The 72,089-nt window shown below is 39.8% G+C and overlaps 1 protein-coding gene across 1 annotated transcript; it reads left to right on the top strand.

The window, feature by feature from the left end:
* Positions 1 to 13,653: 13,653 nt before the first annotated feature.
* CPT1A (carnitine palmitoyltransferase 1A) lies at positions 13,654 to 52,443 on the top strand. The gene is made up of 20 exons (XM_059849202.1): positions 13,654 to 13,775; positions 26,767 to 26,846; positions 26,992 to 27,146; positions 28,131 to 28,270; positions 28,666 to 28,837; positions 31,927 to 32,028; positions 32,727 to 32,864; positions 33,727 to 33,804; positions 34,470 to 34,577; positions 35,409 to 35,496; positions 37,822 to 38,017; positions 38,567 to 38,755; positions 39,763 to 39,868; positions 41,478 to 41,594; positions 42,465 to 42,629; positions 43,360 to 43,494; positions 44,565 to 44,717; positions 45,788 to 45,892; positions 47,810 to 47,902; positions 49,353 to 52,443. The coding sequence occupies exons 3-20, from the start codon at positions 27,006 to 27,008 to the stop codon at positions 49,437 to 49,439; spliced, it is 2,313 nt and encodes a 770-aa protein (XP_059705185.1). The 5' UTR covers positions 13,654 to 13,775; positions 26,767 to 26,846; positions 26,992 to 27,005; the 3' UTR covers positions 49,440 to 52,443.
* Positions 52,444 to 72,089: the final 19,646 nt, after the last annotated feature.

The following is a 72,089-nucleotide window of genomic DNA, read 5'->3' as shown; positions in this document are numbered from 1 at the left end:
TGTGGGATTTTTCTGTGTTATAGTTGACTTTGTTCAGTTAAAGTGAAATAAATGTTCCAGGCAACACTTAAGTACTTCCAGGAAGTAGATAACTGCAGTTCCTGTAGTTCATAAACACACCTTAGTTTAATAAGTCATCAGTTACAGGGAATTCTTGCACAATTCTTTGCCTTTGGAGCTGAGTGTGCATGTCTCACAGCAACTTTTTCTGTACTTCACACTCTTTTGCTTCTTATCCCTGTACATTAATGAAAATTACTTCTGAAAATTAACTGGTGGTGTCACCTAGCAGAGAGCAAGGTATTTCAAATGCCAGACATGCACCAAAAATACACATTCTTTGAATTCTGTCTTATTTGTCACTCCTGTTAGTGACCAGTTAGGGTGGTCCTGGTAGGGACCGGTGGTCTTGTAAGTTGAAGGGCAGGTTCCACTCTCTAATGTTGCAGAGCCCAAAGGGAGGCTTCAGTATAAAAATCACTGCTGACAGTAGTTGTTTGAGCATGGATGTCACTCAGATGGAAGGCCTGAAAATCCTAAAAGTGAGAAGTTCAAATAACATGTTTTGGTTTAGTGTTGCTCTCATTACACATCACCCAGCACGTAAAGGACTTGTTCTCCTCTGCAGCAGCCATCAAAATGCAGGTTCCTCTCCAAGCACAGGAACACTGGCACAAAATGCAAAGGTAAATTATTTGAATGCTTTGCTGGATTGGAGCCAGGGACTCAACACCTCACAGTATGGACTTCTCTTGGGAAGATGGAAGATCTGTAACCGATTTTGGTTCTGTCCTTGATAAGATCCCATCACCTCGAGTGGAAAGGGCCTGCCCCAAGAGTCAGACAGGACAATGGACAGGACTATTATCATGTAAATGTCACCAGGATGCAGGTGCAGTAAGCACAATTAACAATTTGATGAAGTGCTGTGATTCTTTAGGCTGTGTGTGCACTATGACCTGCAGCCCAGAGGAGCATGAATGTGCTTGAATGTGCTGCTTGGCATTGTCAACACAATCAGCTGTCAGAGATGGGATCTTGGCAGGCTAAATTAACAATCTTGCAGTGTGGGTGTAAATCTTTCTACAGTAGAGTTTCTTCACCCAGCAAGTTAGTGTCTTTCATGGAGTGTCATGCAGGAAGTTCACCCTAGCCTCCCAAGCATTCCCACACTGTGTCTCTAGCTAAGAGAATTAAGTATTCAAAGGAGACTCCCTCAAATTGCAGGTATTTCTTGGGATGCCCTGTCATTTAAATGAAGATAAAATGCAACTTTGCAATGAAGCAATTTTCTTGCTTCATTATGGTAAAATTATTTGCTATAAAGCTGATGTTATGAATCACTTCCTTTTCTAATTAAATGCTTCATTATTTCAGTTGCTATATAGACACAATATCAGAAGGCACAAAAGACACCTGGTCAGAAGACCAAATCTGTAGCTCTAACCCCCACAGCAAAACACTTCTTTCACATTGGAAGAAATGGAGTTAAAAAGCTGTCATCAGTGAGAGCAGGCAGGCAGGCAGTATCTGGCCATAAATAAATATTACTGGACAAACTTATTTGAGGAGGAATCCATCTCACTTCATTTTAGATGTCTAAGAATTAATTTTTAAGTGCAAGATAAGTGTTGTGGGCTCCTCTCAGAGCCCCAGAGAGTCATTGCAATGCCTGTGGGGCATGTTCCAGCTGCCTGGAAAAGGATGGGTTGCCACTGCTCACAGAAGGACCTGGGATCAGATTTAGTGGATTAAGTATCAGAAAGCCACCATGAGGTATGAAAATCTCTGTCATTATGAGTCTGGCACAAGTGCCTGGATATTGGCAAATTTTCACTCAACTCAGTTCCTCAGCCTCAAAAACAACACCTTGGCTTTATGTACCCTCTCTTTCTAGAGTGGGAGATTTCCCCCTTTAGCCTCCTGAATAAACTGTGCTTCCTCCTTCTGAGGCATAAATCATAAACTCCCCATGTACATGAAAACAGGATCTGGGGCCATGAGGAAAACCTTGGGCTGCCCCTGAGAGCTGTGGCACCAGCAGTGATGCTTTCTCTAGTGATTTCCCCAGCCAAGCATGGAGCTTCATTGTCTTCTTTTAATTTGTTGAACAGCTTGATTGTTGTTAAGCCACTTCCACCATGACTGATTGGTATTTGGTGAGATTTTGCTGAACAAGATGTGATTGAGCCACACTTGTCCACCTTTTCTGTCAGCAGGCTGAAATGTAAACACCAGCATAGGTGATAGTGTCCTAGCACCAGTATTTACAGAGAGAGAAATAAATAAGTTGCTAAACCTCAAAGCATGTATCTTGTCCAGTTCAAGAGTCCATTTTGGGCAAGGGTGCCAAGTGTTTTCGTGCCTGTGGCCTTCTTTTGAAATGACAAGCTGTTTGAGAAAGACTCCCTCTATTTGTCCTCACCACTTGTTTTTAAGGGATGATTCAAAGGTCTGTACTGTCTCTTGACAGCTGCAAGAATCTGTGTGAGGGAGGGGCAGGAATGGAGAACCTGTCTAAATTTTCCCAGTAAAGTCAGGTCTTACATCTGATATTCACCCTACAGGCACAGTGACATATGCATAGCCCATGTGCAGCTGCACATGCAGTAATATCCATTACTTAACATGCCTGCTAAGGAGTAAGGCCAATGACAGCATCCTACACGTGAGACTCCAGGCAAGGGCATCTTTGGTGGGTAGTTGCCCTTCATGCCATGCTGGAATCCTATGACACTGATGGGTGACATGTTCACTGGAGGACTGCAGGTGCAATGTGAAAGGTCAGGGCTCACAGGGCTAACACTGTTATCAGTGTCATCACCAGCTATCAGAGGAAGATTATGAAGGTGTGCACCCTGTGGAAAAAAAATTGAGATTTTGCAACCTCATCTCTGTTGCAGCATTGTTATTGTCATTGTAATTGTTATTATTAATATTGCTTCTGAAAAGTAGTGATGCATATAGCCAGAATCCCCTCCACAGAAGCCTAGTGATGAAAGGGGGTGAGGGAAGTTAGCTGATATCTCCAAAAGCCCAATCATATTTGCATCAACATTCATGCTGTTGGTACACTATCACAAGATGTCCAGCAAAACTGCACAGCTCTATCTCTGGAAATCATATCCAACTCAAATCCCAGGAGAGGGCTGAGAGTTGCAGATATCTGTGAGAAGCCAGCATTGTGCAGGGCTTTTTACCAAGATTAAAATGAACAAACAAGCAAACACCTTTCGCTTTCAAGGGGCTTTGTAGAAGTACACTCTGAAAAAGTATGAAAGCAGAATAACTCTAAGTTTGGCCAATTTCTTAAGTGCAGTGATCCAAAACTATTTAAACACATCTCATGCTGGGATTTAAGAAGAATATTGACCTCGATGCAGGTAGTCCTATGCTACTGAGAAAATGATGAAACAGCAAAAGATCAGTCACAAAAATGATAGGATAAAAAAATGAATCCATCATTTCCTTCTTCTCTCCCAACAGATGAGCTGAAATACCTCCTCAAATATAGAAGAGTCCAGGAAAAGGTAAAGGTCAGACAATGTAAGGTCAATGGTCATCTTGTCAAGTCCTGCTTGAAAGCAGCTGCTGGAAAGGCAAGAAGAAAAGTTTCACAATGAGAGAAATACGCAGTCCATGTTTGTGAGTGCCTCTTCTTGGTAGTTTTGTTGCATTAAACCCTAAAGCATACATTTTCCAAGGCCTTTGTTTATCATTTCTTTTAGCAGCAGCCACATGAAGGCACTATGACCTATTTTCTACTTACCATGTTGCACAAAGTGCTTGTTCAATAACATATGCATTGATACCTGCACTCTAAAGCCTTCATGTGACACAGTGCAGTACCTCACCAAGTTTTCAAAGTGAGGATCATTTTGAAATCTTGAATTAAATTCAGGATTCATGAAGATAAGTACATTTAGGGACGTGGTATTATGGCCTTTTTAAAATACCTTTCTTTTAGAGCACGTATCTTTCCCCATGCATCATTTCCGAAGTAATTTTCATGCAATTATTTCTAAAAGAAAAATCTGCCTGTGTGAAATTCATTATTCAAATCATATTTTCTTCCTAGAAGCCACATAAAATCAGTCACTGGCAGAGTCATTCTCCCTTTTTTACAAATACTAGGCCTGCATAAGATATCCTGAGGAATAGCACTCCACTATTTTCATGAGCTTTGGTAGAACGCACTCTTTCCTTGCATCCAGTGACATTTCACAATATTGATTTTCTCCACTATTCTTCATTTTAAATAATTTAAAAAGTATAGTCTTTGAAAGAGAGATGCAACTGCTGTCCCTCCTCTGACCAGCTGAGTTTCTTTTATATTGTCTTCTATACAGAAGACAACAAACTTCTCAGCCTTTGCTGTTAATAATTCCACACACTTTTTTTATCTTAGCCATTCTCCCCTTGACCCTAAACTGCAGGTGCTATTCTAGTCATCCAGCAATTCATCTGTGTGATTGCTAAATTCATTAGCTTTCCAGACACAAATGCCAACTAGGCTTGTTCTCACACACACACAGAGTGTGATGCTCCAGCAGGGAGAACAGGGCACTTGCAATTGTCACTCCCTGGCTGACAGTATTTTGACCAGTAGCCTGGCAGACATGGATTACCTGGGAAGCTGATCTGCCCCCAGATTCCTAAATAGCCCACAGAGTCGGGCATATTGTAACTGTTTAGGTCCTGAAAATCTTGTTTGTGAAACATGTTAAAGGTCTGTGCCTCCAGTCACTTTTACTTATCTGTTCTCAGCTCTTTATGTGGTTACACTACGTGTTTTAGATGCATGTAGGAAGAATTTGTGCATTGTGTATGACCACGAGACTGAGCAGAACTACACGGACTAGAACTGTTCAGTCACAAACATGAACAAAGTCCACTGGATGCTTCAGGTCACTCCACAGAGCACCCAAACAGCAGGAAAGGACTTGTGCCCTTCGTTTACTTTCTGCTGCCCAGCTTGCTACGACCTGAACTTAATTTTGGTAAATATGTTAGTCAAACATTTTGCTTTCTGTAATAATTTTTATTACTCCTTGGGCTGGTTTCATAAACACGGGGTCATTAAATGTGACTAAATAATTCAATTTCTCTAGAAACTGAAAAATATTATGGTGCACTTCTTAGCTGTTTACTCACAGTGCCAATCTTTCACCTGCACCTGTTCAGGTGAAGTGTACCACAAAATTCACTACTTCTGCACCCAGTACAAAACTCCTTTTCCAGACTTGATTTACTTTTCATATATGTAGATACATCAATGTTCTCCAGACATTTTAAATTACAAAAATATAAAGGCAATACATTTTGCCTATCAAGTGAGGCAGGAAGACCAATATGACAAATTGTTTGCTCTGGGAATTGCTCAAGCAGGGCTAATAAATAAAAACAGCAGAACAGACAACTGTAGAGCAAAAAAACCCAACACCCAAAGTAACTCTTGAACCAATTCTTCACCTTTAAACAATTTTGCTCTCTAATGAGGCCTTGGTGGTAAAACTAGCCATTGATGTTGCTGGTGTTAGTGTCAGTTTCTGATGAGGGGAAAAAAAGGAAAAAAAAAACATCTTGCTTGATGTCAAATATTTCATGGCAGATATAAGGAAGATTTGGGCTTTTAAGTTAAACATTCACAAGCAGCAACCAAGATCCTGGTTTGGAAACCACACGGTTCTTCCTGGTAAGGATGTAAGAGGTTTCAACATGTCATCAGGGACATCAAAGGCAACAGAACACAATAAAAGGGGAGAAATGCTTTCTAATGTCCTGCCCCAATATCTGAAGGATTTTTCCCTCTTCTTACCCATTTAGTACTCTGCTTTGCTTGAGTTGAAAGTACTATAGAAGCTAAAGGAAACACATCACAAATAAATTATGCTTTATTATGGCTGCAAATATAAAAAGATAAGGAAATTCAACAGAAAAGGTACAAAGGTGGATTTTAATCATATGTGTACACTCAGCTTTGACTGAAGATGAGACTTGCATACACTGCAAATCTACAGGGCCTTAAGAGCTGTTGGTTATGCAGTATACACCTGAAACAAAGTCTAAGGAATTGAGTTCATATTGCAGCTTATTTATAGAAATTAATGGTGTGATCTGAGAGAAACCACAGCACTGAGAGTTTTTACTTTAGGATGAGCATTATAATGAAAATGAGCCCTCTTTCAGGACTAAAGTTAGAATACCTTTCCTGAAAGAGTGGTTGAGGAACAGTCTTCATAAACAGTAGCACTGTGGATCTTAGTTTGATTGCTGTGACCATGGTGTTCCATACCAGATATTTTATCTGACTTGGTCTGGAAATAGCTCTGGCACAGAGGGTAGATGCCAAGAGAAGCTGGATGGGGACAGAGTTGGTGTGATTCAAATTTCCTGTATTTTCTGGGAAGTATTCTGAAATGTAGAGCAAAAAAACCAGAAAGCTCTAGACAGGATGGAAGAGTATGTCCTCACACTGCTGTACTCCACACTAAAGAAGGCATATCTGAGTGAGGACGAAATTTAGTAAGGAAGATGAGTGGATGTGCTTCAGTCAGGCAGGCAGAGACGAATGCTGAGGTTTGAAGGGAAACACTGGGCTACAGTGACACTGCAACACTATGTAACCAACAGCAGTCCTAGGGCTGCAAGGCTTGGAGGCTTCATTTCATTAAAAACTATGAGGAAAGGGGAATAATCTTTTAGTCCATTTCAAATCTTTTAATCTACTCAGCATGTAGTATTACCCTGTGTATTTCTCATTGTCTGAGAGACAATGGCAAAACCAGGTGAAACAAAAGGAGTTTTCTCCTCCTTACTCCCCACCTGCACAGATGAGGTTTTGTGCAACCTTCCCATGTCCTCTGCTTAACTTGAACTACAGGAGGGAGTCAGCTGATACTCTTTGACTGTAAATTACAGTAGCAAGGAATTGAACTCCCTTCATTTAAAGTTTTGTCTCTAAACAGCAGTTCAATCTATTTCTGAAACCAGTCTGAGAACTACTGTTAGGCACGTAATTGGTATACTAGAAATCAAGCAAATAGTCAGAAATAATTAATATTATTGTGTTTCAAGACCTAGGTGGGTTAACAAACAGTTCTGCTTCCATCCAGGAATCTGTAGTAGAAAATAGTACATACAGTATCTGTGGCCCAACAAGCAAAAAAAAATCTGCAATGCAAACCCCTTCAGTTTTGGCTGGCATTTGAAACTGTTAAGGAAAACTGTGCTATCAGTTTTAGAGTGACTGTTAGTCTGCATTACAGATTTTCTACTGACAGTAGATTATTTTAAATATTTTAGGAGTGGACATAACAGTATCTTTCCAAAAGTATCTGCCAGATCCACCAATCTGAAAACCAAACCTCTAAATAACTTTTAAAATCATCTCTAAATATGCCTCTAGTCTTTGCTAGAAATGATGATGTGTATTTTCAGGCCACAGAGTTTTCTTTCTCAAAGTTTTGCAGCGTTCAGGGAGTGTCACAAACACAACCACCATTAGGTTGCATCATTCACTGTGGCTTTTTCTAATAGAGTAACCTTTAATACAGTAACCTTTCTAATAGAGTAACCTTTAGTACTGGATTTTTGACTTGTTCCCTTACCTTAGAAAACTTCCAACTACATAATTTCTTTTCAAAGCTTGGCCAGGCTCCATTTTGCTACTGTTAACATAACCTTAGGCACATGCTGTGAGGCTTGTATGTAATACCCTTTGGACCTGGGATGCCATCCATCTTCTCACATCCAGGATGCTGCTAGAAGATCTGGATTCTTCCCCTAATGTGACTGTGAAGGACAAAGTCAGGAGCCATAAATACGCAAAGCAACAGATAAGAAGTGAAACATCAGAAGGAGAGAAATGAAAACCATGAGATATAAAAGTCTGCACGTGATGCAGTTCTATCACTTGCTGCAGGTGTTCCCACCAAATGGCCTCTTGGCCCGTTTTTCTGAGTGGAGGATCCCCTATTAACTTGCCCAGCAAGGCTCTCTCTTCTGTGTGCACAGGAGTGCTTTCGTTCTGGTCTTACTGGTCAATATGTATTAAAAATAATGTGGAGAGACAGTGAATTGCTTGGAACACTGAGTATGCAGATTCACTTAATTTCTTTTGCACTCTTCTGCCAAAGATGCTCAGGCACTTTTAGGAAATCCCAATGGGGTCTACTCATGGTTAGTTAATTAAAACTTTCCTTAAAAAACATAGGTACCTGCTCAGTTTATGAACATTTTGGTCAATAGTGTATTAGACCTATACTTACCCACTTCCCAGTGAATATTGATTAGTGCTTGTGCTCACTTGGTTCCCTGGTCATCTCTTTGGAGGTATTGTTACACATCTCAGCTGTTCCACACAGGAATACCAGAGACTGGGGACATAACCGTGGCCATGGACAGTTACTAGAGAGGATTGAATTTCTAAAGCAATAATGTGTTGCTTAGTGGATAAATGGCACCTGCATTTTGCAGACAAACTGTAAAGCCTGTTTAGTTTGACAGAGCACTGTACACTTGTTTTATTTGCATTTAAACTCCCATCAAAAGTTGTGACACGTTTTGAATGATCATTTTGCCATTCCTTAAAATCAAAATGCCTATCTCTCTGAAGAAAATGAATAAACTAAAACTGTTCTAAAAAGGATCCAGGTCAGAAGAGGGGCATTTTTATTTCCCAAAACATCTTTCTGTTCTTGCAATCACAGATGCATGCCACATGTTCTGTGCCAGATCAGGGTAGTCTGATAATCCTGTTGACAATTCAGTCAAGTGAGGTTAGTTCTGGTTAAAAAAAGCAGCGCAAGACATGGCAAGACACTCTGATCTGCTTAAACATCTCTTGAATTGTTACTGCATCTTCATGAGAAAGTATTTTAGAATGGAAAAAGACTAAGCCAGCTCAAAGACTGAGACATTAGTGTTCTGGCAGAGCTTGGTGTTACTCAGTATAACAACAGTGGATGAGATGGCTGATTCATACCAATGAGGGCTTGGGAGACATGATTGGTCTGGAACATGTTAAGAGAAGGAGGATGTGGCAAGGCATGGGCAGTATTTGTGGTATATGAAATCACTAAATGATTTTTGCTGGCCAGTAATGTGCACTACACAGTTTTGCAATATTTTGATCCTGACAAAACACCTTACCCCTTCTGAATACTGGATTTTGTAAAGACTTTCATAGAAGCCTCTTTCATAGAAGCACAGAGTTGAAAGAGACCTATCAGGATCATCGAGTCCAACTCCTGGCCCTGTGCAGGACACCCCAAGAATCCCACCTGGTACCTGAAAGCATTGTCCAAACACATCTCGAATTCTGTCAGGTTTGGTGCTGTGAGCCTGTTCCAGTGCCCAGCCACTCTCTGGATGAAAAACCTTTTCCAAAAATCTAACCTAAACTTGCCCCAATTCAGCTTCATGCTGTTTTCTCAAGTCCTGTCACTGGTCATGAGAGTGAAGAGATCAGTGTCTGCCCCTCCTCTTCCCTTCAGGAAGAAGTTGTAACTGCAATGAGGTCCTCCCTCAGTCTACTCCAGGCTGAACAGACCAAGTGACCTCAGCTGCTCCCCATACAGCTTCCCCTCAAGTTCTTCACCATCCTCATGGCCCTCCTTTGGACACTCTCTAAGAGCTTTATGTCATTTTTATATTGTGGCACCCAAAACTGCCCCCAGCACTCGAGGTGAGGTGGCCCCAGTGCAGAGTAGAGGGGACAAACCCCTCCCTTGCCTGGCTGGTGATGCTGTGCCTGATGCCCCCAGGACAGAGTTGGCTCTCCTGGGGGGGCCAGGGCCCTGCTGGCTCAGATCCAGCTTCCCATAAACAGGACCCCCAGGGCCCTTTCCTGTGGCACTGCTCCACAGCCTCTCAGTTCCTGATCTATACACACAACCAGGGTTGTTGCCCTGTCCCAGGTGCAGAATCCAGCACTTGTCCTTGTTAGACTTCATACAGTTGGAGAGTGATTGACCTCTAATTTGTCAAGGTCTCAGCAGGGCCTCTCTGCCCTCCAGGAAGTTGACAGTTCTTCCAATATGCACAATTATTTGGAGTACAAATAAATTAATACTTTTCCTGCATCATCTCATGCAAGGTAAATGTGGCCCTTTAGTGAGACCCCACTCATGCATATGTGTGCATTGTCAGGGCCCTGAGGATATTCTCCCTTCCCCTCTCCCAGGCTTTTGGCTGCCAGACCTCTGGGGCTCCTTAGAAAAGGATGCAGGTGTCTGGTTTTTAAAGGAGCTGTTGGGAGTGTCTGCTCTGCAGGGTCCCAGTGGGGCTCCCTGCTTAGCTTAGGAGTGGCTTTTAAGCACCCAGTCTCATTCTCAGAGCCTTCCTGCAGCTGACTCTCACCTGGCTGTTTTCCACCTTGACAGCCTCGGGCTTGCCCCATTGCTGAAGACTCATCTAATGATCCAGCCAGCCCAGTTTGCTGTCAGAGGACCTGTCCTGCTCATCTTCCTCAGATGCCATGAGAAGATGCCCTTGTCAGAGAGGCCAGGCTCAGATGCCGTGTCCTGTCTGGCCTGCTTTGCCCTCACCCTTGGCTCCTGGCATACAAACATGCATACACTTATCTTTTAATGCAAAGTTACAAAGTTACATTTTTGAGCTGTTCTTCATTTCATTTTCTACCACCTTGTGTTGCCACTCAGGATATCAGTTACTGTGGAAAATTGACTTACTGTGCTTACACTCTAACTATGGACACCTTCATCTTTAGATGCCATGGGAGATAACATGAAAGGAAAAAAAACCCCAAAAAAACCCAAGTAGTCTTGGCCCTGTTTAAAATGAAACTACAGTGGTGTTTTCACTAGCAAGCAGACTGGAAAAACACCTGCTCAAGAGACTGCATCCAGTAAATTTGTGCTCTGAACAATTCAGTTTCAATGAGCAAACTAATTCTGTTATTGATATTAAACTGCTTGACATAAGCAACTTGAGAAACTGAAGTATTTGTTTTTTAAAAATGCACCAAAACAGAGAAACACAAAATTGCACTGGAGACCACGCTTCCAGACCAGATCCAGGTTTAGTGTATAATACTCTGCCACATCTTAAAAATAGACAAAGGTAAAAATAATGAAAGGTAGTAAGTAAGAGTAAGAAAAGCTGCTACAAAGAAGTCATGCTGCATGTACAGAAACCAGAAAGTCTTGAAGGCCTGGGGTAAGATAACCAAATATATTTAGGTCAAAAACTACATAACCTTCATTGTTCATAACTGATATTATTTCAGTCTGACAAAACACAGATTATTATGACCTGTCATTGATTACCTGATTTCTTTGGATTACAAGGATCACAGGTAATTACAATAAGTCTTACAGCACCAAGCACATGTGCTCTGTGCTGAGGATATTCATCACTTTTTAGACATTAAAAATAGGCCGATTAAAGGGAAAAAATTGAGTTAACTTTGCTGAGCAGTGCAAGGTTGCTACAGAAACATGGGCCATGCTGCAGGCATGCAGAAAATTGCAGTTGCAGCCGTGGACATCAGAATCACCTTGTTTCTTATCACCTTCCTAGCCAAAGAAACACAGTTAGCAGAGGAGATAGAGCATTCAGCAGTGCCTACTGCCACAATAAAAGGCACAAAATGTTCTGGTTAGGTTCTTATAGAACTACCAACCTGGCTTCTGTGGGTTAATGGGTGAATACAGCCTGACCTAGATGCCAGTGTCAGGACCAGTGGGAATTACTGGCAGGATTATCTGTGATGTTTACACTTGCCAGCTAAACAGAGCCAAGTTTAGCTAAGGTTTAGCTAAGTTGCAGTCATCACAGCTTTACGTAAGGCAATAGTTTTCATGTTTTTACTAAGGTTATCTGCAGGGGGCTTAATCATGTTAAAGTAAGCACTCTGTCTTGATGCTTCCTAATTCATGACAGTAACTATTTGGAGAACAACATAATTAACATCAACATATGTTCTCAGCTGACTGATACTCTCCTGATTTCATGTGTAGATGAAAACAAGGACTGGAGACTAAGATATGTATACAGGTGCTGGTAAATGAAAAAGGCAGATTTGTTATTTTTTGTTCTTTTCTTTTTATACCAATATCTTGATAGTAAAAGGCCCCTGCAAGATACAATATATAAATAAATAAATGCCTGACAAGGCATTTTTGGTTGCCTTTGTGCCTAATGAAAAACACACATGATTTTTACCACCCAATTACCTTATTGTGACTGTCCACCTCACACTCCTATCCATTATTCCTATAGTATATATGTAGATATGAGTGCTGTTGATGGGTGTAGCTGATGATTTATTCTTTTATTTTCTTTCTCCCTTTGCTGATATTAATAGATCTAAATGCCTCTACTTTTTCATCTCCTCGCCTTGCTTTTTTCTAGGCTTTATGTCTCCTTCTGAAAGAATTACACCTTAAAATTGCATCATTAGGCATACAACACTAGAAGGGAAAATTCTGACCAGAAGTGGGGATTTCTTTTCGTTGACATTGCATGATCTTTACAGTAAGAGAAAAATTTAGTCTGTAGTGTCCATGCCTCTGGATTTGGCCCCATTTGTGTAAGCTTTGAGCCACACATCCTGGAAATTGCAGCAGGAAGGATTTCATGTCTGGCAGGATGTGCCCACATGGGACAAATGTAGGAATCCCAGCTCTTAGCAGTTCGAAGGAGAGACTCTATGCTGACACCACTGTAGTCAAACAGGCCATGACCTCCTTTTTTGGGACAGAGCAGTCTTCCAGCTGTTATCATGCTAAAATCAAACAAAACATCTGATATCCAAGCTCTTGAAAGTGGCAAGTTCATTATAAATTCAAAAACTAGTCACTTTCAAACTGACTGCCATTCTGCCCTGAGACTGGTACTTGGCATTTTAATTACTTTCATGAATTTGCATTTTTAAAAGAAGGCAGTCACTTTTACTGAGATGTATTGAGTGTACTTATTTCGCTCCAATCCCTGGAGGGATTTGCTGGAGCACAGTGGCTGGTCCTTCCCGTGGGGGGCTATCTTGGCTCTGTGCTGGGGCTCCCACACAGAAGGGGCCAGGACTGGAAGCTCTTGCTGACGCTCACCGGGGCTCTGCCCTTGCGCTGCCTTGTAAGGATATCGCTCACCTAATGCCTTGTGCCAGTCAGCACCCAGGCTCCAAAGAGAAAACTCAAATGAAAGACCCTCCAGCCAGGGCTCCCGAGCAAAAGGAACCAGGAGGGACAGCTGTTGCTGTCCTGCGCCTTCCCTTGGAAGCTCCTTCACACCCCCATCGGCACTGGCTCTAAGATCTGACCCCATTCTTGCCAGAGCCCAGGAAAGCAGTTGCCTTGGGCTCACAGAAGGGCCGGGGGGATCGAAATCTCTACTTTCCTTGGCAGTCCCTTCACCACCAAACAGGTGCCCCACGCGCAATCCTCCTCCAAGGAGCACGTTTCTCCCCGCCTCGTTTACGGCCCCGGATCCTCTCCTCGCAGTCCCCGAAGCTTCTTTCCCGCGGACAGTGGCGAGACCACAAGGACCGTGTTTCCCGGCTCCTGTCGCAACCCCAGGACCGCCACCCCCACCACTTCCCCGCGGATCTTCCTTCCTGAGTCCCGGCTCCCCGCCGACCGCCCAGGCCAGCCCAGGCCAGGCCACCCCATCCCTCCCACGGCACCTCCCCGCCCATCTCTGCTCCGCCTCCGCGGGGCGTGCAGGGGAGCGGCCGCCGTCCCACCGCTGCTTCCCGAGCGGCCGCCGCGGCACTCGGCCCGCTCACCGCCCGTCGCCGCCGGTCTCTGCAGGTGAGCGGCACGGGGCCCGGGCTCCGGGGCGGGCAGCGGGGGCCGTGTGCCCGCCGTGTCCGGCTGATTCACCGCGGGCTGCCGCTCCCCTCCCCCTTCAGCCGGGACGCTCCCGCAGCGCGCCGCCGTCCGCCTTCCTTGGGGCTGAGGAAGGGCAGCATCGGGGACAGGCGGACGGGCTCGCTTGGTCCGGTTTTAGCCTAATTATTGTTTCCATTAGGTCGAGCACGATGTGCCGTCGTGCATGTGCGAGTGCGCCGGGTGCTGCTTCCTGAGCGGGCTCGTCTTTGCTGGAGAGAAGGGTGGAAAGGCAGGGAAGGGTGGTGGGCGCGGTGCAGGCGGGCGCCGGAGAGTCCTGGAAAGGCGCGGTGTCCTTGGCATGGTGCTCGCGATTTGCCCCGCTGTGAGGGATCGTGCCTCCGTGCTGCAGATAAGGGCGGGGATGGGGGCAGGGGAGCGGTGTGACACAGGTACACCGGGAGACTCGCTGAATCTGTGCCGCCGCTGAACAAAGGTGACACGGGTGACCCGCAGCTTCGTGGGTCTGACTCGTAGCCTGGAGGAGTTTCACGTCTGTGGAAGTGTGCATGCGGCGTGGCATCGGTGGTGGGTTTTCGAGTGCGGAAATGAATTTATTGTGTGTGTGTATGAGAGAGAGAGAGACTAGTCTGTATGTCCGTGTGATTCCAGCCTGTAAAACATAAAAACCGCAGTCACTACAAACTGCTGGAGCTACAAACACAGGAAGTGTTGTATCTTGTTCAAGGCGTGACAGGTTTACTGCATGAGAATGCTAATTAGACTTCTTGTAAAAAGGTAAACCAAGATTCTCGCAGCATCACATTTTCTCGCCTCATATTCCCACAGCTTTGGTCTTTTCTCTATGTCCTCTGGTCTAAAATAGAAAATTGAACTTAAAACATTAGTTGGGCTGTGATCCAGTTACAATAGATTGTACTAGCGTTGATGACAGTGTAACAGGAAGCATCTTTTTGGACAGAGGAAAGTGCAAAGTAGGACCAAGACAAACGTCTCATTCTTCCTCTTAACCTGGCAGTTTGTCAGCACTTAGAGGACAATCTGCAGTCTAAAGGAAATTACAGTACAGAAAACTGCTCATTTCCTTTTCACGTCTGTGTAGGGCAGTAGCACTGAAAATGGAGGTCTCATTCCTCCGTTCTTCTGTCGTGATGTTTTCCCGCGTGTCTGTCGTGTTCAGTTTCCAGATCTGCTAACTCCTTTATGCTTTTTCTGACCATCAGGACTGGATGCTACACAAAACAAGTGTTGTGGGCTACCGTGGTAACTAGCAGGTTCTTTTCCTCTTGTAAGCGTATGGATATAAACTAATGACTGCCAGTTTACAACAGCACAGGTGGTGTTGTGTGGATCTTTGTTAGCGCAGGAAATGTTAACTGCTCATGGTTACACAGGAATCGGGCTCTGTCACAGCCGTGACTTAGTGTGAAAGTTACCTTGACCTGAGTGCTTTTTAAAATTTTGGGATGTTTCAGCCCTGACTGAAGAGCCTCTTCCAGGAAGAAATCACTATTCCTTGTTCAAGAAAAGCATAACCTTGAACTACTGAGGCTTCTCAGCGCTGAGAACCGGACTAGAACTCGCTCGGCCGCACGAGCTGAGCACCCCCTTTCCCCCCTGCTCGCCGAGAGGTGCGCTCGGCTCCTTTCGCCGCTCGCCGTCCTTTTCTCTGGGAACTTTTGTTTGGCAGCGCCTTCCCGGCGCGCGTGGAAAGGCCTGGAGCGGCCGGGGACGCGCGGGCGGCGCGGGGCGGGGCCGCGGCGGCGCGACCTTTCACCCACTTCTCGGGAGCGGTCACGTGAGCGCGCCCGGGAGCGCGCCGGGGGCGGGGGCGCGCCCGCAGCCCGGGACGGGCCCGGTCCGCGCTGGGAAGCGGCGGGAGGCTGGAGCCGGAGCGGCCGGGGGGCTCCCGTGCCCCCCGGGCGGCGGTGGTGGTGGATCCCGAGTCTTCTCTCAAAAGTCTGGGATGAAAGGCGATTTGAGCAAATGTTTGTACTAAAAAGACAAGCAAATAACACCCCCACGCCCCGAAAAAATCCACATATAAAACCCCAGCCAGTCAACTAAACTCCTAAACTATGGTTTTGGGGTTTTTTTAGCATTCCAAACCCATTGTCTTTGCCCTGCAGCATGCTTGTACCGTAGTCTTGAACTCCACGTTTGGAAAAACACGATCCAAAGACTGAACCCTGTTTCTTCAAGTCTGGGTTAACTTTAATGTGAGTGTCAGTTTAAATATTTTTGCAAATTTTGGAACGGGTTCTTCAGTCTTAGAGCCTCATGCAAGCTGAAAGATCTTATTGAGGTCTTTCAATCTTGTGCAGTAACTGGTCATTGAACTACTGTGAGAGCAGTTAACTCAGTTTGCTTTCTCATCACCACACGTTGTTGTCTATCTTCCAGCATCTCTTAAGTCCTAAAATGTGACATCTTTTATGTCTCATAAAAGTCCTGTCACTCCAGAAACATTTGTTGTCATAGGGAAGATAATAATTCTTCTTTACTGCAGGAGCACAGAAGCTCATTAAGTTCAAAGAGAGAGAAGGGTTCAGCTTGTATATTCCAAATGTCTGGTTATGTATTTTATAGCAGTTAAAAAGAGATACCCAGATCTAGAGCCTAGTTTTTATGAGGTGGGGGAGGTTTCTGCATGGTATGATAACTGCACAGTGTTTTAGCAGAGTATGCTTCTCTCTTAGATTATTCCGGATTTCTAGAAGGTCAGAGGATGTAGTTTGCTGGCATGTGGACAATATAACATGTATTGCAGTAAAGGCTAGAATGATCTAAGAGGCCTAGGAACAATATAGTATGTCCAGTATAAGGAAAAAAAACCCTAGAAATAATTCAAGAGTTGTAAAAGTTTCTGGTTTGATTTTGGAGAATGTTGGTGGTTTGTGTTGGGGTTTTTGGGGGGCTGTTTGTTTATTTGATAAAGTGTACGTTGTGGAACCATCTTCTACAGGAGCATGCTATTGAGAAGAGGAGAGAGATCATGTGATCCAGAAACTAGAGATTAATATTCCTTAGAGTTAGCCTAGTAATTAATTAACAGAGTGTTTGCAAATCTCCTCTGCTTTGCCTCTTTCCAGATCAGGTGAGAAGACAACTTACTAACTGTGGCTTTTCTCCTTGAGGTGCTGGTGAAAACAGTCTGCACTCTGAGAAATCTTGATGGCATCTGTGTTGAGTAGTCTAATGGAGGATAAAGCCTGCAGACAAGTACTTGGTTAGATTAAACCAACATGTTAGGCTCAGTATCTTAAAGTGGATACTGAGCCTAACATTGGAGTCTGGCCCCTGAAATTTACTTGCTTGTCACAGGAGCCAGCAGTCACTACTGGCGCCCTCAGAAATAACTGAGTGGGGAGCACATGAACTTTCTGTCACTCCACAGTTCCTCACCACCTTGGACATGTTCAGTGTAAACAGTGTCATTCAGTGTAATGGAAAATAGTGTTTCAGAACCACGGTCTGTGACTGTTTTCTCCATTGGCATCAGTTTTTCTGTAATGGTTCCAATCTGATCCAGCCCCTCTGAGCAGTTGAAAGCTCAGTGTTTCTCTTGACTTTCTGTTTGAGAGCTACAGCTGAGCAATTCCCATTGCTGCAGTGTAGTGTCTGTTAGGAACTAGGAGCACTGGAATGAGTCTGCCTCCTGCTGTGTCCTAACTTATTCAGGATCCCAGGGCCAGTGATCTATCTTCTGGGACAGAAGGCTTGTGTGTGGCAAATAGATCTTAAGCCTGCTTTTAAGGAAGACAGCTGTTGGGGTGTGTTTATGTTGCATTCATTGGCCATTGTCATGATCTCTTTCCATCCATATAGATCTGTTGCTCCAGTTTACCACCGAGGAAGGGAATAAGAAAATTGGCCCAAGATTCCAAAAGAGATATCTGCAGAGGGTAATGAATACATTCACCCACAGGTGATCTTGGAAAACTGCTGAGGTCAGGACATAAACTGTCTGTGGGGCCACAAGTTACTGAAGGCTTCTTAGCTGTTCTGATTTCAAACTCTGCCCTGTGGGTGAGGTTTGCTGTGGGTCCCAGTGTTGCTGTAGCTGGGTAGATTCATGTGTTCAGTTCTCTACCATGGCTTGAGCCACAGCATTTGTTCATCTCTTAGTTGTGAGAAATCCTTAGAGACATTTGCAATTCCAAGAGACCACACCTGTCAGGTGTAGGTGAGGGTGGGAAGGATTGGAGCCAATGATTAGCAGCAATCAAATATGAGAACTTGTCCCAGCTTAAGTGTCATGAGAACACCTGCCGGGCTAATTTTGTTTTCATCAGTGCTATGTTAATTCAGCTTTTAAAGGAGAGTGACTCTTTGGTTTCTATTTGTATGCCATAGTCATTAGGTTCATCTGAGAAGCCTTGAGTAAACTTAATCCTTGTGGCTAATTTTTGCACAGATATGATTTGGCTTCACTCCCTTCATATTTCTCTTCAAGACTTTGTGTCTGTAAAATATGATTAGTCATTGTAAGATAGCTGAGTTATTGGTAAGGCTTGAAAGCAGCGAGTATCTGTGTCATCCTATATACTGAAGCATCATTAGACTTTATTAAAGGTTACTAGGCAAAGAAGCAATTTAGAAATAGAAATTCTCAAGCGAATCACTGTGTCTGGTTAATCTTTATAGTAAGTTCAGAAGTGAGTACCTTGTGGAATGTCACATGAGCTAAGTATAAACTCAATAAACTGCTCTTTTTGAGCCTTTGGTATCTTGATACCGTTTTGCATAAGTGCAATGTACAGGAAGGTGCTATTACCTAAGAGAATATCAAAGAAACAGATATGAGAGACCAGACAGTCTTTTTGTTCATGTGTTTCAATGTTTCATCTGCATATTTTATACTGTTTACTGAAGATTCTATAGAACAAGACCTGAATTTCCTTTGAAAGACATAGAACTCTAGACAAATTTGCCATTCATTTAGATTTCTCTTAAACTGAATGCTTTTTCTATAGCTTTAATTTTGTTCAGCTATGCGTCAAAGGATACCACATGCACACACGTGAAAGCATTTTTGGCATCCTTTTGGCATTCCCTGGTCAGCTGCATTACCTTATCGATCCTCTTGCAGTAGGGCAGAATTTTGGCATTTATGTGAGTGAGTGCCTCCCCAGCACTACCTGAGCCAAGAGTGGGTGGGACCTTGAGTTACTGGATGCTGCTGTACAGTGTATACTTCAGTGCCTGAAATTATTGTACTTAGAGCAAACCCCATGAAAAAACTCCATATACTTTACTGAAGTCACATCCGTTTTATTATTGATAATAGTCATTTTTAATTTGATAGGAGCAGTCAGTGTTTTCTCTAGATAGATGTAGATACATGTAACATTGAATTTCAAGCTTAATTTTTTTATTAGGAGCTTTTATAGTTTCACATCAAACCACTGCAAAATATGGGGCACTCAAAGTCAACTCAGAAAATCTACCTTCTGCCTTAAAACTGGCACAGTTTTAAGGCAAAAGGCACAATAGTGGTGTTTAAAATACCAATATGCATTGGAAAACCTTGTATAATAAAACTTTGGTGCTTTTCAGCGAAGGCAGAGTTACTGGAGTAACGCTGAAAAAGTGAGATGAATCATTTTCTAAAGAGTTCATTCTTCAAAGTCCAGCTTCTTTTATCCTCCAAACTACTGGCATATTTTCATCAGTTGCAGAAAACTTGCTCTTTTCTAATATTTGGCTGCTACTACCCATTTGAATTTCAAGGTATGCTGTTCATTTAAAGCAATTGAAGCACAAGATTTCTTGTCCAGGCCTTAGTGCGCTATAAGTTTATTTTTTACAGCAGATGTCTTATGAAAACTCCTACATTAAATTTCTTAAAGCATCTCTGCAGGTTTGATTGTTCAAGCCCTTAATCCTCTTACTGGCTCTTCACTGGACTCTCTCCAGTAGTTTCATTTCTCTCATTGGGGAGCCCAGAATTGCACAGTTTTTGAGAAGGGGCCTCACCAGCACTGAGTAGAAGGGCAGAGTCACTTCCTCAGCTTGGTGGCAGCAGTGCTCCTGGTGCCCCCAGGGTTCTGTCAGCATCCTCTGCAGCCTCCCTGCAAGGGCACCTTCGTGCCACTTGCTGAGCTTTGCTTTCCAGCCACTCCGTCCCTGCTGTGTGGGGTTAGCCCTGCCCACCTGCAGGACTTTGCACTTCTCCTTATTGAACTTCACAAGGTTTCAGCCTGTCAAGGTCCATCTGGGTGGCAGTGAAAACCTTTAATTTATCAGCCACTGCTCCCAGTTTCATTCCTTGTACTTGTGAATCCATCAGCAGTTTCAGGCCGGTTTTTTCCTTTGGTTGGTGGGGGTTTTTGTTGGGTTTTTTTTTGATTTTTTGCATCCACTTTTGGGATGGCTGTATAGGTCAATTAAACTGTAGCAGGTGGCAAAGTGTGGAAATAAACAAACAGGCTAGGGAAGTTATTTGAGGATGTTGGCACTGGCTTTGTTGTGCTTCACTATGTATAATTTCATTGCAAACACACTGTCTGGGCAAAGCCAGCTGCCATAGTTTCGTCTGAATACTTTGTGTAGGTGGTACTGAAGGCTTGGACTGACAGGAGCATCAATAACAGAAATCCAAGGGAAACCTGTAATAATGCATAAGGAGGTGGGATAAACATCTCAGTGTTTGGAGTTCTCTTTTTTTCATTTAATGCCTGGTATAAATCAACAGATTTGAGCATACAAAGTTCTTTAGTGATCTGTGAAAAACAAAATACATTCATAGTTTTGGCTTTTTGGGAGATAAAAAATGCAAATTTCCATAGTAATGGCTTACACAACTGAGAATACTTGGTGACTGTCTCAGCACAAACTCACTGCTGCTGTTCAAGTGTTCAAATACTGGCTTTAATTTCATTAGGTCTGTCCTCTGACTCTTAAAATTCAGTGGCCTACCCTAAAGTGTCAAAATGCATTATCACTAAACATGCAAAATAAATCTTTTGGGTGTCCATTTTCATTTAAAAGCTGTAGCAAGCTCACCTCCTGAAGGGAGATCTGATGTGTGGGCAGCAAAATACGGGATAAATTTCTTCAATATTTTCAATATTTAAAGAGGTTTCAGACTTAAAGTCTTTTACAAGAACTTTTGGGAGCTCCAGAATTATTTTCTGGTTTTCTGTGGCTGCTTTTAACATTCAAACAGTAACTCTTACTGATTTGCATGTTAATAGAAATACATTCCCTCCCCCTCACTTTTCTCTTTTAAATAAACTGGTTTTGGGTCAGACTAAGACTGTAGGGTACTTGCTTGGTTTTCCAAAACCATTCTTCATTCAAGGTGTCTAGCTTTAAATGGAAATTTTAATATAGTTTTAAGTATGTTTACTAATTAAAACTGGGTTTAATGTACTTTCATCTGATGTTGCTCTCCACTTCTCATCTTGAAAGCTTTTAAATAGTGTAGTATCACACTTTTCTCCTCACCAGCTTCTATTGGAAACCAGAGTGCCAAGCTAAAATTTGAAGTTGTAAGTTTATTATAAGAAACGAATGAAGAATTCTTCAGGGTCAAGTTTCTGTTGGGGTTCATTGGGTTTTTTGTTTTGTTTTGGGTTGTTGGTTTGTTGGGGTTTTTTTTTTACTTCTAAACTTGCCTAGTAGGAATTTGGCAGGAGTCAGTTTTGTTGTATGACAAAAGCCTTTGCCATAAAATGCTTCTCATTGCTTGACTGGTGGTGCCTTGTATCTGCCTGAACTTATGAGGGTTTCTGGGTAATTTTGAATTCAGAAATGCCATGATACAGGTAATTCTGATTTCAGAACTGCCAGCATACCTGCAAGTAATGCTGCAAGTCTACCCCCCATCTATGAGCACTCTGTGCCTTGGGTGCCAAGGATGTCTGTCTGAGAGCTCTGAGAGTATCAAACCTGTGTGTGGTGGTACCTAGCCATGTTCTCAGAGAAACAACATGCAGCAGCCATTGCTTTTTGTAGAAAAATGTCAATTTTTGATTAGCCAAGTAGAATAATTGGAGAGAATTGTTTTGTGAGCTTGGTTTGGTTACTGAAATTCATATGCCCTGCATATTAAAGCTAATCTATAAATAGGTGTCAGAGACCTGTGAGGAGAAACTCAAATTAAAATATCAATGTACCTTGAAAGTGAGAGTCATAGAATTAAGTCTTTCATCAAAGCTCTTTGGGATCAAGTGAATGAGGCTCTTCAGTTTTCCTCTGCATTTGTTAACTTCCTTTGCAGGAAAAGGAGTATTGATGTGAAAACTGTGTTTAAGTAATATGTGTCTTTTTGTTAGATGTTTAGAATCCTGACAAGGAGAAAGGACAGGGGTTTTTCTATTCAAGAGGAAGAGGAAATGGGGAAAAAGTGGATTGCATGAGCCAAGCAATGTATAGGAAGTAAGTGACATCCTCTTAAAGCCTAGGATTTGCATTTGTTGTGAGGTATAGGTGTGACTTTATGCTTTCTAGCACTGTCACTTTATCCATGTAAGTGTATGAAATTCACAGAAAGATAAAAAAGATTCATGCTCGGTAGCTTTTCCAGGAGTAACTGCTTTAAGAATTACTACCTTGTTTTGTGCAGTGTGCTGTAATGCAATTAGCTTTTGCATCATGGCTTGCTGCTATTTTAAAGTGCACATGGCAGTTCTTTCACTGTGCTTCAGAGAGACATTGCCAACCACTGGTAACTTCTTGCATGCCTGACTTAAATGGAAGCATCCTGCACATAGGACCTCTCTTAGCCTCAGATTTTCCAGAGCTGAAGCCCTTATCTCCTTCTGTGATTGTAAGAACATATGAGAACTGACTGTTCAGTGTCTGCAGCCTGAAATCATAAGGTCTGTGAGTTAAACCTCAGTCTTTGTGGTGTAAATGTCCTGAAACTGCAGAAATAACAGCGTGGGGATGCTTTTTGCATAGTAGATGTAGCAGCATAGTTTTGCAGACCATCAGCACGTAAGCTTTCTAGTGTGTAATGTGTTTTCTTGACTTAAAAGCGACATCGAGCTTTGCAGTGCTTGTTTATAACAATGAGGAAAAAATTGTGCTCAGTTTACTTTGGCTCAAGCAGAGGTATGAAAAAGGAAGAGGAGAAACATCTGCAACTGTTACAGCATGTTTGAATTTAAATAAAGCCAGATAAGAGCGAGGAACAAGCAGCTTTCTTCTTTAAATAAAAGGGAAAAAAGCCTCACAAAGAATCAATAAACCAAATTTTAAGGGGCAAGTCTGTTGTTTTAAGGTACGTTAATATTATAAGAGAACACCGAAAGGAACGAAAATAGCCATTTCAGATGAGTTGTAGAAATTATTGTGCTGGGGGGGGTTTCTTACTCAAAGGGGGTTTTTTCCCCGCTTTGAGTAAGACTCTGCCAAGCTGCTAGGAAAGTCCAAAGCTGTTGTTTGTGGCTCTCTGTTGGGAGCGAGGTTAATTATCATCTGCCGTGCAGAAATACGCTGCAGCCCGAGTGCCCGCAGCGAGAAGACGCTCCTGCTGCCGCGCTGGCTGGGTGATGGATGTGGGCGCTGCCTGGGGAGCAGTGGCAAGTCAAGTTGAAAAGTCCAAGGCTCCGCCCGTGCCCTTTCCCCCAGTTCGCTGGCGAGCACGTGGCAGCGCAGGAATGCAGCGAGGGGAAGTGCAACGCGGCTCGGGATTATACTTGGCCCTCCAGGAGGAAAACAAGTGTTCAGGGAGGCGCGCTTCGGGAAGCCTGTGGTGTTCCGCCATCATAATTCAGGGCACTTTTAAAGGCTTATGGTTTTTTGAAGTAAAGGAAAAGAATATGAAAAGAAACAAGCTGCTTTGTTGTTTCACATCTTAACGTCAAGCAATGCAGTCCTAGAACTGGACTATTCAGGATTAATTCTTGGTGGATTAATTTTTTTTTATTTTTTTCATTTGGGAATAAGGAATATTTTCCTTAATGAAGCTTATTTATTTTTATGAGAATGCTAAATTTAATTCATTAGAGTGTCAGGTTGACTGTTAATGCTTGACGCTATTTAGAATATTTTTCTGCCTTGGGCAGTAAAAAAAGCATGTGCTTAGAAATGAAAGGGTTCCTGAAATTCTTTCCATTCAGAAACAAAGAGGAGGTTAATTAAAAATTTCTAGGCTGAGAAGTCACAGTGGAGTTGAATGGTAAGGGAGACTAGCTGATCTCATACTTAAGACACTGGCATTCCAAAATACAAAATTCTGTGAGTGAACTGAGCAGAGCCTGGCCCTTCTTGAGACAAATCCAGGTGCCTGATTCTCTGCACACAAATACAGTTGAGTTCCTTTGTGTGTGTTTGTTGGGCTTTGATCATCCCACTCTTACTAGTGCCACTAAACATATGATATATTCTTAACTTGGAAAGCTTTTGCAAACCCTGTTGAGTTCAGGTTATACCCTCTATTACTGCTTCCTCTCCCTGCTCTATTGCTCTCCTGTCAGCTGGTGATAACCAGTTTAAATGAATGAATGGACAGCTGACTTTGACTTCCTCATACTTGCCTGCAGCAGAGCCCATATAAGTAGCTGTTAGTGACACAGTCATTAAGTACTACAAGCTGCAGTTGTTACTGGCACACAGGGCTTGTGTTAAAGCTTTTGAAACTGGTGTTCAAAGCTGGTTTGTGTTCTTCTAATTTGTTCTTCTTTGTTATTCTAATCAGACACTACACACACATAAATCAATAGGATACTATATCTAGGATGCTGTGAGCTTTAGGTGCCTTCATTCACCCAGCACCCAGCTTCTCAAACCTGAGCAGTGGCTGATGGATTTGTGAGACCTGTGAATTACCATTAGGCACTGTGGCAGTAGTTGCATTGCAGAGGTGGATACTGTAGGCTGGTCCAGGAACAGGCACGTTAAATATTGCAAAGAATCCATGCCTGTTGGTCAGCAACCTGAATAGATGATGTGCAACAGCACTTTCCTCATTCATCTCTGCCGAGTGTTCCTTCTCTTCCTATATTGTGTATTTTTTCCTAAGCCTACTGTTATTGCTGCATTCCAAGTGCCTGTTTGTTCATACACATTGGCACCTGTTCTTTGTGTTTCAGGTGACTTTGGTTAAGTAGAATATTTACAGACTAGAGGAGCAGCACTCTGGTGGTAATGAACTGCTTTTGAAATGCCCGTCTTAATTGCACTGGTTAGTCCTCATGTGCTGTTCAACAGGCATGACACCAGAATTTAATTATGAGCTTTAGGTTTGCAAACAAAATGGGAGTTTTAGCTCTCAGGATTTAAAAAGGGTAAAGTAGTTGTACTTTTTATGATTTTGTTTACATAGAGATGCCAGTGCAACCTTAAAAGACTTGGTATTGGTAATGTGTTTTGTACCAATCTCAGTCTAAAACTTGCCCTTGAATCCTGACCTACAGATAGGGCAATAAATTCCACTACTATTTAGTCATACTTCTAGGAGGATATTGGGTTTGGAGCTATGCATGAAAGTTTTGGTTAGCTAATAAATTAAGTTGGACAAGAGACTCACTTTGGAATCATGATGGTCTCCTCAGGAATACATAGTTTTGACCATTTCAATATTATACATAGAGTCTGTCTGCAGAAATCTACTTTCTAATTGTAAGTGCTCAAAAACCATTTGTCTGAATCAATAATTAGTAGGAGTAACTTCCAGGGTTTTTATGTATAAATGCTAGTTACAGAGACTAAGGAAAGCTATGGAATTACCCACAAGTTTAACAAGGACAAGTGCCAGATTCTGCATTTGTGTTGGGGCAGCCCTGGTTGTGTGTATAGATCAGGAAATGCGAGGCTGTGGAGCAGTGCCACAGAAAAGGGCCCTGGGGTCCCTGTTTATGGGAAGTTGGATCTGAGCCAGCAGGGCCCTGGCCCCCCCCCAGGAGAGCCAACTCTGTCCTGGGGGCATCAGGCACAGCATCACCAGCCACACAAGGGAGGGCACTGTCCCCTCTGCTCTGCACTGGGGCCACCTCACCTCACTGCTCGGGGCAGTTTTGGGTGCCACAATGTGATAAAATATATAAAGCTCTTAGAAAGAGTCCAGAGGAGGGCCATGAGGATGGTGAAGGGTGTAGAGGGGAGAGAGGGTACAAGGAGCAGGTGAGATCACTCACTCCGCTGAGCCTGGAGAAGAGGGGACTGAGGGAAATCCTCATTGCAGTCACAACTTCCTTGTGAGGGAAAGAGGAGAGGCAGGAACAGGTCTTTTCTCTCTGGTGACCAGTGATAGAACCCAAGGGAATGGCCTGAAGCTCTGTTGGGGGAGTTTAGGTTAGATATTGGGAAAAGGTTTTTCACCCAGAGGATGGTTGAGCACTGGGAGTGGTTGCAGCCCCAGGCCTGACAGAATTCAAGATGTTTTTGCACAACACTCTCAGGCACATGGTGGCGTTCTTGGGGCTGCATTGGGTTTACATTTCTGTTTCAACCTCCAGTGGTTTCAGTTTGAGTCTTTTGTGGCTGTTCTGTCTATATTGGCGTGGTGGTTGATATTTGTTTGAGCAGTTAAGCTGAGCTGTAATTCCATGAAATTTCATCATAGTTTCAGATTTCTTTGGGGAGGTAATTTTTCTGACAGTTGTGATTTAGTTTCCTCAACTCTGCATAGTTTTGATTTTTGCAGTTATTTGCCAGTCACAGCACAGAGCCACAGAGACTACAGCCTCTTATTGCTTTGAGTAATCATCTTGAAATTAGGACATGAAAAAGATTTTGGGAGAAGATATGGCCAGAAGCAGCCTTGTTTTTCTAGCTGAGGTCAAAACTTTAGATACCTTTTGTTTCAAATAAAACATTTTCTAAATATTCTTTGAAATGTAAGGTGCTCTGTACCTGTGATACATTTTTTCCAAATGTTTTGGCTTTCACTTTCTGTTCTGCTCTGATTTTTTTATGTATTGCATGTGTAGGTGATACACAGCCATTGTGATGCTGCCAAAATGCCTGAGTTACACAAATGTTTTGTTTCCATTTGCAGCTGTTTTGGTTAAAAGACGTGCCTTAAATTAACCTTCAGGACACCCAGACTGAAGTGCAAGCAGAGCCTGTAAGGAAAAGGCAAGTACTGTATATAAATTTTTCATACTTGGAAATCTTTGCCAAAATCATGGCAAAGATTTGCCATATCTTGCTAGAGATGGACTAGGTCCTAGTTCCTCTGAACAAGAAGGAAATGCACTTTCTAAACTTTGTTTTTTGACAGATCTCCCTCTGAAAATGGCAGAAGCTCATCAGGCAGTAGCTTTTCAGTTCACAGTAACTCCAGATGGGATTGACCTGCGGATGAGCCATGAGGCACTCAAACAGATTTACCTCTCTGGTGTCTATTCGTGGAAGAAGAAGTTCATCAGATTCAAGGTATGCTAAACTAGTCCAGTCCAAACTTCTGGGTTATCTAATGTTTTATGAATTTATTGAAGTTCTTTTATGAAAAACTAATTTTTTTTCCCTTTATGGTAAATAAGGTTCCTCATTGTGAAAGACTTAAGGGGTTTTATTTAAGACAGGGGGTGCTGAGGAAGGTGGCACAGGGTGATACTGTAAAGACTGAGAGGGTGCATATTTTTTATTTATTCTATGGAAGCCAGATGAAGCAGATGTAGAAATTAACTGACTTCATGCTCTTCCTAATACACCACATAATCATGTAATCTTTTAGCGGAAGTCAAAAGTACAACTAATTGTGATCTTTAGTGTCATATGTCTTAGAGGCACAAGGCAACACTCTTTATTATAACTAAGTAGTATTGTTTCTGATGAGGTGTTTGATAAAGATTGTTTTGTTCATGGGATTATAATTGTAAATATCTTGTTTCATTAGTAGCAATCTACAGGTTATCTTCAACATCTCTTTCAAAAACATAAACATATCAACAGAAATCTTACTAAAATTTTCTTTTAAAGCCAATAGAAGAACTGTTTAAATTGCATTTAAAAAGTTAATTCTGGTTCTCAGTGTCTTGCTCGGTAGGATATTTTTGCCATGTATTCATGTAGAAGGGTCTAACTCAGTGTAAGCTGAAATTACTGAAGTGTCATTTGTTTTAGAGTTGTTAGTTTCGCTATTTTTAGTAAGACTTGCAGCAAGATCAGTGGTGTCTACAAGAGAATGTAAAAGTTCCTTTCACTTTTGATATCATTGTTACAATTTTCTGTAGTAATCAAACTTAAGTAAATCTGTTCCCTGCTGCTGAGATAATCTCATGTAAGAAAATGTTGGATAATCTTAACTGCTTGTTTATAACTAAATGACTTCAATATGTTGATTTTTGTTTCTTTCCATGGTAATATGAAGTCAGTCACTTTGGTATGAAAAAATTATGCGAAGGCTTTTCTTTCCAGAACGGAATTATCACCGGTGTTTACCCTGCTAGCCCATCTAGCTGGCTCATTGTAGTTGTGGGTGTGATGTCAACCATGTATGCTAAAATTGATCCTTCCTTAGGAATAATAGCCAAGATCAACCGAACACTTGATACAACGTAAGTAGACTGAAATGTTAATGTTTCTCTAAAGGGAAATCAGTTTTATTTGTAGCTGCTCTTAGAGCTATTCCTGTTAAGATGTATCAGTTTTGGAACAGTATATTTGTGACACCATAAGACAAACAGCTGTATGAGGGTGTGGAATAGGGAGGTTGTACCAGTACTGCTGCATAGTTCTGGGTATTTGGGAGGCACATTTGGGAACTTCTGTGGCCTTTGATGTTGCTGCATGAAGAGGTCTTTGGAAAGGAATTTATGAAAGCAGGGTAAGCAGGCACAAAGCTTGTGTAAGGCCTGTCTGTACTACTATTAGACTTATGTTTGCAATTCCAGCTTCTCTTTGGAACTTAAATGGACTCTAACTGGCATATGCTGGCTTTTGTTTTAAATAGTGGCTATATGTCAAACCAAACACAGAACATTGTGAGTGGAGTACTTTTTGGCACAGGGCTTTGGGTTGCCCTTATCGTCACAATGCGCTACTCCCTGAAAATGCTGCTCTCCTACCATGGCTGGATGTTCTCTGAACATGGCAAGCTTAGTGCTGGCACCAAGTTTTGGATGGTAAGGCTACGTTGGCTTCATTGCATCTTAACTTCTAACTGATCAGTATTCAAAGCCTTAAAGGAAAATTTTGTAGTTTTATTTCTTTCTTGTGTTTTTTTGTGTCATGGGACAGGAGGATGTTAGGTAGCTATTTCTACTGTCTCCCTTCTAATGCTGTAATGAAACTCTTCATCGTGGCCTTTTAGAAGGAAGAGTAAACACTTCAAGAGGAACTTCTAAGTTGTCCAACACCTTGGGCCTGTGTGACTCAGTACCTGCTCTTTCTCTCTGTGCAAGTGCAGTTAAAGATCTTCAGCTGCAGCCCCAAGGAATCTTATCCTCACAGAAAGTGCTCCCTAATTCTTTGTTGTAATGTTAGGATTTCTGGTCATCCATTATAAAATTATTCTTATGCTTGAAGAAAATAGTGCTGAGTGTCCTTTCAACTGATTTATTGGCATGTCTCCAAAATGAGTTAGGGAAGAAGCATAACGTGTAGGTAGCATGTTATGCAGTTTTCAGATAAGGTGAGAGTGGTATGTCTCCTGTGGATTGACTGTTGTGGTGCTTTGGAAAAGGATTCTTAAAGGATATGATAGGTATAAAGTGAGGAAACGTAGATGTTGGTGCTGCAAGAGATGAAGTGAGGTTTTGCTACTTGGACTGGGTTATTTCAACTCACTTTTGCCTGTGTTGTGGTAGGAATAGCTCAGTTTCTGAACTGTGATAAAATTAGTCTCTGCAGCCTCAAAAATTAACAGATGTGTGTTAAACTAAGCACAGGTCATGATTTACTATGGGAGCAATTCAAGGATAGGTATCCAGAATGGTGTGCACTAAAACAGAGTTTAATGTTTGTCTGGTACAAGTGAAATTTCTAACTGATGGTTTCTCCTGGAAGCAGTAGCAGCCTCATGACCCAAACTGGTACAGTCCAGAGGCTCTGAATGGTAAGGCTTTCTGTCAATTGCTTGGAGCTGTAGCTGCCTTGGTTTTCAGCATGTCCTACCAGATGAATTTTTCAAAGCTCTTAATATTGCCTTATCAACCTTAAAACAGTATGAACTGTAATGCTACTTACCATGCTTTGGTGCATATTGTATTTATCAATTTTTGTCTACCGTATATGTCGCATATGTATTTTGTTGTGGATTGTATGTGTTTAAAAGTACAGAACACTGAAGGTGTATGCCCAACAGTGCCTCATCTATACTTCTATGAAGGGCTATTTCACTAGGCCCAGGAAAACTAGTGAAACAGCTCCAGCTACCCTGTCTTACTCGATTTTTATAATACTGTTTTCTCTTCAGATGATCATGCAGATCAAAGACCTGAACTCTAATTTCAGTCACAATACAAAGTGATTTTTCAGACCAGCTGGAAGTCTGGTGGCACTTTTAATCAGCATACTTCACCTTGTAAAATCAAATTTCCTGTATCAGTGTTAGGGGAAAATCCAAATATTAGTTGCCATTTTAAAAATACAAATTAAGAAGTGGTAATTGTATGTGAAGAGATGAAACATATGTTAGAATGACATTATTTGCTGTGTCTGCATATGAAGTCAGTGATATAATGAATTATGTCTGTCAGAGCACTTTATTGTTCTCAAGCTTTTATAAATTTGCTATTACAAGTTTTTATTAGAGATAAGTACTGTGAAATGTGTTTGCTGGTTTTTGTCAGTTAAGCAGGTGCTCTCTTAAAATAATTTTAGCCTTTTCTGGCTTAAGAGTTTTGGAATAAAATTGTCTCCAAGTATGAAATTAGATTCCCAGATGAAAAGCTGAGTTTTCTCTTTCCCACCTGTTTCCAAAATTATCTTGTCCTGAAGCACAGCTGGATGTCATTGGCAGACCAATGTGGTGCATCCCGTGTACATCTGATGGCTGTGATACAGATCCATTTGCAGGGAGGTCTTTGTTGCTGGTAATACTCTGCAATTGTTAGTTGTTTTGTGCTGCCTTAAACTGTCTCCTCTAGCTGTGCTGACCCAGGAAGCTGAGAGGGAGGAAAAGCCCTACATTCCAACAGTTTTGTTAGGAGAAGTTTTCAGAATTTAGTAGTGAAATGACATCCTCTGTTTTATTCTGTCTTGTCTGTTGGCTTATATATACTGTCCTGTGTACTGGACCAAGATTACACTTTGACGGTCAAAATTCCTCTGGGTTGTTGGAAAATCCAGTCACTTCACTTGACTTTCATGCTGACGTAGGGTGGCAGTGTCAAAATCCTTTCATGAGTATCCTAGAAGTTGCATAGTCTAGAATTTCAGCTTAGTGTGTGCTGCAACTGAAAGTAGTGGTGGACAGAAAAGCTGCTTCTGTTTTCACTCTCCTGGGGAGCACAGGAGAGTCTGCAATATCTGAAGCTGAGTTCTCTCTGGCTTTCTTGTTTCATTGCTGGGGGGTTTTTTTGTAACACAGGCACTGGGTGTAACACTGGCATGCTTGCACAATTTGGTGTGTTCAAATCATGCAGTAGACTACCTGAGATTGATTCATGCTTGAATTAACTCCCTGTAACATTGATCCTGTTACTCATGTTGAGCTGTAACTTTGGAAAACATTAAACCACAGTACAAAAACACAATTAGTATTTTTAAAGATTACTGTAGTTATCTAGAAACCTTAGCTGAGTCACAGGCTTGATAATGATTGTGTTTTGAAGCACAATTTAGCTATGTTTCTGGTATCTGCTGTGTAATATAGTAAAAGGTCACGTGGTAGATGTGAGTTTTTTAATCTTTCCGGAGGGGAATGTATGAAGAAGTGCTAAGTAACTGTATTTATATTGAGATCAAGGTGTACCCTGCACAAACAGCAATATTGTCTGTGACTGGATGATAACTGGGAAGTCAGGAACGACCATGCCTCTCTTGTTCTTCCACTGCCATGTTGTTTAACCTTTGGGAAGTTAGTTTCTGTCAAGGCATTTTTTTTACACGTGAAACCCTGATAAATGGGGTAGCTTCCTAAATCTAGTACAGTATAATTTACCAGTGAAAAGGACTGTGAGTTACATTACACATTTACTCTGTTACTTTTCTTCCATTGAACCTAATAATTTGGTGTGTGTGTGTGTATTTTGTTTTTGCTTTCCTTCAGACCCTTGTAAAACTTTTCTCAGGGCGCAAACCCATGTTGTACAGTTTCCAGACATCCTTACCACGATTGCCAGTCCCAGCTGTTAAAGACACAGTTAATAGGGTATGTACATTCACCAGTTTCTTCTCTTCAGGGACACAGAACCCATACCTAGATGCCTTTTGGGGTGTTTTTGCCATGCCTCATGAAAAACTGCATAGTGGTATTAATATGGTGTAATAGATTTAAACTTCTGCATGGAATTGGAAATAAAGGCTGTGACAAACCAGGGAAACTGGTGACAGTTTGAAGCCAGTGTGATTCACACTGGATGCCTTGGTGCTTGTTGTAAGGCTGTGCCACAAGTGTGATTTCCAGGGTGTTTGAAGCACACTTGTTATCTTCCCCAGTTGCACAGTGTTATTAAATGTGTGTGTTATAACACAAAATCTTGTAGCAAAGTGGGTAAATATGCCAGTATGTCACAGAAACTGAAGGTTTGATTTTTAGAGGAGAAAAAAAAAAAATCTGTCTGCTACTAAAGAAGCAGCATGCCTTACCCTTTGGAGTGGAAAATATTTAGAAAAGTTACCTCTTCCACTTGTGTTTTGCTTACAAATGTCTGAAAAAGTATTTTATTTTTTGAAGTTTGCAGCAGGCATTTAGTAGAGCATATAGTCTTATTTCAAAAACATGGTATTTGCAGCTTTATGGATTGAGACTGGATAATCTTTATTTACTGTTAAAGTGCTTTATGTAGGAATGGTGAGAAGCTGTGTATTAGTTCCTGTACTGGTGCTTATTCTTTTCTTTTGTTCTAGTATCTGGAGTCAGTTCGACCCCTTATGGATGATGAAAAGTTCAAAAGAATGGAGGGTCTTGCCAAAGATTTTGCTTTTAATTTGGGACCAAGGCTTCAGTGGTATTTGAAGCTAAAATCCTGGTGGGCCACCAATTATGTAAGTAGATAAATAGGAGGCTCAGTTGTTCAAATTACTTTATTTTTTCCTTGTTGCTCTTTTTGGTTTAAACTGCATAATTTCTTAAATGTAAAAGAAGGAAACTGAAACTGCTTAATATTTTTTTAAAGTACATGTGACTTTGCATGTAAATAGTTTGTGTGATTTGGTAAACAGTATGGTGAGCAAAGGTGAATGAAACTTGAAAAAATGAATCCTTATTTTGTGTTTTGTTATTGTGGAGAATTTTGCTGTTAGGATTGCTTTTGGGGTTTGTTTATTTGCTTGTTGAGCTTGATACCTCAATAATGGGCCTGGCTACCCAGGTAGTTTAGAAGAAGGATTTAGAACAATTTTTTAACATAGAGCAGCTGAGGCATATATAAGAAAAATAAAGAACTGTATCAATTGAGTTGTTGAGCTATCTTCTCTTTTTTCTTTTTTTTTTTCCTTACAAAAAAAAAATCCAACCCTCAACATCATAGTGAGAACTGTAATGTTAATTCCTTCTTCATATATTGCCTAACGTACTTGTACCCAGGTAGTCTAATCTGTCCTAGCAAAAGCTGTAAAGCATTCAGGAGATCTGATACATTTTAAATATTATGTGGAGATCATGACTTCTGTGAAACCTTATCAGAGAGATAAAGCTGAACTTGATTTAGTTTTCTCACCTTTTTTTCCCCTGTTTCCCCTGAAGTCTGGTAGAAATCAGCAGGGTGGGGATAATTGTCTTTTTAAGTGCTGGCAGTTTCCTTCCCACTCCTGGATGGACTGTTGTCTTGTGAAGCCATCAACATAGAAGACATAAACTGTGAAAATGATGAGATTTTACTGCTTTTGTTTTTCCTTCCTGCTGCAGGTTAGTGATTGGTGGGAAGAATATATCTACCTTAGAGGACGTGGACCAATCATGGTTAATAGCAACTATTTTGCAATGGTAGGTAAATCCTATAAACACCTTGTGTTGCATAGAAACTGTAACATTTCTGGCAGGCATCTTACTTCATGGTGTCTTTCTGCTTAGAAATCTATTGCCACTGAGGATGTAACCTTTGTTTTTCTTTCCTCTGGTATAACCTGCAGCCAGTGTCTTCAGGTACCTTCAAGTACGTCACATACTGAAGTATGTGACACATGCACCTATCTTAACAGCCCTAGCACAGCTGCCACTTTGGCAAGCTCGTGCAGTAATCACTTAAGCAGTTCTGTCCTTACTGTAAAGAGTAATCTTCCAGAAGCTCCATGTAAAACTTCATGGGTAACCCAGCTGAAGGAGGCGTGTGCTCACGATAGCAAATGTACGTACGGGAAGTAAAACTGTAAAAGATTGAAAATAAAAAGGAAAAAAGAAATATGGTCTTGGAGCAAGTTTTACATAGCACTGTCTTTTCTACTCAAATGATTAATAATGTTTAAGGAGATTGTGACTGCTGAAGAAAAGTTTCATCAGCTCACTGCACTTGTGCACTTCATAAATTTTAAAGCCTTTTCTAGGTTGTCCAGAATAAGCATTCAAGTACGTGGATAAGAAGTGCTATAAGATTTGGGGTTTTTTAATGTAGCCTGGTAATCATTAACTTATGATTCTTATCTACTTTACAGGACTTCCTTTCTTTATATCCCACAACCCTGCAGGCAGCTAGAGCTGGTAATGTTATCCATGCCATCCTGCTCTATCGGAAAAAACTGGACAGACAAGAAATCAAGCCAGTATGTATATCAGTTTAAATGGCTTTTGGTCTTTTTCCAGCACAATCTGTGAGAAGCTGACCAGCTTTCAGAATGGGAGAGGAGAGGAATGTCTTATTGTTACGAATTTTTGTGGTCCAAATCATCTTGGCTATCACTTGAATTGCACATGGGCAGAAACTAGCAACTGTCAAAAATGCAGAATTGCATGGATACAGCATGGTTGGGATAAAGGTCTGGAGGCCACTTTGCACCAAGAGTGGGCCAGCTTAATATGATGATAACATCCTGTGTTGCAGTAATTTCTAGGTAGCAAAGATAGGCAAATCCCATCTGAGTTTCTGTACTATCCAGTGGCTGTGTATTGTAGTAAACAAAGACCATGGAAACAATTGCGTAGTTTTTTCCAAGATCATTGAAGGGATGTGATTAATTGTACGGAACTACAAGTCTGAGAAATGTGAACTTTTGCTCCTACACAGCCATAAATAGCTTAAGAGAATGAATTAAGGGGTAAAGCATGCTGCATGTGTTAGGTTTTGCATCCAGACCACCCATGGAGAGCTCTTTGGATTTCAGGTGCTAGCTAGCTTCAGTCTTCCCTCATGGAAGGTGAGTTTTTGGTAAAAGGGGAAAAAATAATGGTTCTGGAATGTCCATGGAATATTCCACGTGTAGTTTAAGGAAAGACCATGGACAGGGAGGAAAAAAACTCAACACTGCATTAATGTATTATAAATCTTACTCTTCTGAAGCCTTTGCTTAACAAGATCTTGGGGTTTTTCCTTTACTTTTTTAAAATTTTCTGATTGTATATGCAAAATGACATTTTAATGTACATTTGCTTCACAGATTCTTTTGATGGGATCCACTGTCCCACTCTGCTCAGCTCAGTGGGAAAGGATGTTTAATACTTCCCGTATCCCGGGAGAGGAATCAGGTAAGCGAGGCCAGCCAAGGAGAATAAGCCTCTTGATGGAATTCAGGACTTGGTGTCTTTTCTACTAAAAATCTGGTTTTCCAGATAAAGATCTAACTCTGGCACAAGTGTACATCAATTGGTTGTAATGGATTACTGTAGAGTTCCTAGATGTTTTTCATTTTAGGGAGATTTTGAAGCTTTTTTAGTGGTTCTTCTCCTTTACTTAAATTAAAAAACCAACTTTAAGATAATACTGTCTATCCCATTTTTGAATTTATAAATAATCTTTACTTTTATTTTTCTGAAATCAATATGATTTTTGAGGTCTTAATATTAAAAGTGATTTTTTTTTGTTGCCTTTTATTGTTTTTCCTAAGTTTTGTCACTGTAAGTGGAGTCAGATTGCATCTAGAAGAACTTACCATTTGTAATCAGCAGGTGGAAGAAAACATTGCTATGCATTTCCTTTCTCTTTGAGAGCTTCACAGCTGATTTTAGTGGAGACTTGGGCTGGTGTGTTTTTCTACAAAAGCTGAAGCTTTATCTAGGCTTCTCTGATCGTGTCATATGCTGAAGAGCCTCTTAAAACTGATTTCACCTGTGTACCCAGCAGTGCATCATTGTGGCAGCATCATAGTGAAACACGAGCAGGAGTTTTTGTTTAGTCACCTCCGTTGGGAATGCACGAACGGGCTGCCACTTGAAGACAGGATGGGTTTCTTTTTGCTTTCTGTGAGGCCTGTAACTCACTCTGATGTTTCAAACTGCCTTCAGACTTGTTACTCCCACTCAACTACAGAATTCTAAGCAAAGAGTTTCTAGATGCAGGGATCTGCCCACTCTTCCCTGCTGGAGGCTGGCATTTGCTGTAAGAGGTTGGATAAGGGGGAGGAGTGGCATTGGATAGTGGATAAAGCAGTAGGTGCATGTGTCAGATAAGCACTTGGCTTTCACTTCTGCTGCTGGCCTTAGCTAGATTGTTGAGGAATTTTTTTTCAAGCTATGCCTCAGGCAGCTTAATCTGCAGACTGAAGGAAAGGACGTCCCTGGTGTCATTACTCTGTGTCATAACCAGTAGCTTTAACAGACAAGCAGGTTTTTAAATCTCTCTTGGACAACTTTAGTCTATGAGCTGCTATTATTTAGAATACTGCAATGCTTCAAGTACTGAGAGTGCAACCCTTGCCCCTTCCCTGTTGTCAATAAAATAAGTGTTTTTTCTCCTTAACTTAAATTGGTGGTTTTAAGTGGTTTTATACCTTTAATAAGGTATAAACAATTTGCATTTAGCATTGGTTTTCTTTCAGTCTAAAATGAGTTTTGCACAGAAGTGGCTCATTCTAACTAGCACCTGATTAAAATACAACCTGTATATCTTAGTGGTTCTCCTCATTTTCTCTTGTTTAAAGTCTTTCAAATTAAACTGCAGTCAGTATAATAATTATTGTATTTTTCTCCTAGGCTTTTCACATTTCCTGTTACACTTTTTCCATTTTGCTTTGTTTCTGTTTTTCCTAAAGGAAAAACAATTGTGTCATTCTGTATATGTCTAAGTGAGTTCCAAAAACATTTTTCATTCTTATAAGCAGCTTGACTCCTTGCCCCCTGATTTCAATTACTTTATGTATACTACTGTTCCTAAAGAAAAAAAAAGGAAAAAAATTTGTATTCCTATTAATTGGTGATAAAATCTTGATGAACATTGTATCCTGTCCCTGGAGCAGTCGCTAAATAGTCATGATTTTTGACAAAACATGCTATGGAGTGACCAACTTCACCTGTGGTTTGATACAATGTCTTCATGACTAAATTTAGGCTTATCCCAGTTAGGCCAAGTAGATAGTAAAATGAGGGAAAAAATGTGGCCTAGTTTTCTGCTTCAAATAACATTACACATTTTGGCCATGTATGGAATATTCACTCTGCATCTGCCAAGACAAATGTAAACAAAAGCTGATGGTATAAATTCTGAGTTTCTTAAGACTCTACATGAGTTGTCTAGGACCTGAGTGCAGATGATTTAAAAATACCTTTCCTGACACTCATCCAGCATGTTCTTTGCTGACTGCTTCACCAGGCTACACAACTAGTGCTCGTTTTTCAGATACAGGAATATAGATTTAGTTGCTTCATAGTGGCCTGCAGTGTGGAAACTGGTGATGCTATATATGGAAATGATTGTCAGATCTGGTTATTTGACTGTTTCATGTGGGCATCTTTGTGATGAAATACCATGGAGTGCTGAAATAACTTGTAGTGCATGCAATAGGCATCTGATGTTATTTAGTGCATTTGTGTTTTGCGACTTCAGCTTTGTGTTCACCTAAGTGATTGCAATTCTAGATACTCTCCAGCACGTGAAAGACAGCAAACACATTGTTGTGTACCACAAGGGCCGTTACTTCAAGGTGTGGCTGTACCATGATGGCAGATTGCTGAGACCCCGAGAAATTGAACAGCAAATACAGAAAATTCTTGAGGATGGTTCAGAACCTCAGCCAGGTGAAGAGAAACTTGCAGCTCTAACTGCAGGAGATAGGTATGGTGGTTATTACTTTTTAAATAAGTTTAGTATTTAGAAATCATTGCATAACATAATCATTGAATATTGGCTTTAGAATTTTTAAATAGTCTGCAATCAGTTGTTTATACCTTGGTCACTGATTTTGCATATTGATGATGTGTAACACTGCTTCAGTCACTTGTAATTGTGTGGGGTTAAAAAAATTTTGCAGTGGCAATCCTATATGCACATAATTATTTTTATTGTTGTCTTCTTCCTTATAATAGTCACTTTCTGTTGTTCTGTTTTAAGTGAAAATGATCTATGCTACAGGTATTGCATGTGCAGAAATGTTGAATTTCTGAGGATGAAGTTTTGCATGAGTGTGATGATGAGTTGAATTGGTTCCTAGGATTCCACTGCACAAGTATTGTCAGAGCTTTTCACAGCTCTCAGATTAAATGCAAAGAAAGTAGTTGTGTCAAATTCCAGAGAAGTAGGAGAAATGTCTCCTAGAGATTTTAAAGGTAATCAGACATTGACAAATGTATGTAATCTGGCTATAAACCCATTTTTTTTTTACAGAGTACCATGGGCTAAGGCTCGTCAGGCTTATTTTAGTCGTGGAAAGAACAAGCAGTCCTTGGATGCAGTTGAGAAAGCAGCATTTTTTGTGGCATTGGATGACGAGGAGCAGGGCTACAGGAAGGAGGACCCAGTGAGGTCCCTGGATGCATATGCAAAGTCATTGATACATGGCAAATGTTATGACAGGTGCAGTATTGATGCTGTGGAAAATGCCTTCCTTTTTTTTTAGAATTTCACTAATACACATGAATTAATGATGACTTTGAAGTTGATAAATTCCCTAGCATCACAGAAGGGTTTGGGTTAGTAGGGACCTTCATCTAGTTCCAGCCCCCTTTGCAACAGAAAGGGACAACTTTCACTACATCAGATTGCTCAAAGCCCAGTACAACCTGACCTTGAACATTTGCAATGACAAGGCATCCACAGCTTCTCTGGACAATCTGTTCCAGTGTCTCACCAGCCCACTGTAAAAAATATTTCTCCATTATAACACATCTAAATTTACCCTCTTTCAATTTATATCTCTTGCCCCCTGTCCTGTCACTAGGAGCCATGATAAAAAGTCTTTCTCAGCTTTCCTTATGAGCTCTCTTTATGTATTGAAGGGCTGTGAGAGGTGTTCCCAGAGCCTTTTCCAGACTGGACAACAAGCCCAACTCTCACCCTTTCTTCATGGGAGAATTATCCCAGCACTCCTGCTCTTTTCATGACTCTCCTCTGACCCAGCTTAACAGTTCCATGTCCTTCATGTGCTGAGAACTCCAGAGTTGGACACAGCTCTCCACATGAGATCTCAACAGAGATCAAGAGGCAGAATCCCCTCCCCAACCCTTCTGGCCATGGTGCTTCTTAAGCAGCCCAAGACATGATTTGCTTTCTGGGCTGCAGGTGCACGTTGCCAGCTCGTTATGAACTTTTCATCCCCAAGCCCTTTTCTGCAGAGCTGCCAAATCCATCCATCCATCAGTCTGTTGAACTGGGCATTGTCTTGACCCAGGTGCAGGGCCTTGTAGTTAGCCTTTTTGAACTTCACAAGGTTCAAACTTCTGTCTATTTATTTAAATGTTCTTACATAAAAAAGGATGAGTTCTACTGCATTTGAATGTGAATTTTAAAGAGGCAGGAAGTTACAATACAAAAATGTTTTTGAAATGTACAAAACCATAAAGAAATCTTGATTTCTTTTGTAGGTGGTTTGACAAGACATTCACTCTTATAATATTCAAAAATGGCAGAATGGGTCTGAATGCAGAGCACTCCTGGGCAGATGCTCCCATTGTTGGACACCTGTGGGAGGTAGGTGCTTGGCACAAAGAGCTGATGCTGGAGGTGATGTGGCAGGGGCTTGAAGCAGCCCTGAAGGTCAGCAGTGACTTTCAGTCCCTTGCATTCACATTGCTGATGAGTGACCTGGGGCCTGTGTCTACAGCAGCTGTAGAATTTGAAAAAGATCCCAAACCCTTGCTTAAGGAGCTGCTATGTTTTGAAGAACAGCACTTCAATGAGCTTAGATGTCTTCACACAAAAGTGATACAGCTCCCCAGCTACCTTTTCTTTAATGTTTAAAATCCACAGATTATTGCCTCTTTGATATGGCATTGTATTTTTTGTATGTACATCCTCCTAAAGCTCTTAAGTTTTCTTGTGCTATAAAACTCAGATGCTTACTTTTAAAATTTAAAAAATTATACGCAGTTTAACTTTTTGTCTAAGCATTGTTTGCTAAGATGCAGACTGATATGCTGTTGACATTATCTCTTGTATTTATTTGCAATAAATGCAGTAAATTCACTTTGCTTTGCATTCATCATATGCTTAGTTTAATTCTTGAAACTCTATTTGATTTTTTTCCTTTTTTTCATTTTGAAGCTTAAACCTACAAACAGTTACGTGACTCAAATAAATTATAAAACTATTTCAAAAATGTCACTTCATTTTGATTTTGTATGTATTTGTGCAAATGGGTCTTGAGTCTAACTGGTCCCCCAAGTAATTTCTGAGTTTTGATATAGAAGTGTTTCCAATTAAGATTACTGAAGCAAGATTTCTCTTTCTAGAAAGTTGTCTGTTAGCTCTTTACAGATTGTCTATTTTTAGAATTGAATAGATCAAGCTTTATTTCATAGTTGTCATGTTCTGACCAGTAAGTGAAATGAGAAAATGAAGAGAAAATGAAATTAAAATAAGAGAAATAAAAATAGAAATAAAATAGAAATAAATCATTGACAATCATCAAACTTTTTCTTTCCATATTGAGCAGATTCAAATCTTTTGGTAGTTCTTTGTGTTCGTATGTGGGTTTGTTGTTTCTTGATTTTTTATTTTTTTTTTAATATTGAGGGTGCTTGATATCTTATAAGACAGGGCCTTTTATGTCTGTTCAAGCTGTGTTGTTCATCTTGGAAACAAGCTTCTTTCCCACCCAGGGGCTCTAGTGCACATGTAAAATAAACTGCAAGTTTGAAAGGGATACAAATTAAAAATAATTGAGTTCTTGCAAGATTTGTACTTACTCTGAAATAAAATACTCCTTGATGAATAAGTTTTGACAAATAACAAACTTGAAGAAGTTCTCTAGAATCTAAATTGAACAAAGATGGTGAAGTCTGAGTTCAGTGTTTTACTTCTACTTAGTTTGAGGTGGGTTTTGAATTGAAAAGGTTTGTATTAAATCAGTAGCATCTAAAAAAATGCACCAATGTAATTGAGTAAGTGTTTGGTGCACATCTGGTGTTCTCCTTGTGATACTGGGGGCTTCACTTGCAGTTGTTTTCAGTATTTGGAAATGGATTGTATATTTTATTTTGCTGTGTAGTGAAAATAGATTATATTGCTTTCCCAATGAAATCCTGATTCCATGGCAGTAAGTAATGTTGCATTTCTGAAGAAGTATCATTCTTTGCAGAATGTGATGGCAACTGAGTATCTTGAACTGGGCTATTCAGTAGATGGACATTGCAGAGGAGATCCCAATCCCAATATTCCCAATCCTACCAAACTGCAATGGGAAATTCCAGAAGAAGTAAGTGCAGAAGATTTAGTGGTCTGAGGAAGAAACGTCTCTTTTCCCCAGTGGTCAAATAATTTATGTAATTATTGATAACTCTTTAAATCAGTTCTAAATTCCTTTGAGTCTTGTAGGTTGTGTGCTTCATGTGTAGCCATTACTCAGTTTGCTTAGAAAATTGGGGGGTTTTGATACCAATCTTTAAAAATTCTGACTGGGAAATGCCAACATTTTACTAGAAACTTTCTTGGTTGTTAGTATGTCAAAAATAAGTGGCCACCTCTTTTAAGTAGTGACTGTATTAAAAAACATTTACTTTCTGAGGTTTCATTACTGTTGTCACAACAAATACTCTTGTCTAATAATTCCTTTAGAATAGCTGTCTTTTTTTTGTGCTCATAGTTCATCTAATAAGATTTGATTTTTCTAAGTTTTTTTTTTTTTTTGCCTGAGTTTCTAGAAAAACTGTCACCACATATTTGGATTTTAATTTTGAATAAAAAGCTAATGGTTGGTGATTTATTTAATTAAGCATGTATGGGAACTTGGAAGCCACACTACTAATGCCATTAAGTAACTCTAGGCCATTCTTTTCTATTCTGATTTGAACCATTTTAATGCTGGTGGGTTTTATAAGAATTAATTTTAGATGTCTTCTGGCTTAAAACATTTTTATTAGCTTTTTGAATTTTAACTTTCAAGCAAAGATAGCTTCTTTTCTTTCTCTAAAGGGAAATTATTTAGGTAATGATGTTCCTGGCATGCATAAAGGCAACCATTTCCTGTTTTACAGTTAAAAATACTTGTAGTTTTTCACTAGTTCTCTCAAATACCGTGAATGCATGTTTGTATACATACATGTGTTTGTTTGTTTGTTTATTTAAGTGCCAAGAAGTGATTGAGAAGTCTCTGAGCACTGCCGTAGCTCTAGCAGATGATGTGGACTTCTGTTCATTTTATTTTGATACTTTTGGGAAAGGACTAATAAAGAAAGTGAAAACCAGCCCTGATGCCTTTGTGCAGCTTGCCCTGCAGCTCGCTCACTACCGGGTAAGAGCAGACTGTTTCAGCCTTACAGAACCTCCTTGGGCTGGCTAAAACGTGTCTGTGGCTAAAACATGTGACTGTGTGGGGTCATCTTGCACTGCTTGTGCAAGGTTGTTAAAGATACTCAGTGCAAATTGATACTCACCCTAAGCAGATTACTAGCTGGAAATTAATTCTACAATGGTTCACATATTGATACATTTCTGAGTTTTTCTCTTCTGCTTAGTTGGTCTACCCCTAGGTATTTTGGACTAGGAAGAAGATATGAAACTTCTAGTAGCTGTGTTCATAAACACATAAACAATGTCAAACTTAGCTTTTAGATTAGTCACACAGGATGCAGTAGTCATGGACACTCCCTAAGAGGATTAACAGAAATGCCTACCTGTATTTTTTCCATTAGTTCTCCTTTCCTGTAATGTGCTGTCAGAAAAGACCATTGTAGCAGCATTCAGCCTCTCTTATAAACTGAAGAGGGTTGAATATGAAATGCAAAGAGTTGTACTTGCCAGTCTGGTTGTTCTGTTAGTGTTTATCAAATCCTGCTACTAATGTTATTTTTGCCCTTTATTATCTTTGGGTAAGGGGGCTAATGGTGGGCTACTGTAAACTTAAATGTTGAGTTTAATGAGTGGAGTGATTCATAGCCTGTGTGCTTAGCTAGTACTGTTGATTCAGAAAGAGGGGCCAAGTCTATCTAAACCTTTAAGTTCTTCTTTTTCCCTTTTCCAAGGATATGGGAAAGTTTTGTTTAACGTACGAGGCGTCCATGACTCGCCTGTTCCGAGAGGGCAGGACCGAAACGGTTCGTTCGTGCACGGTTGAGTCCTGTCGTTTTGTCCAGGCCATGGAAGACCCCACTGAAAGTGTAAGCTCCTGGTGTTGGTGCCCTGTACAGCTGGGAGAGTGGGTTTGGATTGGGTGTTAGGAATAAATTCTTTGCTGTGATCGTGGTGAGGCTCCGGGACAGGTTGCCCAGAGAACCTGTGGATGCCCCATTCCTGGCATTGTCCATCCAGGCTGGATAGAGCTCTGAGCAAACTGGTCTAGTGGAACATGTCCCTGCCCATGGCAGGGAGGTTGGAATGAGATGATCTTAAAGGTCCCTTCCAACCCAGCCAACCTATGATTCTGTAATAATTCATAAGGCACATGAGTTACCACTAGACAACCATGTAAGTCCCCAAGTAGTTTTTAAGCATTTAGAGTGATTTGGTTTTTTTCGGAAGGAAGAGCTACTTAAGGTAATTGTCCATGTTTTCTGTCAATAAATCAGAAATTCTGGGCCATACCAAAAAAGAATGCAGAACTTAACCAAATATACCCTTACTTACCTGCTTCCAAACTCCAGGAAACTGTGATTATGTGTGAAATTTTTGTGACTTGTAAAACTCAAACATAGATTTGTAGAACAACTAATCTTACATCAGTTAAGCTTTCCTTTCTGACAAGGAAGCAAGAATAATTTACAGGAAGGAAGTGGTTGCTCTTGTATGTTGATTTTGGTGACCAGCATTTATGGACCTCTGTACCTTCAGTGTTGGCAGTTTGCCTTCTAAAATAGCTCTGGCAGTTTGTTTTCTTAAATCACGTTGAGATTTGCTCTCTATAACTCTTTAAGATCAGTATTTATAGAAACTATAAATAATGCAGTAAACTTGAGTTGTAATCATGTTTAATTGTAGGGTTAGATAGCACTTGAAATACAAATTAGTTTTCATTATGCAGTTTACAGCAGGTAGCAGCAGACACTTGCTAATACCTGAAATTAAATACATGCTGTTGAAAAGCCAGGGGATGCTATTGGAGGTCAGTTGTCTCGTACTTGGCCTTGAAGTGCTCAAGCCTTGAGAGTCATTGCTGTAACTTAGTTTCTGCACCTTCATCCTTAATGCAGTTCACTTAACTGAGCTTTCTTAATCCTTTTTGATTTGTTAGAGAGAGAATACGCTGAAGTTCTTCCAGCAGGCAGCTGACAAGCACCAGCACTTGTATCGCCTTGCCATGACTGGGGCTGGCATTGACCGCCACCTCTTCTGCCTGTACGTCGTGTCCAAGTACCTCGCTGTCGACTCTCCTTTCCTCAAGGAAGTAGGTGACTTTCATTGGAAACTCTTCATTACTGTCATTAGTCCCTTGGTGAGTTACTGTTTTGTGGTATCTGCTCAAGGGACTTGTGCAGCTCTGGTTTTCCCAGGAAAAAAGGTAAAATTGCAGGTAGTGCTGTTTAACATCTGCTGATAAATTGTTGAGTTAGTTTCACTTTCCTTTATGTATACATTCGTTGGTAGACCTAGAAGAATGCTTTCAGTGAGCTTTTTAGCATAATACACGTCTCTTAGAATTGCAGGAAATATATAGTCAGTATTGAAAAAAAAATTTTTTGCTTTGTGTATTTTAAGGGAGTGCAGCAGAGGTGTGTGTTTTCTCTGAGAATTTTCTTGTGAAACTGACAAATTCAATTCCTTTTCAGTTACTAAGAGTTAAAGGAACTGTATATGGCATTAATGTCATTGTATATTACTCTGACAGATTATTAATTTTATGGTTGGATTTTATAAAAGTAATTACACTGCACTTGTTCATTTTTTCTGGTTAATAAAAAATGTGTTCCACCTTGCCTCAAAATTAAGCCACTCACATTTGTCTTCTTGCTCTCCTAAATGTGGCTGAGTCAAGAATAAAACAACTTTCTCCACATTCCACAAACTATCAAGATGTGTTGTTAGAGATCTTACAAGCTTCTATCTTGATGTAGGGTCTTCCTGTGATTTGAATATGACTAATAATGGTCTTGTTAAAACAAGACCTTTGGTGTGTAAGTTACAAGACTGTAGACCAGGTAATCTTGTTTGAGCCAGCATAGCTAGCATTTCTATTGAAGTTCTATTTTATCCTCTTTGAGGAATTGACATCGCTTCCTCATATGATAATGTTTTCCATATCAGAACAAGTTTAACTGTTTCATTTAAGCATCTTAGTTTTTCATTCCATTGAAATGGGAGTTATCCTTAATATTGCTTTATAATGTGTTTTCCAACAGTTTCTAAAGCAATATTGCACTTGTTACAACACTTGCTATCCTGACTAATTTTTGAGAAAGTTGCCTGTTCTTAAACAGTGCTTTCTATTTGTTTGCATCTCTTTCATATCTAATACAGGTTTTGTCAGAACCTTGGAGGCTGTCAACGAGTCAGACACCCCAGCAGCACATTGATCTGCAGAAGAACCCGGAGATGTTGTCCTCTGGTGGAGGGTTTGGACCGGTATGTGTCCTAAATACAAGTACCTACTGAAAAGAGTTTTACATTCAAGACACCAGTCAAAAAATTTCAGATCTGTAATTCCTCGTTGCTGCATATCAAAGGTGCAGTTCATGCTTTTAAATGCATGTACTTAATACTTTCCCATGATGTGGCTGTGCTCAGAAAAATCTGCATCACCCTTTTCTGGTATCCCACTACAAGAAGGGATTATTCTTAAGGAAATGCACAGTTATGAAATGTGGTACAGGGCTCCATGGCAGAGATCTTATGAAGTTGGGGTTCTTATCACATTGCCTGTGCTCAGATCTTCTGTACCTCAGGCTGTTATTACAGTAACAAATGCCTTATTACTTAAACTGGATTTTAAGGTTGGGATTTGTAAAAGTACTTATACTTCACTTGTAAGTACTTGTACTTCACTTGTTCTTCTATTTCCTGCTTGATGAATAAATGTGTTCATACATTCCTCCAGATTAAGCTGCTCACATTGTTCTGCTTGCCCTCCTAAGTGTGAATAATGGCCAAGTCAAGAATACAGCCATGTTCTATGGCTTCTGTAGACTTTCAAGAAACCAGTGTATCATTAGAGATTGGATAAGTTGCTTACTTGCTGTGGTATTTTATTGGTATTTGAGCTTGGCCATTGATGAGAATATTGGTGTCAACAAGACCTCTTAAGCAGCCTTTATGGGGCTATTATAATAGATTAATCTGTTTTCAAAAAGCATTTCTATTGAAGGAGCAATGAGAGGTATCACAGGACTGCTCTTTGCCCCACAGATATTAGGGTGACAAGTCCAGTATATTTGGGCTGGTTGGTCAAGCTGGAAGACAGGGAATGGGAGATGGGGTGTGTTAAATTGTTGATGTTCATTTGCTCATGTTTCTGATACAGCTTTCAGTAGTTTTTGAAGTTGACTTGCAGTATCAAGGAGGCTTTGCTATGGCTCATTCTTGAGAAACTTGACTTCCTCAAGCCATTATGAAGTCAGTATTCTGAATGCCCAAAGGCAACAGAAAAGGGTTTTGGCTGCAGGAATTTCTAACACTGTTTTCCTTTTGTTTTTGTTTACAAAAACTGTGCTTTGGTTTGCTGAATTAGCCCAGAGACTCAGTACATCAGCTTTCCATGCATGTGATTTTTGATGGTTTTGAAGGGTTTTTTTAAGCATTCAGTAGAGTTTATCTCTGTAGAACTAACAGTGAGAAGAGTGAGAAGACTGTCAGACTGCTTAGCAGCAGGGGCAGCAAGGACATGGAAGGTTGTGATCCTTTGAGTTAGGAAAGACATGAAGAGGGGTGACATCAGGATAATCTGTGTTTACCAGGCATAGTTGGAATAAAACATCAGACTGAAACTTGGCACAGTTAATGCTACTAATGTTGGAATTGGACCAGACCTCTGCTCGTGATACAGGTGTTCAGAATTGCATGTTTGCAGTAGAGTCACAAAAAAACTTGCATTTGGCAAGCTTTCATAATGCAAGGCTTTTACACTGTGTTTGTTTACATCTCCAGAATGACCCCAGGAGGCTGATTGTTTAGGTATACAACTGAACTAATTTATTCCTTGCTGCTTAAGCACTGAAGTTCTATAGCTGCTTAGGACCAGGTCTTTCTATTGCCTTTCTATTTCCAAAACATACCTGAATAAGTATTTTATTTCAAACTATTAAAGCTGGGAAATATTACAGATAAGTATTCAGAAAGTGGTTATTCCATGCATTTCAGCTGAGACTAGAACTATTCCTTAAGTGGAGCCAGTCTTCAGAAATCATGCATTAAATAGAGAAGTTGAAATTTTACCTGAGGAAATTGCAACTGCTTTTAAAATCTGTGACAACTTCTTAACTGTACATAAGTTGATTGAGAAAGAAAAAGTTTAAGAAGGTGTTTTTGTCTTCTTTCTTCCCCTAGGTGGCTGATGATGGTTATGGTGTTTCTTACATAATCTTGGGTGAAAATATGATCCATTTCCATGTCTCCAGCAAAATATCTTGTTCTGAGACGGTAAGAGTCAGTCCTTTCCTATAGTTTAATAAATCTGTCCTACTGTGTGCTTAAAGAGCTGTTCTACTCATTGTCTCAAATATAAATAATATGTTTTATTTTCTCAATATATGCTGCTTTGTTGGAGTTTTTTGTCTCCAGGTGTATAAATGTAATAGTTTCATGAACCAAGGATACCATATTCCATTTCACTTATAAAGCATAAAGAAAACACATGGCCCAGGATCATCTTTACACATGTGCAGTTCCCTGCAACTCATGTGAAATGATCCCATGTGTCCCCTGAAGAGAAAGATGGGCATATCTTGGTTTTTCTTATTTTGGTTTGCCTCAGGCTGCAGCTGAAGAGACAGAATAAAATGTATGCTGTCTGTTGAAGCCTTCCTGGTTTAAATAATGCTGAACGAAACTGACCCGTAAATTATAAACTGTGCTTAAGAAACATAACTAATCAAAAATTTATTGAAATAACACCCATTATTAGAGGATAGTAGATGTCATATGTTGTGGAGGACTGCTTTGAGTTCAATTCATCCTTCTCCTTTATATTTTTATAGCCTTACTAAATATGCTGAGTTCATTCAGGGTGACATAGCTGACCTAGTTTTCCTCTTTTGACCTTAACATGTCCAGGAGATCATGGTGCTTCTGGTTAATCATTAAAGATTAGGAAATACAACTTTTTTTTTTTCATAGTTGAAATTGTTCTTCAGATGCCTGTTAGCTTGTCCTTTAAGTTTCACTCTGTTCTTTTTACTTATCAATCAAGTCAAAGGTCCATACAGAAAAGGCAGGCATTTTGTGTGTGTGGCCTTGATATTAGTAGGGTCATTGCAGTAGATTCTGTAATGTAGCTAATAATTTACATTTGTAATCTTAATTTCTTTCATGTACCCTTCATCTAATGCTTAGAAGAAACAGAACAAGTTCCTGGTTTGTTTACACTTAGAAAGTTGTCATTTTCATTTCAATTATTTTTTCAATAGCAAATGATTCAGCATTTGTGATAGTAACTCAAATAAGAATAATTTTTCTGCTCTTTCAGTACTTCTTGGTCATTAGTCATCCACTCACTGAATACTCCTTTGTTTTCTGAAAATGAGCTTTTGCAAAATCTTGTAGGAAAAGCAGTATCAAAACCCAGCAATTTTAAAGTAGCAGAAAGCTATGCATGCATCTGATTTCAAGAGGATATGATCTCATTGCTGGCTGTAGGAAAGTAAATGCATAATGAAGAACTCATTGGTGAGGGCTAGCACAAACCTGGATTAATCTGTATAGCATTAAAAGTGCTGTTATCAAAATCCCCATTGTATGGTGAAATAGATTCCTGAATTCCAGAAGCTCCAGAACTACAAAATATTAGAAAGTTTCTTCTTTTGTCTGAAAAATATCTGTTGATGGACAGTACAAGTATTTGGTTTTGGTTTTTGTTTGTTTGTTGCTAAAGGATTCTCACCGCTTTGGAAAGAACATCAAGAAAGCAATGGTTGACATCATGGGTTTATTTAACCTCAGCAAAAACTGTACTAAGTGATCTGCTGCCTTGATGCCCAGCAATCTCCTCTTGGTGGGATGAGAACTCTGCTGCACAGTGAACAAGAGCAAGGTTTGTTGAAGAGTAGCTGGAGAAGAAACTGAGTCAGCACCTTCTTGATCACCTATTAAAACCTTAGCAGTATATTAAATGTGTCTTTTTTGTTGTGGTTTGTTTTGGGGGGTTTTTGTCAGTAGTATGGAAGAGCTTATTTCAACAAAAGATGACTTCTAAAATCTTCTGTGTTTCTAGGGAGGAAGCATAGGATCATTGCATGAAGTCATGTATATTCCAACTTCTGCAGTTTTCTCTTAAATTGTGTACACTTTCTCTTTTTTTTTTTTTACTTTAAATTCGTTTACTTGTTTCCAGAATCAAAGGGATAAAACCCACCAACTTAAATACTAGAAAAAGTTAGATTTGCTATGTATTAATAGCAGAATGTTCTTCAATGTATCTGCTGCTTTATGTAAATGAATGACAAAACTTGTGGCCATTTGCCTTCCTTGGTTTCTTTTTAGGGGTAAATTCTGTTAAACATACCAAAAAATTCCTGCTACAACCCAGCTTAACACACTAAATTGTAGAAATGTTACTGTTTTTTGGAAAGAAAAAAAAAAAGAGACCCAGCCATTGAATAGTACAATGTGTTCCCTCATTAGCAGGTATCACATTTTTCTTACTGCTTGCAAGCCTGTTTGTGACATTGATTTTATTTCTGTATAAATAAATGGACCTGTGTGCTTGTTCATGCAAGTGCCTTATGAAAACAAAGATCCTTAGCCCAGGAATAAGGCATATGCTGGGAGTTGTTTCAGTGGTGAAAGAGGGAAGGTTGTAGTAATGCAGATCTGGTTTTCAAATTACAAATTAGGATGAAGTGGCATAAGCAGATGTGAATATGTTGCCAAATGGTGCGGTCAAGTTTAAAATTCTGATTAAATGCTCCTGTCTTAAATAGCAAAGGTCGGTCCTTAGGAAGGGCAGGACTAACATTGTTTGGGATTAACAGATGTTCATGTGTTTGTTTTGGTGAGTGGAATTGGTGGTCACTCGGGTTTCTGGGTCCTGGGAAATGTTCATTGAGTTGAATGCAACCTGTTGGAGAGTCTGCAAAGCAAGGCTGCCCATGTGGGCTGGTGGGTTGCAGTTTGCCTGGAAGGAGCACTGCTGCCTTGCCAGCCACCTGCATGAGAAGGGCAAACTGCTGAAGCCATGGGAAATAGCTCCAGAGTAGGAAAGTCATGGTCTTCTCAACCCCTCCTGGGAGATGCTCTTGGTCAGGCAGTTTCTAAAGGATACAGGGAGGGAGGGGAAGCTTTTTCACTCAGAAAGGAGCCTGGTGTTTCTGAAGGCAGAAATAAAACGGCTGCTACCAAATGGAGTAACTTTTGCATGATGCTTCTCTTCCCTGGGCTTTATAGGTGTGGTACCTTTTTTACATCCTGCAGGGCAGCAAAGTGTACTTGTTTATTATTATTATTTTATATAAGGTACATGATGGTTACTAATACAGTGAATGATGCTCCTGAGCTCTGCAGAGTTTAAAAGACCCTTGGAGTGGATATAAAACTTCTCATTAGACTTTGAATGTTTTCTGGCCAGTATTTCTAACTTTCTATGCCTCCTCATGCTTATTTTTACTCTGATCTAGCTATGAAAACACCTGTGTATGTATGCTTGGGGTGGGAACCCTCAAAAATCCAAGATGCATCCTTAAGTGACTGCATGCTTACATAAGTGTGGGAATCCTCCCAGGAGCTGATCAAAGGCACTCATTATCTGATTAGGGTACACTGGGTGGGAAAGGACACTTGGAAATAAGCCTTACTGCATCTGGCAGGCCTGGCACTTATCAAGCAACAATTTTATAGTGATCTATTTTTGGAGCTGCAGAAATAATGCACTGGGGGTTTTGGGGGTTGTTTTTGGTGTTGGCTTTTTTTTTTTTTTTTTTTTTAATTGACCACTGACCAGTCTGTGTTTAAATTAACATATTAGTGTTTAGGATTTTCTTTAAAAAAAAAAAAAGGTTTAGATTTGACTCTCAGGTCTTAAGTGTTTCTAGTCTAATTGTAGTTGGTGCAATTTTGCATTCTTGGAGAGTAAGTATGATTGGCACAGAAAGCTGTTTTTTATTGTAAATGTTTAAAATGTTTTGTGGTGTTAAATGTATCTTTTTAAATTTTGGAATAGATACAGTTCCTGAAGAGATAATATTTTATTTCTTTTCTTTAAAATGTCAGCAGCATGTAAATAAAATATGCTTTTTGGATGTAAATCTTAGAAATCCACGGTGAATGTAGGTTATTAATAAATAATTTAAATCTTGATGTTCAATATTGTGTACATACAGTAAAACTGCTTGGGTTTTTTTTGCTCAAAGCCATAGGAATGTAACTGAAATTACCTAGATTTGAATGAACCTTCTAGTACATTGTATTTTATTGTAAAGTTAAATGTTCATATTCCAGTAAAACTGCTAATTTGATACTAAAACCTTGAATCATTGATTCTCAATTAATTATTTAGGAGATCAAACTTAGGGTTGAGGAGGTGGCTAAAAGCCAGGTTGGATGATAATAATTTTTTCTGTTTATGAAATGGCAGTGTGGAATTGGTGAATTATACCTTGAGTGAGCATTTTTCAAATTTATCATTTCAGCTGTTTCATGGCAGAAGTTAGGAAAGCATGGAGTCCATTTACAGGGTACCATTGTTTGGGATTAATACTGTTCCCAGCTGAATATTCTTTTGAGGCTTGAGGCTTTTGAGGGACTAGGGAAGTGTGTGCCTGACCTTTGAAAACCATGGTTCTAATTCAGCCTTTGTACCAATTGTTTTCTCATGTAAAATGTATTAATTTAAAGTAGTGGATTTTTTTTTTAATCTTGTTTAGTTACTTTACATCAGTTGTTGGTTATTTACATCCAACACTTTGTCTCTATTTTCTACTTTCTTCTGTGACTTCAAAAAATGAAATAAAATTTCACAATTACCACTACTTAGAACAATGTTTAATATCTTTTGTATATTCCTCCCAGCTCCCTTGCTGTAGTTGCTTGAAATTCAGGACTTGTGAAACCATTGCTGTTAAATCCAATTAGGAACAGTAGCAGTGAACTGTTCAGCTTATTTTAGCAGTGATTTAAACATGTCTTCAGTTTAATAGGGAATGTGTTAATGAACAATTAAAACTGCAAGGAATTAAATCTCCCAAAAGAAGCTGAACATGTGGATTCACCCTTGTCTGCCATCAAATTGTATCCACTTTCTTTTTTCTGTAGTGATGCCACATAAAAATTTCAGTATTCCAACTTCAAGCATTCTCCCTCCAGAAGGAGCATTCATACAGATAATAAAGATGTGATCAGCTGGAACAGTTGCTTTCTTGAAAGTTGAAGATAATGAAAGTTTGTTAGTCTCTGTACCAGAAGCTAAAAGTTAAATTTAATAAGTCTTTCTGCCCAGCTCACTTCCTTACAGTTGATCACACTATATGTGAATGTTTCCTTCCTTTGCCCTTTTTCTTGAAGGTATTAGAGCGAAATTCTGATCAGGTTGAAAATAATTGTGTTGAAATAAAACTGACTGCTTGTTTCTTTGCTGCTTGCTTACCTCCCTAAACTGCTCTCTATGTGAGAAGGAAGCACAGCACACACAGGTGGAGAGCAAGTTGTCAAGTTCAAACAAATTCCAGTTTGAAACTAGAAAACCCAGCTGTAGTTGGGTTCTGTCTTTGTTCCATTCTCTGTTTGGTTTATTTTTGAACACACAAATGTAGGTATTAAGTGTGATGCTATTATAATTGTAAATGCATCTGAACCAGAACTGTGCACTGGACAGGAAAAACAGAAATAATATTCAAAATGTGTAACAATGTCTGGTAATGCTGAATGGGCCACAGCATTTATATGCCTTGTTATGTTATGAAATTATAGTTAACTTCCCATTTTCATATCACTAATCATGGTTTTTGTTTGGTCATTTGGCTTTTTAAAAATGATTTATTTAATACATAAAATAGCTATAAGTAAAAGTTTCTTTTCTGCAGGTGCTCATAGCTTTCCTATCTCCAGTTGCAGGTAAGAATAAATGTTTTTGTTTCAAAGACATCAAACACCCAAACTGTTTCTCCCAGCAATTCTTTTACAAAAGAATAGTAATATTTCTTTCACAAGAATGTAATGCTGCAGTGACATCAAAATCTTTTATTGATGCTGCAAGGGAGTTCTTGATTAAAACACTCATCTTTTTATAAACAAGACATGCATTATTTTATGTACTAGAATTCCCTCAGTGATGTCTGTGGTTTACCTCACACTTGTGCTTCTGTGTATGATTAAGCAGGAAAGTTTTTATGCTAATTGGAAGAATCTGTCCAACCACTGACTGTCTAAAATGGGCTTTACTCTAAGTGCCAGAAGGTAGGAGGTGCTTTCAAACAGTGTCCTGTCTGATCTGTTCACAAATGAGAGGCAAAGAAAAATGTTGCTCTTAGATTTCCTACATTGTGGAGCAAGGCAAGATAGCATCTGGAATTTTTGCCTGTTTCTGGTCCTCAGGGGTCAAGGCTAATTGGCTCCTGCCTTTCCCTTGCACGTTCTGTTCCCAGTTCAGACTGTTAGGAATGGGTCTTCTCCTAAGGCCCCTGAACAAACAGCCAAGTGGGACTGCACCAAATAACCCTGGGCAGCTGATTCATTGGTATTTGAGCTTTTTTCCCATTTGCAGTGTATGTAAAGGAATAGGGCTGAGGATTCAAATCTGCCTCTAACACCAGCAACCCCTACCTATGCAGAGATGTTCTTTAAAAATTAATTATTCTCTTAAAATTCTTGATCAAATATGAAATTCTTATTCAAATATAAATTCCAAGGTATGTGCAGGACAAGTTATAGAAATTTGGGCTTTTCATGAAAGAAGTTTATGAAAGGTAGTGGTATTTATAAACAGGATTTTTAAGGTTGTCTATTCAGGGGTCAAAGTGTGTGCTGAGATCAGCAAGGCTTAGTCTAGAAGTGTGACTTTGGGAAGGTGACACCATAGAATCATAGAGCATGCTGAATTGGAAGGGACCCATCAGGATCATCAAGTTCAACTCCTGGCCCAGCACAGGACACCCCAAGAATCCCACCCTGTGCCTGAGAGCATTGTCCAAACACTTCTTGAGCTCTGTCAGGTTTGGTGCTGTGGCCACTTCCTTGGGGAGCCTGTTCCAAACACCCTCTGGGTGAAAAATCTTTTTCTAACACAACTTCAGGCCATTCCCTTGGGTCCTGTCTCTGGTCACCAGACAGAAGAGACTTGTACCTTGTGCCTCTCCTCTTCCCTTCAGGAGAAAATTGCAGACTGTAGTGAGGTCTCCCCACGGTCTCCTCCATGCTGAACAGACCAAGTGACCTCAGCTGCTCCCCATACAGCTTCCCATCAAGGCCCTTCGCCATCCTCATGGCCCTCCTTTGGACACTCCCTAATAGCTTTATGTCATTTTTATATTGTGGCACCCAAAACTGCCCCCAGCCCTCGAGGTGAGGCCGCCCCAGTGCAGAGCAGAGGGGACAGTCCCCTCCCTTGCCTGGCTGGTGATGCTGTCCCTGATGCCCTCAGGACAGGGCTGGCCCTCCTGGCTGCTGGCTCAGATTTAATTTCCATTGATGAGCTGGTGGATTGGCAAGGGAGGTGAAAGATTGGTTTCCAGTGAGTGCAAGTGGCACCACATCTGTGATGAAACGCCACAGCACACAGCTGTTCATTTTGGAACAATCTGATTTATGGTACAGCTGAATTTGTAGTCCAGTTTCAGATGACTATTCCTTACTTAGACTAAATCCCAATTATCCTCAGTCCATTTATATAGTTCAAATTTAAGTCTTTTTTTACATGCTTGGTTGTGACTGTTGCCTAACTCCTTCAGGGCCATCTAGAAATAAGAGAATGCTTCCTGGTGTTGAACCACTGAATGCCATTGTTACTGTGAAGTATGTTACTGTTCATTGTCATTCTTTAGGGATATTTTTACTTGAAATACAAGCAAAAGTCATTCTGCCATTGACAATTAAATTGACTATTCACAGTGCTACACTTGAATACAATCCATGCTTTAAAAAACATGATTTATGCATAAAAATTATAAAATGTATTGTGTCTGTCTGGGAATTAAAGTAGGTTTTAAAGCACACCTGTTAAGATTTAAAACTTTATGTTCCAGGTTGAAGTAAGAGAGGCAGTCACTATTGTTACTGAGGCAGCAATTCTTCAGATTACAAATGTTTACAAGTCTGGCAGCAAGTTATTAGCATGGCACAGTGTAGCAATCCAGATGTTCAACAGGAATCATTCCAGCCCTGTGGTAATTACATGCTGTAACTGACAGCAAAATTATATGCTAGAGAAATTGACTAATTTGTACTGTGCTAGCATGGAAAGTCACACTTAGCAAGTGCCATATCAAGAATAATAAGGTTGTTCCTTGAACTTGCAATCTAAGTTTTATCTAGCTTTGCTGCTGCATATATATAAATATGTATATATATATAGAGAGAGAGAGTGCTATTTTACATATATAAAAAGTATTACTTTCTATTCAACAGCTGTTTAACAAACAGAGAAACCTATGTGAATATTGCTTTATCCAAAGGAAAACTCTTGATTTATCACCCACAACTAAATAAATTTAATTAAGAGTTACAATGGCATGTTAAGGAGCTGCAGTTTCAGATCTTAATAGGTGCTTCCAGAAATTCAGGGTGAAAAAGCAAACATCTTAATGCACAATGATCCATTTGTTTGAGAGATTCCAGTCTGTGATTATGAGGCTTTCTTAGGAAAATCTTTATGTGCTTGGAATTACATCTCATTAGATTTAAACTAACAATCAGTTTTTCATTCCAGGCTATCCACCAGTTGGAAGTAGATACTCAAATACAGTTCATATAAAACAGTTGTGGCACACAGAAGCTAAAATTAGTTCATCTCATTCCTCACTATCATGACCAAAATAATTATCTTCAGTCGGGTACAATAAAATCAAAAATTGTCTCTAGAGAATTTGGTGTTATTTAGATACAGATTTCTGTGTTTGTCTAGATAACATACTGTCAGGTAGTATATCATAGATTGTTGATTGGCAACTGCTTGTGTTTGTGTTCTTAAGCAATAACAGGGCAGATGAGCCAAAGGTAATGCAGACACCACCACTTATAATTTTGATTTATTTTTAACTGAGAAATTTCTAGGCACTCCAGGGACATAAAGTGAAGGATATGTGTTAAATTATTGGAAGTTTTAATATAGATTACTTTCCATCTAAATCACATTTAGCACAAGCCCCTGAATACTTCTGCATTTACCCTCGTTTGCCACCAAGGGACACTGTTTCTCTATAAATGAGAAGCCTTGAGGGCTATGGGATTTTCTTTGCTCTTGGGATTTGGAGTGTCTCAGTAATACTGAGATAATTATGTGAACTTGAAATGCCATCAAGTTGTTAAAAAAACCCCTGGCTGTGAGGTCCTAAAATTAGTGCTATTTAGATGGAGTAGCAACAAAATACTTGAGTTTCAATTTTAATGTGCATGTATTTCTTTACCTAAATGTAGCTTCCTAAAAACATTTTTATATGCTTTATTGCATTATTTATTGCTATAATTTTAGGTAGTCTTTTATTTTGACAGAAGTTGTAACACGAAGCCTTTTCACAGTGAGCACCACCCAAGCCCAGATACTGCTCCATCAGCAGCAGGTGCTGAGTGTGGACATCTCTCAGCAGATGCTCCAGGGGTGGAGCCTCTTTGCTTTTATTTGCCAGAAGCCATCAGAAGGGTAAAACGGACCCATTCAAGTTAAAGGTCATGTTCCCCTTTAAAATTCAAATTGTCATTGATTTGCTGTAATGGTAGGGACAAGAACCTGAGGGGGAGCATGAGGGAATATGTTCTTTAGCTTTTATTTGCTTGAGCTTTTTTCTGTTCTACTCATCTTCACAGTAAGTACAAGAATTAAGACAAGGAATTGAAAGTTTCTTGGGATTATTCTCTTCAGCTTTTGAGTTGTCCTTTGGTTTCCTTTTTTTAGTTTTCCTCTTTCCTTAGATGGGAAGGAATTAAATACAAGTTCAAGATTCATCTTGTATGCTTACAATGGAAAGTACAACACACATTCCTCTTCCTCCTTTTTAAGTGGGTTGTTAAGGCTTGGTTTTTAGCAATTGTCTGTACTCTCTAGTCCACACAGGAGTTTTGCTCTGCTTTCTGCATATAATGGTATCTGCTTTCAAAATATGCTAAAAATAACACCAGAATTAAAAATACAGTTTTCAGTGAGAAAAATACATTTACTTCACTTGTACACCTTTAAATTTGGTATTAGATAGATTATGCTGTTTCTGAGAACCCTTTTAAGACTCTTTTGGGGTGAACAAAAGCACAAAGACTTCTACCAAAAAAGGAGAATATTTTCTTCCATTAAGATTTTTTGAATATTTTTCTTTTAATTCAGGTTTCTTAATATCAATGCAATTGTGCAGTTCATTTGCCTCAAGAACATTTCATTATCTTACTTAATTGAGATGTTTCTAAATCTAATTAGCATGTATCTAGCCTGTATTTTTAACACTAATTATTTCCTTTAATATTTAATGGCAGATCCTTTTTGAGTAAGAGGCAGACTTTTTAGGTAGCAGCAATTTAAAAAAAGATAAAAACAGTACTTACCATTTCAAAACTATGGAGTAATTTCCTTGTGGTTCTGTATGTTTTTCCCCTTTTTTTTTTTTTATTTTCAACCTGTGCAGCTTACCTTTTGTTTTAGGGGCTACAAAATCCAAGAAAGCACAAAACTGCACAAAATCTCAGTGCCTTTAAGTGTAAGTAAAAAGGTTCCAACAGTTAGGGGTTACTAATTGCAGTGTGTAGGTGAAAGGACAAACACACAGGACGTGCTTTAAGACAAACATTATGTTTGTGTTGAAAATTATTCATCTGATACTGAGATAGAGAGACCCACAATTGATGTAGATTTGTGCCACAGAAGCTCAGAATTTGGTGCAGGGCTGGACATGAATACATACAATCCATAGCTTGAAAAATAAGGGCTGAATCTGGAAGCATGTTTGGAAAATCCTATGTAGAATGTAAATGCTGTGTACAAAAATGAATTTTCTCTGTCTTGCTGATGCTTTCACACATGAATAATATCCAGAGAGATGTATACACAATAATGAGATTTCATTCTTTGATGGACTAGGTATATTTTACAAAATGTAAATTTGATAGAGAGAAGCTGTGTCTATATTTGGATGTGATAAAATTGCACAGAAATGAACCTTTTTCTTTAGTAGACACTGAACATTCTGCCTGAAAGTAGAACGTAAATTTCAAAGTTTAAACCAGTTAAAATATTTTCATTATTTTGCATGGTTAATCATAAATACTGTGAATGCTTTCCCAATGGTGGTTTTTGCTACAACTGCAATAATTGTTACAGCAACTGAGTTCATGAAACTGATTGATTAAAAGCCAGAAAGATTTAAAAAAAAGGAAAAGGAAAAATGTAGAGTACACACTGGTATCAGCTTTGTGTATAAAAAATACAGGGGTTTTTTTTCCATTAGTTACAGTATTTACAAGACATTATTATTAGCCTAAACAAAGCTGAGTGTTGCCTCTGTGTTATATTTACATAAAGAAATGTCTCATTCCTTTCACAGAATGTTGCATTAAACTAGTCATATGTTAAGTGAATGATAAATTTTATTCTTTCAAGGAAGCATTTGACCCCAAAATTAATTTCAGAAAGTTTTTTACTTGAATGAAAATATATTGTATCCCAAAGTCTGACAATAATTAAAGGATGTGAGGCAGGATCTGACTGTTGCATGCAGGTGGAGTAAGAGACTTTTTGTTTCACCTTTCCCTGTCTGCACCCATTAAGCTATTTCAATTCTGCTGAATTATGTAGAGAACACAGTCTTCCATATGATAAATCAGGAAAAATTCAGAGGCAATCTGTTGAAAGTAGAAGCTACTCAGTATAGAACAGAAATCCACTTCCTAAAATTCCCAATATGATTGAGTTTCAGTAGGATCATTACCACTAAACAAGAAATTAGGGTTAGGACTAGTGACATAAACATGGATTAAATGTAGAAATGAGGAGCATAATTAAAATTTAAAATTACTGGGAGGAGAAGAAAAAGATAAATACATTTCAAGATGAACTTAGAATTCTTGGAAAACTGAATTTCGTGTTGTCTGTTCTCATCATCAGACCCATCTTTATTTGAGAACACATTTATGTTAGAAGTTAGTCCCTGCTTGGTTAGAGCAGGTGACATCAAATTTAGTCAATGATACTTAGAACTTTTCAATGCAGAGATTATAAAAGAATGTAACACATTCTGACAGGAAACCCCTTCTCTTTTTACTCTGCATGGACCATTTGAAAAGTTGACATATATGGACAGAAAAATAAAAGGGTAAATGTCACAAGGCCCCAGGTTTTAATAAAAAGCAGAATGCAGAGGAACATGAAAGGAAGTGGAAATATGAATGACACACTTCAGGAAGAGTGTAAGCTGCAATAAAGTAGCAAGATGTAAGAAACAGCTTCTAATTCTGTGTTAGTTTTGTACTGGTTTGAGGCAAGGGGAGGCAAAAAGAAAGATGTGAATGGAAAAGTCACTGTTGGCCACCACTATTTGGTCATATCAAACAGCTATGAAAAAGCTTTCTACTGTTCTAGGGAACACTGCAGAGTATATTTTTAGTAGAGGAAGGAAGATGTTTGTAATATTTTATAAAATGCTGGGAAATCTTCATTTGGTTTACTGTGTAGAGTTCTGGTCATCTGTGCTCAGGAAAAATGAACTTGATTTGGAACAGATGCAGTCCTCAGAGTCTCCTGGGACAAATGAGAGAATGGAATACGTGTCTTTATGGAGAGAACAGAGGAGTTTGATTTGGTCTAGGCAAATTAAGGCTGAGAAGATATATGCTTCCTCTTCATAACTGAATTCAGGAAATTGAAATTGAAGAGGACTAGAAGTCGTTAAAGGATACATATCACTTAAATTTGGAAAGGAAAGGAAGTTTTCTTAATTGTTCAAAGAGTAAGGTTCTGAAATGTTCTTCCAGAGAGGATAGTGTGAGCCAAGAACCTAAACTGTTTAAAAATGGAACTTCAAAAATTGTGAAACAGATTTCCAAAAATTGTGAAACAAGAACCTAAATTATTTAAAAATGGAACTTCAAAAATTGTGAAACAGATTTCCTGGAGACAATAAATCCGTGGTACAAAGTTTTGGGTGTCTATACATATTGGCATATTCAGGGGATTCTGAAAGGAAGGACAGTAGATGATGCCATTTTTCCTTGCCTGAATCTCATACTTGAGGACTTTTACTGGTCACCCATGGCATCCAAAAAGACACTTCACCTCATTGATATGTCATTGTTAGGACCACTAAGTACTGAACAGAAACAGATGCTGAGGAGAATGCAGGCAGTGTGCATTCACCTTCCTGGAGATATTGAATATCCTGTTTAAATGCTTTAGCTTGAATTGGTCAAACAGTCTTTCGGATCATGAAAGAATTTTCAATGACAAAAATAAGGATTTTTTTCCTTTTATTTTTTTTTTTTTAATGATTCTCCATGAGAGAATTGAGAACAATGTTCTGCCAGTTGACAGACTTACTTGGTGTTGATGGCCTCTGGCCCAGGCAGCCGTGCCCCAGGAGGGGGAAGGAGGTTGTGGGGTCTGTTGTTGCCCTGGAGTCCTGGGAGTATGGCCAGCACCACAGCTCTGTTGTGCTTCCAGGTTCTGCTGATGAGGCAGAAACCTGTAAAGCAGGTGCCCCTTTTTCTCCCTATCTAATAAACAGCTCATCCCCATTTTACACTTTGAATACTCCCTGTTTGTTAGGTTTTGTATTTAGTTTGGGGTTTGTTTTCCTTTTTTGTTGTTTGAAGAGTTTGGGGGGCTGGGGGTTGCATCCTGGCTCGGTCATTTTAGTCTTTTGTTACTGATCCCAGTAAATCTTTTCATTCTTCACTCAGAGGGAGTTCAGGACACTCCCTTTCAGTATTTTTAATCTAGACATTTTCTGCCTTTACTGCCATATAAACAGAACCCCACACTGGCCAGCTTCTGTTATCTGCAGAATCTGATTTTTTTCTGATCCAACCCGTTGCGTAAACCCTGGGTTGGATCAGAACAGAGGTCTGGCCTCCTGTATACATACCTTTGTAGTTAATATTGCTGAAAGTGATGAGTTTTGTATTGATATAAAATTATTGTATTCTTCTCATTCTGTTAAGCTGCACTATTAGAGGGTGCAGTCATTTCTTATTGAATGACAAAACTCTAATATCAAGATTTAATCCCTATGTTTAGGTGATTTTAGTTTATGTTTCTCAGTTGCAGGAACAGAAAAAAAGAAAAGTGGGGAAAAAAGACCATGCCTGCTGTAGTGACAGCTCTATGTATGTTTGGTGCTCTGGGTGTGTCTGTGTTTCTGCTTCTGCAGCAAAGCCATGGTCAGTCAGCTCATTCTGTGGAGCTGCTTGTGAGCTATTGATCTTTACCCAAATGGTTTTCATTCCAGCTGCTGCAATGTGGCAGCCTGCTGTGGCACATTTTATAGTGTTTATTCACTGTGGTGGTTTTTTTTGCAATCATAGTCAATAACTAATTAAGCTCTGTCTGGCCCTTTGAGATGTGCTAATAAGTTTTTAAATGTACTAGTTTTAGTAGGTTTGCACAGTGCAGACAGAAATGATGTAGTGCATGGCTAAGGAGCTAAGAGGGACTTTAAAGATCTGAGTTCTCTTTTGCACTGTGTCACATGCTTCTGGGCTGGGCTTGAGCTACTCACCAAATTCCCATGGCTTTGACTCAGGAAAATATCAGAGTGAATGCTGAGTAATAAAATCAGTCATCTGTCAAGAGCCTTCTTAAGTCAGGACTCTTGTAAGTGAGATGGCAGGCCCCTACTCCACCTTGTTTTCCTGTAGTCTGTCTTTTGTGAGTCCTTAACTCACCCAAAGTCTCCCCATTTACTTCAGCAAGCTCTGACTGGGGCTTTTAAAGGAATAAGGAATACCAGGTACCTCCCAGCAAGGCACCCTGAGCCCAGCTGGGGTCTCAACTAGGACATAAATTATATGTTTGGAAAGAGAAGAGGTGTGTAGTTAATTTGCAAAACCCAGTAGCTGTCCTGTAACTACATGCCAAAATAATGCTTTCATAAATCTTCATTACAGAGTGGATATTTGCCATTCAGTATTACCCACTTCAGAGACCAAATGTGACTCATTATCAAATTACTTCAATCTGTGCTGATGTAGAAGCACCCCTGCCACATCTCTTTGTGAGCCATTTCTTCAGAGTAATTGCATTAGTAATAGCCGATTACACAGCAATCTTATGTTCCTACAAAATTAAGGTAATTACTGGAGCTAAAAACACATCCCTCTGTATTCTGTCCTAGCAAGGAAGCTGGTAAAAGGCAGTGTAATGCTTCAATTCTTTGTAACAAGAGAAACATTAAGGTGTAATTACATTATTGATGCGGCGTAGGAGAAGGTTTCGTATTTGAAAGGAGCGTGGAAACAAAATAAGAGTTTGAAGCTGTAAAATCTTAGTCTGGAAAGGAGGGAAAAAAAAAGATCTTTTGCATGTAGATGCCTTAACAAGTATGGAGGAAATGTATTTGAAAGACATGTATGGGTTTGTGTTCTGTACTTTGAAAGTATTTGAAAGATGTCTGTCTTTGAAGTAGATTTTATTATGCAAAAGTGCAATTTTCTTGGTTCCAGAAGTTCCAGATGAGAAACTCATGTGGTTAAATTTTATACAAAATAAATGGGTATTAATTTTTTAACTTAATGGCAAACCACCTGAATGCTAGGGTCAGATTCTAATTAGACTGTGTGCTCCAGAATTTGATTTTTATTTTAATTTTCACCTTTCTTTGTGTCTTTGAGGGAAACTTGACATTTGACATTTTCTTTAATACAATATTAGAAGTTTAATATAACAGCTGAGGGAGAGCAGACAGGCTATTCCCTGTAAATACAGCTAAGTAATAAAAGCCTAAATATTCTAGGAGGATATTGAAAAATTAATCTCTTCAGAGACATTGTGCAGTGTCAAAATTCACAGAGAGAGGGATCCACCAGGTGATGAGAGAGTGGCAGTTTGTGTTTGGCTGGGGCTGATGAGAGTCTGTTCCATGAGATAAGTGCAAGTGCTCCTTGCAGATTTTGCTTTCTGTAGGATCAATGTGCCTTGGTTGAAATGCTGATAGCCCTCGAGTGGAGAAGAAATGTTCAGCTGTGGAATATATCTTGCAATATGTCATATGCAAAGCTCATAGGATTAACATGGTGCTCAGAATTGTTTTGACTACTAAGGTAAATCCTAGCAACTAAATATTGATTTTTCAGTTGACACAGCAGAATATGAGAATGTGTCAGGTTCAGCTAAATTCCTTTTATGCAAGTATCTTAGCAACTGTTGTGTACAGTTTACATCTATTAGGAATATTCCTGGTGAAAGAAGTGCTTCTTTTAAAATGTTTACAAATTAGAAATCTTAGGAGATCAGAGTAACAACTTCAAAAACATTTTTTGCAGGAAGAGAAATTATGGAAGACAATACTGTATTTTTCTGTTCCCTACCAGCAGCACTGGGGACAGGGGGCAGTAACTACAGCAGGAAGCTCTCCAAAGCCACATTTTTAAATCCAATGTGATCCCACCTGGGAACATTTTGTGTTGTAAAAGGTATTTTTCACCTGCTGCGACAGGTGATCACCAAGACAGTGTTTACATGGAGACACCTCACTCCTTTAGCAGCCAGGCATGTGAGAGAGATAGGCCCAGGAGCAGAGAGAAGCTAAATGTAACCATGGAGTTGAATGAATATTGTTCCATCACATGACAGGTTTTGGAAGGAAGCTCTCTGAGGATGGCAAAGATGTATTTATCTGATATTTTGAATACTGGTGCTTCCCCCAGACAATTTTGGAAATTATATGGGGAGCTATAAGCTTTTCATTTGCTTACACTGTCTTATGCATAATGTAGGGAGAAGAGAAGATGAGCCATATTAGTTAAGCCTTTAGCTTTTATCACTCTCAGATGTAACTTTAATGAGATAAAATGAAGTTTCATCCTGGAATAAATTTGATTTAACACTTTCTGGTCATTAAAGAAACTTACACTGTGACTTCACAATATTTATATTCAGTTGACTTTTTAAATTTTTGATTTTCAGCATGAGGAGAGGTTTGCAGCAAACATCAGGAAAGCTTTGTTTTATTAAAAGCAGCTTACGTGTGCATATTGTACTGTAAATCTTCTTTTGATGTTCAGAACTTTCCTTGGTGTTGAACTCAGGTTTTTTAGTCTAAAGCCCAAACCAGAAAAATCCCCAAAATGCATGTATTTCCTGGGCATTCTGCAGGGAGCAGTGCTTGGTATCTATGACTAATTTAACTCACCTATTATTGCTGCACTGAGAGCAAGGAGTTTCCTCTGACATAGGCAGGTGTTGGGTTTGGGTCCTTCATCTGCACAGCAGCTGCTGCAGACACCCAGCAGTTCATCTCACAAGCCTGGGGTATTGCTCCTGTAAGCCCTGAAAGCATCTATTTCTCTAGCTCCACACCAGGAGATGAATCCCAAATCACTCTTTGATTCTGTGATCTTTACGCTGCTTCATAGCATCCTTACCTTGTCAGGGCTGTTTCTGTTTTCTGCTGCTGTTTTATGGATGTGGGGAATGCATTAAACTGCTGTCAGCCTTTTCTCCACTTCGGATACACAGAAAAAAATCACAAAACTTCTAAGTTGGTGGTGTTTTGTTTTTTTTTCCAACAAATAACTGAATTCTTAGAATACTGCTGGTTATGGAGAGAGAGCAGCACAGTGTGCTTAGTGAATTATGCTCTTAGAGAATTCAGATTGGCACTGGCAGCAGAGACAGAATAATTCAGACCACTGAACAGTCCTGACCTCCCTCTGTTATCCTGTAGATTTCAGTCAGCATACCAAACCAAGGAGTGGATTCTCTTTAGTGTGAATAATCCCTTGTAGTTAGAACTACTGACACCATCAGAAAAGTATTTTGCTTTTCATGTGATAAAAAGCAATGGATATATAGCTTGTATGCTGGTAAATTATGTAGAGTTTTTCTTTTAAAATTGCTTTTGAAAAGCAAAAATCCTCAAGAATAAGCTTGTAATATTGTCCATCATTATTAGAGGCATATCTTCTGCCATCTAGTAATCATGAGAGCCAGAAACAAATAATTCAGGAAAATTATTCCATCAACACAGCACCCAGTTGAAGGTAACAGGTATTAGACTGCCTGCTGTTGGCCTGCACTGCTTTTCTGCCAGCACAGGTGATTCAAAAGTGTGGAGAAGATTATAACTTGCTGCAATTCCATGAAGTTTTTCTGACACCTGAGACAACTGTGGAAGAATCATTTACTCCTTATTCTGGCATTCAGTGTCCCAGTGAGAAAGAAGCAACTGGAATGTGGCATTATTGACATCTCAATTCCAGCCAAAGATGATCCTGCTTTGACAAATAATTCCATGGCTGGTTAAATTCACCTCAGGATTAATGCATATGCATCTTCAAAATATTTTGATTTCAATTGAACTGCTCCAAGATCATTGTACTAATGTCTCAATCTAGAATAAAACTTAGGCAAGACTGACTACCTTTTGAAAAACCAGAAGATATAGAGTATTGCAGGGCTGACTCCTGGATCATCACTCACTCCTTGAAATCGTTCCTGAGATATTGTACATCAATCTTAAAAGTCAGCAGTAGGTCAGATATAATCCACAGTCTCTAGAGCAAATGCCACCTGAATAATATCTGAGGTAGGTGTAGCATTCTCTGTTCTTTAAGTGACTTATTAATTCAAATGTCTTGGTTTCAAAGATATTTGTAGAAGAGCTGCCTACTCAGTGACATTCTGTTGTCAAGCAGCAGCAAACTTCACATTCCACTCAATCATTACTCACAAGCACTTGTCTTTTCTCAGTTAATGTAATAATGTAAGCATCTTCTTAATGTAAGAGGAAGGCTGCATAGGTAGGTTCTTTTAAGTATCTGTAGAAAATAGACTACCTACTTACTTGGTAGCCTTAAAAGGCCTCAGAATTGGTGGTTTAAACCCTACAATAAAATGCAGAGTTTGGTTTCCTGGTAAAAGAACAGGTAATTAATTATGTTTGTCTGGGTTTGAAAGCTTGACTACAAGCAGAAACATAAGAAAAAAGGAAGGGTTTAGCTGTGTGCTCATCTTACCATTCTATGGCATCTGCTGGCACTCTTTTCTGTCATTCAAATGCTGCCCAAGCATTTAACCTGTAAAACAGCTGAAGATCATAGAATATCTTAATCTCAGTTCAGATGGTCTTGGTCCTTCCCAGATTTTTGTCTCTCAGTGTTTGTGTGCAGATGACTTTGTGAAAATTAGGTGCAAGATACTAAGCTACTTTTGTGAGTGTGTGCCAGGCTCCATTATATCAGAGGAGTTAATGGCAGCTGACCCCAGGAGATCTGGAGATAACCTGTACCTGCAAGAAAAAAAATCACAGCAGAGAAGTTGGCTAAATGTCAGGCATTCCCCATGTGTTAGAAGGATGTTGTGTGCTGATGTGCAAGGTGTCACTGTGCAGTGATAGAACACTTGTAAATAGTGAAAATGGGGTCACTTTCTCTGTCTTAACTGCAGCAAGTGAAACTCAGCACAGCTCACATTTTTATTTCTCAGTTAGCAGGCCTGGCAACAGAGAAAATACCAAAGGTGAGGGAAATACAGGAATATCTTCCTCCCAAATTTCCTACAGAAGTGTTATCTCGCTGAAGACCTGAAAATGAAGAAAAGAACTTTTTTCTTTCTTTCCTGTCTTTTTTTAAGCAAACTGGAGTGATCTGTAACAACTTGTCCAAACAAGCTCCCATAGGTCATTTCTTTGATAATTTATTAAAAATTTAATCTCATTTAAATCCATCCCACACACTAATGATAACCTAATTATTACACAGAATTGGCAGGACTTTCCTCAGTATCCACTCATAAATTCTTCTTTAGGTTCATTCTCTTTTGATACTCTTAATGCTGGATTGAAAGGGGGTTGATTATGTTACTGTGATGGATACAGAAGGAACATCAGATGAGTTATGACAAAGGAAGACACAACTTTTTTAATTGGTTTCTGTGAACTAGCTATTTCATAGCATCTCTATTGGGGTGAGCATTTCAGGACAATAAGAACTCTAATAACATAATGTGGCACAATACCAATGTGTTCACTGCACAAAAGAAAGATGTGGCATTTACCTATACAGAATATGCTTTTATAAGGAGAGAGCCAAGGGCTCTCACAGCCCCTCTAATCTCTGTCAGAAATGTTGCATCCTGAATGAACTCCACAGAGCTGTTCTTTGATTTAACCTATTCCAGGTAGCCTAATTTGAATGTGTATAGACACAGCAAGGAATAAGATTTATGTTAAAGGAGAAGTCTCTACCTGAGCAGTTGCACACAGACCACCACAGAACTTTAACTGCTGTGACCTGAGTCCTTCTGAACTTCTTCCTTTTATGGATTTGACCCTGGGTCCCCAGGAGCAGAATCCCAGGCACTGGATTTATGAAAATAAATAATTTACCAGCATGGTACAGCAGGAGGTCAGCTCAAGTTGGGTGCCTCTGCAGGGGGACCCAGAACAAAGAAATAATTAAGGCAATTAAACCCTTATAACTCATGTACCCACCCCTCCTCTGCTCTTCAAGCACTTTGCATGTACCTCTTGGTGGAATGGTAACTTTTAGTCTGGGGTCTTTTAACCCCTTGTTGGATGTGATGAACTTCTCTGGGCTGATGTAGGCAGGTGGTACCCTGTCCTTGTCTTGTCAAGTTGCAGCTCCTGCTGAAGGTTATAGCTCCCTTACCTTCTTGTTTGTGCTTCTGGTGTACCTGCTTGCTGGTAGAGCATGAGAAACTAAAAAAGCCCTGGACTCAAGATAAACATTACTTAGCAACAACCAAAATGTAAGGGTTGCCAATTTCCTTCTCACACTGAAGACAAAACACAGGGCTGTGCCAGATAGTGGGAAAGTTAGTAAGAAAATTTACTCTGTTCCAGCTGAAAACATATCTAGGTGTGATATCCTCACACCTAGATATATCCTCACAGTTTGCAGCCTAAGGTTTGAGCAAATCACACTACTCCTGCTGAGCAAGTAAAGTTAAGCAAAGAACGTGTTAAATATAGCAGCGATATAAATCTGTGTAGCTCACTCTACTTAAAACTTACTTAGGCTAAACATTTCTTATTTCTCAACACATGGGCAGCTCTGTTTTATCAACCAGTGAAGGGATTATGTAAGCTCACTGTTCCTAAAAGCAAGGGACTGGGTTTGGTGGGCTGAGGAGTTGTTGGTTTGTGCCACCCCTGAGAGTGAACTCGTGCTGTGCAGTTCTGCGTGCCCACTGCCCACTGCAGATGTCTGCCTCTGCCTTGCCCTGCCTAAAAGTTGTTTATTCTTGCTGCTGCTGGCTCTCCTGAGGATGAAAGGTCCTTGTTCTCAGAACTAGCCATGGAGGTCAAATTCAAGTGTTGGTTTCTCCCTGTTTGCAGGCTTGAGGGCCATTGTTACCTCTTCTACAGAAAGAGATATTGTAAACCTTAGAGTGGTTAAAGATCTTTGAATGGGTCAGGGAAGCCACGAGAAGGAAAAAAGGGTACAAAATTATAATTAAAATTTTTTTTAAAAATATGATTGAAGAGAAACAGCATATATGAGGTCTTTTTAAGGAGAGGAGGAAAGAAAAGAAAACCACTTTTGATAAAGTAGCCTAAATGCTGTCCTGTTATATGCTTAAGTGAGAATCTCTTTGTACCAAGACAAAAGAAAATTGCTGTGGGTCAAGGTAGTGTGATTTACTTTTTTTTTTCCACTGACTTGCTACCTTTTGCAGAGATGACAAGCATAAAAGTCACATCATTGCAAAGTCTGTTTCTTCAGAATAAATGAACTCCCTCACAAATGGGCAGCAATTTGTGAGTTGAGTCCTTTTGGTGAAGGGTGCACGAGGAGCATTCACCAACCATGGATTAGACAGCCAGAAGATGAGTGAATGATTACTCACATGGTTCAATAATCTAACATCACAGGCAATTGATGCAATCCTTCTTCTTTATTTAGTCAAGGATAAAAGGCCTGATTTTGAAACTTTTAGGGGAGGAAGTATCTAGTTGTGGAAATAGTGCCTTGACTTTATTTTATGGGATGATTTAGAAGTCTGGACTCAGAAGTGACGGTAAAATTTAAAATCCTAATTTTCCTTTTGTTTCAGCCTGTGTAGAACACTGTGCTGTAAAGTGTGCCATGGCTAGCAGGGTTTAAGTGGAACACAAGAAGAGTTACAGATCCCTTGTGAAATGATGTGAAATAAATTTTAGATTGCATTGCAAAAATGTTCTTTGTGTACCATCTTAGAGTAAGTAAAACCTTGTGATGAAATTGCTTGCCCACATAATAATTGCTGAGCTGTGTGATTAGAAATTGAAGTGTCACTTTGCATGTGTCACAGCCTTTATTCTGCATGAATATAGCACACATCCATCATCTGTTTTTTTTTTTTTTTTTCATGCAACTTTAACACCAGGGGTGTTCCTTGGAGTCCACAGACATATGCAATGTTTTAGAACAGTGTTCTAAATCAGCAATGTTTCTATTGATTTGTGTGAATGATCAGACAACTGGGACTGGGACTGATACACTGTCTACAAGCCCAAATATCCAAATTTATTACTCTCTAAATCAATTGGCTTGCCTTACATAAAACACATGTATATAAATAAACACCTATTTTTTATATACAGGATTTTTTCTTGTGCTTTTAATCAATTTTAAGCTCAGCAATAACAAAAACAGCTCTATATTATCAACCCTTGTGTTCAGCAGAAATTCAAAACACAGCCTCATATTAGCCACTGGGAAGAAAACTAGCTATACCTCAGCTCAAATCAGAAGAAGTTATAAGCTAACTTATTTCTAATGCAAAACTTATGAGAAAAAGAAAATGAGAAACTGATGAGTTATAATCTTACTTATTTCTAATGCAAAACTTTTCCCCTGTTATTTCTCACTAAAACTTTGGCAATTTACCCAGCCAGCCCCTGCACGACTCGTGTGGATTTCATCCCCCAACTTCACTCCCATCACGTCCTTAATGTTTGTCGTGCTCCTACAAGAGCATTTTTTAAATCCCAGTTTACTGCCAGTGGGTATCACTGAGCCTGGGCATTTTTCTCTTGGCCAGCACACAGTGTTATGCTGGAAGTTTTCACTTCCTCATTTCCAAAGGCTCTTTGTAATTATCATTCTTAGCAACTCAGACACCTCTATAGAGTTAACCCTGCTTGCCTGAGCTTTTCCACGAAGAGCACTATTACCACCTTGTGGCTATTTAAGCCATCTATTACACTCAGAAGAAAAGTGCTGGGGTGCATTGCAGCCTTCTAATTGTCAGCCTTTTCTGCTCTATCTTTTCTTTCACCTGCATGCACAAAAGAGAACTAAGGCATTAAGAACAAGCAGCCCTAACATGTTCTACATAATATTTTAAATTGAAGGAAGAAAAAAACCAAAGAAAGCTGTAAACCTTAATACTCCAAATATCTGAAACTTCTCTCCTGGAAACCCTTACCACAGTTTAGCAAGTTCTGGATTTTTACCTCTAGGAAAAAAGTCCAAAAGGGTTGTGAGACAAGGCATAGTAACTCTCCTGAAACATACTGGTTTAGTAACAGCAGAGGGAAAAATTATTCCCATGTTCATGGTCAACAGAGGAAGTGCTTGGTAGAAAAGGCACAGCTGAACAGAGGATGAGCCCAGGAATATGGTGTTCCTGTCCCCCCTGGTTGTGATTTTGCTGGCAAATGGCACCAGGGAGCTCAGAAGGGACGTGCCACAACCAAAACCAGTGTCCTAGCTCTTTTCAGAGCATACAAGTACACTCAGTGTTCATCTCTTCATTCATACCTTCCCTCTTCTAAAGGAAGGTCCTTCCTGCTGCAGGCTATAGTTTCAGCTTTTCATGGGATTTTAGGGTTATTAATCCTAACAGGAATTCAAAGTTCTGCAAAAGTTTTTCCCAGTCTGGGTAGCACAAGGGTAAGGTTTTCAGAAGGCAGTGCAGGTCCCTAGCACAATTTTAAGCATTGTGGTGTCAAAGTCTTGTAATATTTCAGAGGAAATTCAGGTGCTGCCTGCCTCATCCAGCCTGCTGTCAGTGTGGGGGCCCAGGCAGAGCCACAGCACAGCCACACCTGCCTGGCTGGGGCTGCCAGCCCAGGCTGTCCTGTGTTCTATGGCCCAGAACCTCCCATCACCTTGCTCTGGACTTGCCTTGACACTTCCCTGGCAGGTTTCTGGATAACATCACATCTTTGCTGGGAAATAGGTAAACCAATAGTAAGGCAGACAAAACTTTGATAGCACAAGGTATTAGTGTTCTCCATGCTTTCTCCTATAGAGGGCATTTACTTTGGCATCCTGAGATTAAGGTGTGTATAAAGTTGGGTTTTTAACAGCACATCAGTTCTTG

Source organism: Haemorhous mexicanus, chromosome 6 (assembly GCF_027477595.1).
Source record: "Haemorhous mexicanus isolate bHaeMex1 chromosome 6, bHaeMex1.pri, whole genome shotgun sequence".
Lineage (NCBI taxonomy): Eukaryota > Metazoa > Chordata > Aves > Passeriformes > Fringillidae > Haemorhous > Haemorhous mexicanus.
Note: the sequence above shows the minus strand (reverse complement) of the source record. Positions and strands in the feature narration are given on the sequence as shown.

Bases quoted from the DNA above. Each gene is read 5' to 3' on its own strand.
- CPT1A (XM_059849202.1), top strand. From the start codon at position 27,006: ATGGCAGAAGCTCATCAGGCAGTAGCTTTTCAGTTCACAGTAACTCCA. The intron at 34,578-35,408 runs GTATGTATATCA...TTTGCTTCACAG, and splicing joins ACAGACAAGAAATCAAGCCA to ATTCTTTTGATGGGATCCAC. The intron at 43,495-44,564 runs GTAAGCTCCTGG...TTGATTTGTTAG, and splicing joins TGGAAGACCCCACTGAAAGT to AGAGAGAATACGCTGAAGTT.